The 71413-nt window shown below is 35.0% G+C and overlaps 7 protein-coding genes across 11 annotated transcripts; 6 read left to right on the top strand and 1 right to left on the bottom strand.

Moving 5' to 3' along the window:
* The first annotated feature begins 17538 nt into the window (after window positions 1–17538).
* Window positions 17539–21272, top strand: LOC121251088 (auxin-responsive protein IAA27-like). The gene is made up of 5 exons (XM_041150402.1): window positions 17539–18304; window positions 19055–19284; window positions 20112–20253; window positions 20587–20648; window positions 20932–21272. Exons 1-5 carry the CDS (start codon window positions 17802–17804, stop codon window positions 20967–20969), a joined length of 975 nt encoding a protein of 324 aa, XP_041006336.1. The 5' UTR covers window positions 17539–17801; the 3' UTR covers window positions 20970–21272.
* Window positions 21273–24269: 2997 nt separating this feature from the next.
* Window positions 24270–30240, top strand: LOC121251094 (DNA-directed RNA polymerases II and IV subunit 5A-like). Of its 3 annotated transcripts, XM_041150413.1 has the most exons (6): window positions 24270–24394; window positions 26562–26639; window positions 27054–27261; window positions 28384–28563; window positions 29151–29264; window positions 29952–30240. In XM_041150413.1, the coding sequence occupies exons 3-6, from the start codon at window positions 27061–27063 to the stop codon at window positions 30075–30077; spliced, it is 621 nt and encodes a 206-aa protein (XP_041006347.1). In that variant the 5' UTR covers window positions 24270–24394; window positions 26562–26639; window positions 27054–27060; the 3' UTR covers window positions 30078–30240. The 3 variants fall into 3 exon arrangements, with proteins under 3 accessions (XP_041006347.1, XP_041006348.1, XP_041006346.1); XM_041150414.1 differs by lacking the exon at window positions 26562–26639 and having other exon boundaries at window positions 24279–24394; XM_041150412.1 differs by lacking the exon at window positions 26562–26639 and having other exon boundaries at window positions 24320–24455.
* Window positions 24389–34580, top strand: LOC121251091 (rRNA N6-adenosine-methyltransferase METTL5). Of its 3 annotated transcripts, none has more exons than XM_041150408.1 (10): window positions 24389–24426; window positions 30843–30966; window positions 31069–31125; window positions 31478–31575; window positions 32034–32103; window positions 32380–32428; window positions 33385–33473; window positions 33560–33607; window positions 34049–34108; window positions 34314–34580. In XM_041150408.1, the coding sequence occupies exons 2-10, from the start codon at window positions 30907–30909 to the stop codon at window positions 34449–34451; spliced, it is 669 nt and encodes a 222-aa protein (XP_041006342.1). In that variant the 5' UTR covers window positions 24389–24426; window positions 30843–30906; the 3' UTR covers window positions 34452–34580. The 3 variants fall into 3 exon arrangements, with proteins under 3 accessions (XP_041006342.1, XP_041006340.1, XP_041006341.1); XM_041150406.1 differs by having other exon boundaries at window positions 24395–24427; window positions 30834–30966; XM_041150407.1 differs by lacking the exon at window positions 24389–24426 and having other exon boundaries at window positions 30779–30966; window positions 31072–31125.
* A 1841-nt stretch (window positions 34581–36421) lies between these two features.
* Window positions 36422–37279, bottom strand: LOC121249481 (polyprotein of EF-Ts, chloroplastic-like). The gene is made up of 2 exons (XM_041148188.1): window positions 37065–37279; window positions 36422–36551 (listed from the first exon to the last, which is right to left on the bottom strand). The coding sequence occupies exons 1-2, from the start codon at window positions 37277–37279 to the stop codon at window positions 36422–36424; spliced, it is 345 nt and encodes a 114-aa protein (XP_041004122.1).
* Window positions 37280–44612: 7333 nt separating this feature from the next.
* Window positions 44613–45050, top strand: LOC121249480 (secreted RxLR effector protein 161-like). The gene has a single exon (XM_041148187.1). The coding sequence runs from the start codon at window positions 44613–44615 to the stop codon at window positions 45048–45050; it is 438 nt and encodes a 145-aa protein (XP_041004121.1).
* Window positions 45051–61501: 16451 nt separating this feature from the next.
* On the top strand, window positions 61502–63659 carry LOC121251096 (protein SPEAR1-like). The gene is made up of 5 exons (XM_041150415.1): window positions 61502–61983; window positions 62116–62223; window positions 62882–62949; window positions 63091–63181; window positions 63322–63659. The coding sequence occupies exons 1-5, from the start codon at window positions 61774–61776 to the stop codon at window positions 63436–63438; spliced, it is 594 nt and encodes a 197-aa protein (XP_041006349.1). The 5' UTR covers window positions 61502–61773; the 3' UTR covers window positions 63439–63659.
* A 3428-nt stretch (window positions 63660–67087) lies between these two features.
* LOC121251062 (aldehyde oxidase GLOX1-like) lies at window positions 67088–69887 on the top strand. The gene is given in 4 exon segments (XM_041150367.1): window positions 67088–67557; window positions 67559–67642; window positions 67745–67905; window positions 68563–69887. Coding segments are annotated over 4 exon segments (1815 nt in total). The 5' UTR covers window positions 67088–67155; the 3' UTR covers window positions 69731–69887.
* The last annotated feature ends 1526 nt before the right edge of the window (window positions 69888–71413 follow it).

Here is a 71413-nt window from a genome sequence, read left to right as displayed (position 1 = left end):
AACTAATCGGAGAGAAAGCTAATGACTGAAATCCAGACATAAGATTTCATGCAGTTTATAACAATAAAAACTAATATTTAAATCAATAGAAGCATTTTAAAAAATACACACGCTACTTAAAGAACAAACTCATCACCTGACAAGTACATCGAGATGGGTTGGCATTAAGACGAGGTAAGAATGGTCATAACCAAGCATGTGGCATTGGTACATGGCCCTCATTCATATAGCTTGAGAAATCCATATAAAATGACATTGGTATCACCTAACATATAGATCAATAATGACAATTAACCAAAGATTTAGTAATAAATATAGACATTAATACAACTATGATGTCAAATTAATATTCAAAATACCTGAGTTGTTGGATTGATAGATGGATTTATGCTAGGAAGTGTTGACAAATATGTATAAAATGGTCTTGGTATCACCTGATTTGATGGATTTGTTGATGGGTCTATGATAGGAGATGTGATAGGGGATGCGTGCTCTTTCCCTTTCTCCATCTACAGAATATTTACCAATATTTTAGAACAATAAATAATAGAAAACTAAACACGGAAATAATTAAAACTCGGCCCATTAGAATCTATAACAACTGCCTAAAGGAACAGAGTATTAGAAAATTTTAAGCCTTTTGTCATTTCCCTCTGACTATACCAACACTGGAAAGATATGTCTGCAAATATATATATTTTCTTCTGCATATATTCAAAAAAGTGAAACCAGACAACATCTTTTTTCCAAACCCATAAACTAAGCAAATTCACAAGTTCCATGTACCAATATCTCAAGAAATACAATACATACTCATTGTCCCACCTCATCAAGTCTACAGAAATCGAAAACCTCTTAATATAGTACCCTGTTTTTAGCTCTGTTTTCAAGACCTTGAAGCTTTACTAACCATAAATTTAGAGTCTCATTTTCGAATAAACCACAAAAGAGCACACACTTCATGGTTGGTTCACCGGTTTTATACACTCACCAAGACTCACATTCTTCACTAACTCTAAAAACCCATTTTCAATTTTTTCCCTAAAAATTCATTTGTCATTTTTCCCGAAAATTTCATTTCCCTAATTTTAACCTAGTTCACCAGTCTTCTTCTTATTTTCGATTCTTCACTAACTCTAAAAACCTATTTCAAATTTGTGAAATAGAGCCAGAGAAAGATTGAGTACTTGAGATCGTCGACGAAGAAAACTGAGGACAATTGAGAAAAACTGTCATCTGATAGGGAAGAAGACTGTTGCTATCATGTTTTCCTGATGTTTCTATCGTGTTTTCCTGATGTTTCTATCGTGTTTTCTTTATGTTTCTATCATCCACTCTCTTCGTTTCAGTTCTTTCTGATGTTTCTATCGTGTTTTCATCTCTTCTTCTTTTTTTTTTTAATAAAAATAACTAACAACAATTTTAAAATAATAATTAGTACGTAGCTTAGTGCACCAACTCGCAAAATTCTAACATAAGTGAGAGAGCCAGATAAATGAATTGAATCATACAACATTTATTGTTATTTGTATAAATATTTCAATCATTTTTAAATAACGTAGTATCTCACACTTCACGTATCCGTATGACGTAGCCTATATGACATATACAGTGAGACGTACTAAGCAAAATAATGCTCTTTGCTAGCTAGATCCATGCATGCACCTAGGTAGGCTGCTTTTGGTTTGATTTGCTAAAAGGCTTTGACAGATTTATATATATCCCATGCATCTTCCGTGCATTTGTAACCACCAGTGTGCTTTCAATTTAAGTGTTTAGATTCAAGATGTTACTCAACTAACAATATGGCTTCTGACTCAACTCGATAGAAAATTTAAAATAAATGAAACATAAATAAATAAATAAATAACTTTCTGACTGTCTAGTTATAAGAAAAAGCATAATTTATTTGCGAATTCACAAGGAGATTTATTTCTAACTCTTTTTGTGCAGAGTTATTAATGTATGAACACCTTGGTATAAGGATTTATCGAAGGGTACAACACAAAATTAAATTTGTTGGATTTGTGTTGAGGTAAGGATTTTCTTCTTTTTCTATAATCACTACAAGAAAAATGAATATTTGTAATGATTTAGTTGTGACGAGAATGACTATTTGTGATAAAAATAAACTCATTTTAGCAAGAAATATTTATTTTTACAAGAAATAGTTCGTTAAATATATAAATAATTTTCTTGTAGTGAATATAAATGGTATGCATGTGTATATGAATTTGTGACAAAGTACTATGATGTTAAGAAGTAATATAATTTCTAAATGGTGGTGTATGGCCAAAAATAAAATGAAAATATGTGGTGGATGGCGGGGTCCATGGCAGCCTGATCAAGTGTGTCTGATGTGCACAATGAGGTATTATTCATACAGGGCCATGATGGTCAGTTTGTGAGTATAAAAAAAAATTAAAAACAAAAAAAAGGCTATGATTCCTCTTGGTGTTTAATCAAATCCTTCATGGGGTCAGCTCGAGCTGTTGTCAAGATTCATGCTGTCTCCTACTCCTTACCTGCAAGTCTTTGGTCCGATTATGACAACCATTTCACATGTTTGGAGTTGGACACTTGTCTGTTTGGTTTCAGTAACTTCTCATTTTTCTTTTATATATATCTTTGTCCTGTTTGGTGCTCCTTTTCATGGGATGTGGTTTTTTTTTTTTTTTTTTTCATGTCATTTTCTTTTCCTCCTTCCTAGCTAAAACTGCAGAAAAAATTCTAGGAGTTTGGCAATTTTTGGGTTTATGCATCAGCAACACTAGAGGTTTTAGTAGAGAAGATAAACCAACCTAGGAGATCTTAACTCCTCTTGTATTTTGGTTGTAAAATTCCTGGCTATACTATTCCAACACTGTATTCAAATCAGCTGGTCTGTTTGGTGTGGAACAGAGTAATTTGTTTCAACATGGGTTGCAACGCATGGAAATATGATCATGCAGGAAATAATTGAATAAAGTGTCAAATACACACTAGCAATTTGCACAAATGATTACAATCAAACAGAACTCGGATTTCATCTTAACGTTAAGAAAAAGAGTTATTCTACTTTCAAGTCGTCGTGAAAATTCATCCTTCAAACCGAAAACTTTGAAACTAGAATGAGAAAACTTTTGACAGAAAAATGAGCAAATGGTTGAAAACCAAACCTATGCATGATATTTGCAAGTGAGGGGGGGGGCATGGCAGTGTCAAATCAAAATTCCCTGTGATTATGACCAGTAGTTACAGTCCACTATCCTGAAAATGGATGCCATGCTTGAGTGCAGAGGGAAAAAAGATTAGAATCCACAATGCTAGTGGGGTTTAAAAGCTCAGCTTATCTTATTATCCTGTTAACCACGTGGGATGACTGTGATAAAAAAATTTAAAAAAAAGTGCAGAGCACAAAGGACCCACCAAAAGCCACCACCCAAAACATAGGATTAGGATGAGTTGAGCTTGGCCAAACATCAAATTAAAAGAGAGACCAGGGAAGGCAGAGGGGGATATATAATATATATGTATGTACATATATTGGTATTGGTATAGAAACTAGTGAAGGAGGAGGAAGAAAGTATGGTTGCCACCAAAACACTATTTTTTGAAGCACTGATCCATAAACACTGCTGCTTGCATGGGTACTAGCTACTGCCTTTGGGGTCCCACCAACAAGAGGCAAGAATTTGGTACTATGGCCCCCACTTTCTCTCTTGTGGGGTCCTCTCTCCTTGGGAGATTCCTCTTTCTCCAAGTTCATCATTTTGATGAGCCCTGCTAATTATGGAACTCGGAGAAATTGCAGACTTGCAAAAGCTTGATAACTACTGCATGCTCGGCGTTTGTTTGGTTTAGCTATATATGTCAACTTACAAATTTGCACTCATGTATTTAGTATTTTTTTTTAAAATACGTAGTAGGACTTATAAATAAATTTTATAAATTATTCTACTTTATAATAAAATGAACCAACTTTACAGTTCGTGAGATATCTTTATAAAATGCATTTTGTTTTTAATTTCAAAATAATAACCATTAATTATACTATGATTTGTAATAATTTGTTATGAGGACCTTAATTAATCTATAAGGTATGCTCTCACCATGATAAGGAATCATTAATAGACGGAATCATTAGAGAGATGTCCAATTAAACTTTTACAAAATTTATTAATATTAAAGCTAATGGTCTCTAAAAGTAAAAGAGACCATGTTTGGATGTTGAGTTGAGTTGAATTGAGTTCTTTATGAATAGTAGTGAATTGAAATGGTAGAGTGAGTTTTATGTAATCCACTTAAAATGAGTTTAAATGTATTTAGATGTTAAGATGAATTTTTATATATTTAGATGTTAAGATGAGTTTAGATGTATTTATGAGAAATTAAAAAATATTATAGGTCTCACGTATAAAGATGTGTTAAGTCAAAAAAAATTATAGATCTTACGTGTAAAAAAATTTTGAGTTGAAATGAGTTTAGTGATTTGATAGTTTGATATTTTGATATTAGACTCAGTTTAATATCTTTAGCTGGCTTTATATTATAAAAGAAAAAAACAATCAAAGGGTCATTTGAGAGTAAGGATTTGAGAGGTGGAGTGCCGACAAGGTTTTGAACATCAAACTTCAAGGGGATTAGATATTGTGACATTGTAAGACGAGAGGAAGGCAGAGGAAGAGGAGGACAAAGATCAATTGAATTGAAGTAGAAATCAAAACCCGTGGCAATGAGATGGGAGTGGTTGTGACAAGACAAAGGGATGGCGAGTGACATGAGGTTATATAGGCAGAGCGATGGAACCAACGTGCGAGCTGGCTTGACAAGATTACCTATAAGATTTGGAGAGAGGGTGGTTGGAAAATAATTTATTAACTTGTAAAGTTATTTTTATGATAAATAATATCACATGTTAATTTATTGATTTATATTTATTTGTGACCGTAAAACTTTTATTTTTTATTTTTTTACAATTCTATTTTAGTTTATTTGTCTGGAGAATGATAAAGTAACATTTTTACATAGGAGGAGTGCTACAACTATAACGAAATTATACAAAAATAATCTTATAAATTAATACGCTTCATGCGATCTATTATATCTACTTTATAATAAAAATTACTTTGTAATCTGACGAATTACATTAAGTTATATTAATTTATAAGATTAGTTTTATGTAATCCAAACTAGTTTATTTTTCTTTACATATTTTACTGTTTTTAGGAGTACCTAACCTTTTCTTTTGACCTTAATTCTCCCGGCAATGTTTTTAACCGAGGTGAATATAGACTAAGAATAATAATATATCTATGAATCTTTTATTTGTTCTTCTTTTACTACTCTGAATCCAATAATTTAAATTGGAGATATTTAAATCAAGAAAACTTAACCCTTTTTTATCAAATGATTATTAAATTAATTGATAATAAGAATTGCAAATCAGAATGGATTTGGAGCGATCGGGCTAGTATTGAGCCAATAACAAGCACCAATGACATTTTGACACATCACACATTCCATATTAAGCCAAAAGAGGTACATTACATCGGATTATTGATCTGCATGACCACTAAGCCCCAGACCCCTCACATTCAAAAATTTCTGAATCACCTCTTCTTATGTCGTCGTTGCCCATCTCTGTACCCCACCATCTCCTCTATCGCCCATCTCTGCTACCCATCTCTGTCGCTGTCGCCCTCTCGCCATCGTTTGCTAGGTTAATTTGTTTTATCAGATAACATTTGAAGAGCTTTTGGACGGGGCTCCTTAGAAGGAATTCTAAGTGGATTTGGTTCTTATTTGCGTGGTTGATTGCGAAGATCGGGTTTGTTTCATTGAAGATTACAGAGAGACAATTGAGAATTTCAAGTTCAGAGGTCTCCATTTCGAAGCAGACTTTGATTTCTTCTTGTTTTCATGGGATTTATCATCTGAAACGTTATTTGTTTGTGTTCAATTTCTATTTTGCAGATACATTTTGGATATATCTCTGGCTTGTCGAATCCCACCCAGTTCAAAGCCTTGTCGAAATCCCATCCGCCTTTATCTCTGCCTTTCATGTGAAACTGCCTCAAATATATATGTTGTGAAAAATAGTAACAATTAGAAGGTAATGTAACTGAGAATTGTAGATAGTGGAGCTATAGAGGGTCATAATTCATGACATTGATGAGGGACCTACCTAGCTAGCTACTTGCATTTCTAGAACACCCTTCAAATCGCTCACAGCTATAGAAGATCTAAGAAGAGATATGATTCTGTAAAAGAAAAAGGAAAAAAGAGGCCAACCGAGTGAAACACAAGAAAAAATGAAGTGTGGCATATTTCATAGTGTCATCTTCATTACATACAGAGTTGGGAAAATAATTCCGATTTTAGACTTGTACCTTTTGAACCAAAGTTGATAATTCTCCGGTAATGGTCATTTCCATGGCTTTCCTCTCAATCTTTCTCAACTCTTTTGTCTTTGTCTCTCTGCGACAATCGGATTGCATTTGGGTTCATTTCTCCTTGAAAAATCCCGAATTGAAGACCTTTCCTCCATCTATGGCCATTTGCAAAAATTTCAATAAGGAGGTTTCTAGAGAGGGGGGTTTCCATACGAGAATCAACAAAGAGAGAGGGGAGAGTGGCAGAAAGGGAGGACCCCGTTGGTCGTGGTGGAGAGGGGGAGAAGACAAAATGGCAGAGAGAGTCAGCGTGCGTGATCTCATGCAATGGGAGCACAAGATAGATAAAGTGAGGAGCTACGTGGAACTCAACTATTGGAGGACTGCTATTTAAAGAAAAACATATGAACCAGTTATAAGATTAACTCATTACAAATTTGTCATTTCTAGGCAGACTAATATATAGTAAAATCTCAATCATAAACACAATTATCCCTTACTTGGAGCTGAACTACTTTATTAGATCCCCCAAAATTTTTACATGAAGGGTCTCTACGAGAATCCTTGTACCTCTCCAAGACAATTCCTTTCAAGTTTTGATCAATAGATTTTAAGAGCAAATCAAAATTAAGTTTTGGTTGTAAGTGGAATGGTAGGCTTTTTAATGTAGCCTCTCCAAACAAAAAACTCCAATGCTAGAGTGTGAGAGAGATATAAATATAAAGTGAGTCGGATAGTATTTATCATTGTCGGAGTGAATTTCTTGGACAATATTAAATGTTTAATAAATGTTGTCAAACTTATTTTATATGTCTATCTATCTCAAATTTTAAAGCATTGAGCTCAAACGATAACTCTAGGAAAATCCAAATCTTGTATTAATCATTTAAAAAATTAAAATTTAAAAATAAAATCATAACCTCCAATATATTTCTTCCATAGTGTTAAAAATAAGATTACTTTGTGTAAGATCATTAGCATCTATACAAAAAATCCAACAATGTGAAAACAGCCACTTAAGATGATCTTATAACATATGCGAACATGATAAAGAGAGAGAAAGAAGTTTTGGAAGGTTTAATCTTACTATGGATTTTGGAGCAAAACGACGTACAAATATTGATTTGCTATCGTCAATTAATCTGAACATTATACTAAGAGATGTACTATTTTAAGATTTTTACACCACATCATTCACATGATATAATTTAATTTATAATATTTAAATTTTAAAATTTCTTTTACAAATTAATTATATCACGTAAATAGTATATAATGTTAAAGTTTTAGGTATCATTTGGATTACGAGTTGAGATGAAAATTAAATAAAATATTATTTTTTAATAATAATATTATTATTTTAATATTTAAATAAGTTGAGTTATTTATTATATTTTATATAGAAATTTAAAAAATATATATAATAATGAGATGATACATTTTTTTTTTTATCCAAATCGAAGTTTAGAATAAAATTATTCTTGACTTTAAAAATCCAACCCATTTGAAATAAGAGAGATATAAATATAAAATAGATTTTATTAATATTTATATATATAATTATAAGGGTAATTCACAGAATAATAATAATGTGGGGCCAACTTTACAAAAGAAATGGAGGAATAATCTACATTTAATGCGTAAGTCAAGCATCTGGGGGTATAGGAGCTTAGGTTACCGGTTGTTCCGTAATGCCGTCCACTTCACAACATAACGCCGTTTTGTCTCCCACCAACCCATCTCTATGCGTGGACTTCTTTAAACCGTGCAAACTTTATTTATTATTATGTTTGTATCTTTAAAAAAAATAAAAAATAAATAGAAAAAAAATTGTGGGGGTAATAAATGTCTTTCCACATTTTTCTCAGGTGCCTTTTTTTTCATCTCTAGTATCAAAGCCAAATTCTTACTTATTTTTATTTTATTTATTCTCTTATTTTTATTTCATGAAAAATATATTTTATCTATAAAAGATTTTTTCAACCTAGACTATTATTCTCAATATAATAATTAGTTTTAAATTAAATAATTTTACTTTTAAGTCGGTGTATAGAACACACCATCTTTATTACTTAACAAAATTGCTTTAAAGCGATTGCTTTTTTGACCTTAACAAGCCCCAATGAGAATCTCTCATATCAATAAGTCTATCAAAACCAATATAAGCTTATCACACCAGATCAATTAGAGAGCCCCTTACCACGCTTGATGGAAGATGAATCATTCAGCAACCTTGTCACCGTCGTCCTAAACCGTCTGTCCATTGCCGCCACATAGCCAAATACCATCATACTTACATGCATCATTAATCAATGAGATTGGAGAGCAGGTACTAATAGTACGAATTGATGTATTTCAGTCAAAAAACCAGAAGTAGCATAACCTTGGGTAAAAATAACACTTGGCATGGTTATTGTGCTTAAAGGGTTTATATTTTTTTTTTAAATACGGAACCATATGAATAATGGACACTCAACCACTTCCATGGTAATTTCCAATTTGGGTTTTTTTCCTATGGGTACTTCTCAAGTAAGAGATGTGTTCATATATCTTCCAGAGCTGATAGAACAAATTCAAAATATTTAGATAGGAGATGATAAGAGAGTTATAAAATATTCATACAAAAGAAAAAAAAAAAAAAAGGTTATGAGATATCTATAGGTTTCTCGAAACAATAATCCATGCTGATCATAGTCTTAGATTTGTCGGTCATGCAGAAATCTCCATTCCCATCTCTTTATCATCACCTGTAATCTGTTCTTTTTCTATTATGAAACCAAACACAAGACCATGAGAATTTTAGAACTCATTAGAATCCTTTTTCATTTCAAATGTATCCTTCGGTTCATCAACTCATTATTATAATTTTTTCAAATTTCAACACAAAATATAATAAATAATTCAATTTTTTCAATTCTCAAAATAATAATAATATTAAAAAATAATATTCTAACAATATTTTATCATCTCAACTCAATTTAACTCAACTCATTTCAATATATAAACATAACAATTATACATGGTCAACTCATTTATGGTCGATAACTTTGTTTATCTCTTTCTTATACTTGGAATCGAGATTACTGTTAATTACATGGTTGACTCCTTTCTGGTCTAATGTGGTGCATACCCATTTTACCAAATCTTTCTCTCCAAACTCAAGATTAGTTGGAACCTTACCAGTTACCAACTCCAAAATGACCACATTCGAACATACCTTTGAGAGAGACATGGGAGAGTGACGATTGACCATAATTTTTACAGGGGATTGACAAAAATTTCACAAGAGAGGGTGAAGTGCCACCGTCGCAAGAGAGGTGCTTTGCAAGGTACTAGGCAGTGTGAGAGGGTGAACCACCACTATTATTCTTCTTGGACCATCGCGAGAGGGGGGGTTTGTGGTCTGGAGAAGGCCATGCAAGAGGGGTGCTTTGCTTTGGAGGAAGGGAGGAAATTCTTCTCCGTGCGATAGGGAGACAAGGGGATGAATGAGAATTTCAAATTCTCTGATGTGCAGCCACATGAAATATATCCTGTGATCTCCACGTGTCACTCTCATATTGGAGTGCTATTATTTGGGGATTATTTGACTGACCGGTTATAAATTTTTCTCATTACTTAAGTAGTAAGATTTGATTTGTAAAATTTAAATTTTAAAATATTTTTTTTAAATTAAATTATGCTATATAATCAATTTATTACGTGTGTTCACACTAACTTATAAATATAATTTTTTTTTGTTAATTTTAGCTATTTTGAATACAGATTATCCAATCACACATACCATGCGTATGCGAGAAAAGGCGCAATTCTATTTCAAGTCATAAAACTAAGTGATGTGACAAAATTAAAATCATTTTTTTAATAATAGATGGAAATTCTATTTTTTCAATAATTTAAAAATATATTATGTTAAAATGATAAATTGAAAAATAATGTTTGATGCAATTTTTAGAGTACGACAATCTTCACATAGTCTTTTTGAATAAAAGAGGGGCTAAAAAAAAAAGAATTTTGTCATGTGAATAATACGCACCACTTTTTTAAAAAAAAAATAAAAACTATGCAAAATTTGATTATTTTAGAATTAAAATAATCATTTTATTAAATAGAATATCATATAAAAGTAATGTAAGAGTGTAATATATATATATATATATATATATATATATATTAATTTACGATATGACTTACTAATTATCACTTCATTATAACAGCTCTGTTAGGTACAACCGGCCAGCAGAATTGCAGTGCAACCTGCGTTGCTTATTTCATTTCTTGAAAAAAAGAGGGGACCCGCCAAAAAGAGAGGGGACCCACCATTACTTCCCTCTCTTTATCTTCCGTACGCGTATGATGCCATGGGATAAGTCTAGAAAGTTTCAGAATTATTTTGGTACAACTCCATTGATGCAGCTCCTCTCAAGCTATTCCATCTTCGACTCCTTATCTTCTACTACTACAACTACTCCAACCATCGCTACCTTTTTTGCCTCTCGCTTTAGCAATAAAATTTCGTCAATGATGATATCAAAGACACTCGCGCACCCAATCATTTCCAAAGCTCAACGCCAATTGAAGGCTTGCAAATAATGGGTAATAGTGAAGCTCATCACATTGCCATGAAAGAAGTGAAAGGAAAAAACAGACAACATAGGGTTGAATTGGAATGGTTCTTGCCAGAACCAAATGGAGCAAATCAACCTGTCGGATCCTTCCCATTACTGGAATGCAACCAATATTTTAGAGGTTGGAATGATTCGGAAAACATCGGGTCTTCTGTCACTTCTCTAATCTAGCATAACCAAAAATCATTTTCCATTTATCTCTTTCCTTTTTAGTCTTCTTATCTAGGTAATTGCTGGTTACTTAGGTTTCTATTGATTACTTATTTTTTTAGTGAATTTTATGGTTACAGTGGGGTGGGGTTTCAAAAGCAAAGTCTGAAAAAAAAAAATAATAAAAAAAGAGCAAGATATTTAGAGGAAAGGGGAACCGTTGAGTGAGAAGGTGGAAGACGAAGATGAAGGAGGAAAGAGAGATTTCAAGGAAGCTCTAGAAAACGAAGGGAAAAGGAGATTTCAATGGAAAGAACGAAAACAAAGGTAAAACGGAAGAAATTTTAGAAAAGATGGAAATAACGTCGTTTCAATTTGTTACGTGGGACGCGATTTCTCGGTGGTTCTCTGACCGATTGTGTATAAAGTTTTTCATGAAGTTATAGTTCCTATAATTGTACTGATTTATTTTTCTCTGACATATTTGTACTAAGTTAGTAGGTTTTTAAACATTATAAATATTCAGTTTTATGGATAGAAAAAAATTACAAAATAATTAAATAAAAATATGTGATAAGATTTAGAAGAAAAAAAAAACTCATTTTGTGACATAATAAAACATAATTTATTAAAAAATTTAAAATAATTAAAAGTATAAACATAAAAAGATAAAAAGAATCTAAAATTTTAATTTTTTTTTCTTGTGTTTCGGATCTGACGTTTGACATAATGAATAATATAAATTAAGAGACATATCAGTGTTACTAAAAAAAAAAAAAAATCACATATAATCCGATAATATTTTTGCCATCTCCTAAGTGACCAATAAAAAATGGCAAATCTTCCAGGAAAATCCAAACAATTCTGAGACCCAAACAACACGCCCGTGTTCTCACAGAGACAGTCAGAGCTGTGGCTCTTTCATGCACAGCTCTCTTTTTAGTTCCTCAAACTACCATTTGTGTTTTCTTTTCTTTTCTGTTTTGGATATCTTTCCCTCTGATGCGTTTAGGATTCGAGGTGTACAAGGGATTTTTGTCTCCCCTATCAGTTTTCTCAAAATTTCTTCGCTTTCCAGCCCTTTGCAATTTTTTCCGTCGTCCAAGCACCATATCCGCCAAAGAATCTTAGACCATTTTTTTGGCTTCGCTACGATCGTTGCCCATTACGGCTTGAAAGTCCGAATAGTTTTGGCAATTCCACAGCGACACGGCCCATCCTATCCCTTTCTGCAATGAAAAATGCTAAAGGGAGGCATGAACCAGGCCTCCCCACAGACGACTGCCTACGTGGACTCAAAACGCACCGTTTTGTAATAAATAAAACGGTGCGTTTTGAGTCCACTGATATGCCAGCCTTCGATCCAAAAAACGCACCGTTTTACACTTTTGATCAAATTTCGTTCTCCCTCCCAAGAGCTCTCTGCTCCTTCGTTTCTCTCCAGCTTCATTCGATCTGCAGCGGATTCACTCGATTTGCAGGTTCGTTTCTCTTCCTTTCTCTTGGTTTCTCGATTTGTTCTTTGTTTCTCTATATTTCTCCTTCCAATAATCTCTCCCCTGCCCGATCTCTCTCCCAAACCTAAACCTAAACCTAATCCTAAGAGAGCCGTGTGACGCCGAGGAAGAAAATTCCTCATCTATTTGACATTGTACATTAATGTGGCTTTGAAGAGGCTTGAAGGCTGCAGAACTTTGGCTGAAGGAACCAAGGCCATCATCAACTTGGGTCTGGAAAAGGTTCCTGTCCCTGGAGAGCCTGGTTTTCCTTTTCCAGGCCTTTTCCCCCTTCCTCTTGTGTTCATTATTAGAATGTGTGATAGAAAGCTTATTGTCATGTTGTTTGCCCCAACGCTAGTATTGGTTATTCTAGGATTAATTGACTTCTATCTTGTATATGTCCTGTGTACATGATACACATTGTCTATGCCTATTATTCTCATCAATAAATTATTTAGTACTTACCAAAAAAAATGTTATACATGTGAAGATATTTTATGATGTAGCTTCATCTCGACATTGGATGATGTATTGAAAATTTAGTTCGAAACTTTTGGACTTTGTGATGAGTAGAGCAAGCATCCTAGTTTGATTTTCAATACATTTTTTTATTTTCATGATGATGATTAATTGAACAAGTAGTTCTAATCTATAAATGAATAGTAGACATGTTTGAAATGAATAGTATATATGGATAGAATCATAAATTCAACTTTTCCTACTGTTCTCTACCTAGTTAATAGTTATTCTGACAAGTTCTTGAGCATGACAACTTCTTTGGTGCCCTTCTGTTTGATCTTGAAAAAAGTCTACCTACTATGCTTTCTATGTCTTTTTTGTTATTTTTTGCATCTTTGTTTATGATGCGTGATATTAAAATAATGTTCTTATCATTTTAATATCGTTTGGGTACTTCATATATCATGAGATTTTGGCATCCTTCCTTGCACATTTTTTTTCATAGTTTGGATCTGTATTACTCAACTTTGAACTGAAATATAATTTATGCATAAAGTTATGGATCCTTATTACTTTTAAGTGGGGAATGTTGATATATGATCCACATTCATATATCAACATTCTTTTAGAGTAGGAATAGAGAGAGGCTTTGTGCTGTTGGTGGTAATTGGTGATGGAGAAAAGGTGTGGGTCAATGGGTCCTTCAGAGTAGGGGTGTGGGAAAACATTCATTGAGGATGATGAGATTTTTCTAGATCCATTAGATATAAGTTGGGAACCATACTGAAAAATTATTGATGAAATTATTAATGGGTGTGAAAACTGTTGACTATAAAATGGTTTGGAACTTTTCATAGCTGAATATGCTACATTCAAGACATGCTACATTCATGGTAAGCTCCACGTTTGGCTTTGTTGCTTTTTTCAAGTTCTTGATTTTTTTTGCTATGCCACATCCTTAGTTGCACCACAAGTCCATAAAACATGGCCTGAGTGCAGAGTTCTAATGTTACCTCTTCTACATATATTTTCTTTAAAGAATTGTCATTAATGCACATGAACCAATTCTCTTGGGACATGAAACCAACTTGCACTGGTTTGGGGTTGGTAATAGAGGCAAAAGATGCATCACATGCATATATAATATGGGTTTCAAACTGGATTGCTTTTTTGTCTCCTTGATTCTCATTATAATTCAACCATCTTGCTTGCTTGCTTGCATGCATGTTGCTTTTTGGGACTCAATCAGATCATGGCACCCATTATCAAATAAAATGTTTACCCATTTAGAAAGTTTGGAACTTTGACATGTTATTAGAAGAAGCACAAGCACCTAATAATTCCTCTAAACCTTAAGAACTCATCATTTTTATTAGATTCATGTTTCTTTGAGTTCATTTTTATGAAATGGTCTGTTGTGTTTGCCTTGACAGCTGACTAGTGGTCGACCTCCAGCAATGCTGTGTCGCTGCCACTGCCACTGAAACTTGAGGCTATTAAGATTGGCCTTCAGTGCCTTGCACAACAATATCACTATTGGTTCCATAAATATTACCCAAAGAGGCAAAAACTGAAAAATATCTCCACAGTTTTACAAAAACAGTGGCCTTGAGTTCAATCTCCGAGTTCATTCTTTACCCTTTATTTCAATTTATTACTCCATGTGTTAGATTTACTTATGAAGGAAAAATTTGAAAGTATAGCCCATATGAGTGCAGAGTAAATATGCTGATAACTGAAGCAATCACACCAAGCACACAGTCACTGACGTTATGTCTCTATATTTGATACAGATTTAGAATGTCGTCATCAGTTGCTTCAACATCGTTGCTTAATCATACATTGAGTAACGTCCCAATGTGCAGCTGTGGGAATCAAGCTGTACTTAGAATAGCAAATACTAGAAGAAATCCGGGGCGAGCATTCTTTGGGTGTCCACTCTACAATAAAGAGGTAGACGTAATTAATAGTAGCTGCAAGTTTATTTTTTCATATTACTGTTTTATTCAAAAATTTTGACGTCAAACAATTATTTATTTATAATTAGGGGTTACCACACTGCAACTTTTTCAAGTGGCCAGATAGTAGTGAATACAACGAGCAAGCCCTTGTAAAGTGAGAAGCAGAAGTATTAAGGAAAGATGAAGAACTTAAAAAGAGAGAAGTAGAAGTATTAAGGAAAGATGAAGAACTTAAAAAGAGAGAAGCAGAGTTCGGGAAGAGGGAGTTGACACTCCATAACGATCACGCCCAGTTTCGATCTCAAGAAGCCGACATGCTGCATGCACGCAAACTATTTATTGTACTTTGGCTAATAGCCATAGTTATTTACTTATATTTGATACTCTCACTGCGTTGATGAGTTTGTATTTGTATTTTATAGAAACTTAGCGTTTGTAAGTCGAGACTTTAAAATTATGTATTTGAGACGTTATTATGATTTGTATAAAATCTTCATTCCTAAGACTTCATTTTGTCTGAACGTGTCACTGCTTATTAAAAAAGTATATATATGCGTGAAAATAACTTACCAGTCTGATCATTTTGTCAGAATATTTGACAGGACTAAACTACAGATTTATTGAGTTACTTTTTTTCACGTGGATATAAGAGGCAATATGAAACACAGTATAATCTCAACTCATAACCAAACAAACATTTACATGTCAAATAATAATCCCATTATGTTTAAATAATAATCATCCCATTATGTTTAAATAATAATCAACGGATATTATTGATCATCCCATTATGTTTAAATAATAATCATCCCATTATGTTTAAAGAACAGACAATGATAGTGTCAAATGTCAAATACTTCAAATGTACTAAAAATTTCATGAATGGAAATGTCTAGATGTAAGATACTACACAAAGGATACTACACAAAGCACACTAACTTTATCTAAAAATTTTTTTCCAGTTTTTGAAAAACAATGCACACGGGTTTGGATTCACTAAAAACAATGGATATACTAAAAATTTCATGAATAGAAATATCTAGATGTAAGATACTATACAAAGCACACTAACTTTATCAAAAAAAAAAAAAATTCAATTATTAATGTTCATATTAAAATATTTAACATTTATTTCATTGCATGTATTGTTGCAGTTGTTTTTACTCCCGGCCTTTATTTCTTATTAGCAACTATGCAGGCTAAGTTGAAGCAAATTGCTAGTTCTTGGTGTTAAGTAGGGGTGGTAATTGAACTAGCTAGTAAACTTGAGGCATAAGTTCTGCTCCCATTTCCTTTTATAATAGACTGTAGAAAAACTTCATTAAAAGAAAGGACAAGCTTCAAGATCAAGCCTATGCCAGTTCAAGCTCAAGTATGAAGTTAAAAAAAAAATTTTCAGTTTTTGAAAAACAATGCACACGGGTTTGGATTCACTAAAAACAATAAATGTACTAAAAATTTCATGAATAGAAATATCTAGATGTAAGATACTATACAAAGCACACTAACTTTATCAAAAAAAAAAAAATCCAACTTTTGAAAAACAATGCACGGGTTTGGATTCACTAAAAACAATGGATGTACTAAAAATTTCATGAATGAAAATATCTAGATATACGATACTACACAAAGCATACTAACTTTATCAAAAAAAATTCACTAACTACACGCGGGTTTGGATTCACTAAAAACAATGTACTAAAAATTTCATGAATGGAAATTTTCCAGTTTTTGAAAAACAAAGCACACTAAAATTTTCCAGTATTATTCCCTTCGACGAGTTTGGATTCACCCACACGGGTCGTCTGGAGCTCAACGTCTCCAATAAAAGAGATTTCAGAGTAAGATGAAAAAAAAGCAGAAGAAGGGATTCTTACTTTGACGGTGAAATCTCGACTTCTCTACTTTTTTTCTCAGTTTCTCCCGCTTGTTCTCTTCGTAAATTAGCTTCTTTATCTTCGTTTCAGTTCTCCCGCTTGTTCTCTTCAAAAATGGTTTTTGTATCTTCTTCGTTTTACTTCTTCTGCTTGTTTTATTCTATTTTTATTTTATTTTATTTTTTTAATATTTAATTACTGATGTGGCAAAATAGTGACGTCCGCGCGCAGGCACGGCCTTGTGCCTGCATGTAGCAGGACTCTTCTGCAATACCGTGCAATGCCCACTCTATGGGTTCTCTCTGTTTCTAGTCCTTCCGGTTTCTCCGGTGCACGTTAGCATTTTTCCTGTTCACGATAGTATTTTGACTATTTTCCCTAAGAATTTGCCAGAAAGAAATTAGAAAAAATAATCACCATCTTTCCGATTAAAGAAAGTGTAGTATTGGGAAAGTTTTCTGGGTGACTTTCTGTGACTTGTCGGAGTGGTTGCCCACAAAAAGTTCATAAAATTTTAAAAACTCAGAAAAAAATCCTAAAAAGAAGCAAACATATTTAAATAAATAAATAAAGCGAAACAGTTCCATTTTTCCTCTTTATACACAATCTCTTTCGCAAATGTATTCGTTTTTATATCCATTTCTTAGTTACAGTTCAGAGAGAGAGAGATAGGGTGGCCAAAGCCCAAAGGAGCTTCACTTTTCTTCGTCTTCATGATCATTACCAACCCCATATCCTTTTACACTCTGTATCCCTGAGACTCTGTTCTAAACAGCTTCTTCTTCTTCCTTTTAGGCATTTTGGGCTTTTGTAAGTGTTTATAACTGTAAACTTAAGCTCTGGTGAAGCTTTCATGTCTGTGCCTTTGGAGCATAATTACATAGGCTTATCGGAGGCTCCTCCTTCAATGGAAGGCTCTGAGAGGTCCTCTGAGAGGACCAGTGGTGGTTTGAACCTCAAGGCGACTGAGTTAAGACTTGGCCTGCCCGGCTCCGACTCACCCGAAAGAGATAAGGGGATGGTGACAGAGGACAAGGCCGGGTACCCGCTTGGGGTGCTGAAGAGCTTGTTAGTGGTGTCTGGTGCCAAGAGGGGCTTCTCTGACGCCATTGATGGAGGCTCTGGGAAGTGGGTTTTCTCTGGGAGTGGCGGATCTGAGGCTGAGTCGGGTAAAGGTGGCAACTTGTTCTCTCCCAGAGGTGTTAATGGCGCAGGGAAAGGTGGTCTTGTGGGTGGGTCCGAGGGTGCAAATCAGAATACGGGTTTGGGCGGTCCGATTCTGAAAGATGGTGTTGTTCCTCAGTCACCTAAGCCGTCGCAGGAGAAGAAGCCCCAGCTCTCTGCTCCTGCGGCAAAGTCAGTCTCTTTCTCTTGGTTTTCTTTCCCTCTACTTTTCTTTTCTTTGGAGAGTCGTGATTTTTCATTTGCTTTTTTTTTTTTTTTTTTTTTTTTTTTTTTTTTTTTTCCATTGATTGTATTTGCTGTGTCCTGAATACTTCTTCGTGTTTTTTCTTCGTTTAGAATTTGGTTTTCCGGTAGCTGTCCATTTCCTTCCTACAAAAATATTAGGAAGCAAGTGGTAATCAAGTTCTATTGCTTGTGTTTCAGTTACTCTTGAAAAAAAAGGGAAGGAAACGAAAGAAAAAGATAAATTCCTCGAGGGTTTGTACTTGGAGTTGGCGAAAACGAGAGGAACTCTATTTATTTTTTATTTACTCTGAAATTTGATAATTTTGTATGCGTGATGTTACTCCTAGAGTTTATTAGACAGTTCAGTTTTTTGGGATGCTTTTGCGCGTTGCATAAGTTCAAGCTCAAGACCCTTATCTGACATACTTGTGTCTCGCAGTTTCTCTTAGATATATATGGATTTAGAGTTTCCGTGCATAGAATTTTGGATTATGGGGAGACCTGTCTCTAATCTATTAGCCAAATCTCATTGCTTTAGAATTTCTACTCTCTGGCCCTTCGTGAAGGAAATTGAATCTCTCTGCTCATCATAAAATCTCTATTGCGTTCCCCCCAATAAATTAATTATGGCTACTTGTATGAATTTCAGAATAAATGCCTTTTGTTGTCTGTTGGTGTGTGTATTGCTTGTAACAGGGCACAAGTTGTTGGATGGCCACCAATTCGTTCTTACCGGAAGAATTCAATGGCATCTCATCCTCCAAAGAATGAAGATGACACAGAGGGCAAACTGGGATCTGGATGTCTTTATGTCAAGGTCAGCATGGATGGTGCTCCGTACCTAAGAAAAGTTGATCTCAAAACTTACGGTAGCTATAGGGAACTCTCTTCTGCGCTGGAAAAGATGTTCAGCTGCTTTACAATTGGTAATTTCTCTGTGCAAAGGTTCCTGTGCTCCTGCTTCAGTTTATTTTCTTGCTACTCTCTCTCTGTGTGTCTTGATTTCCCTTTTTTTTTATAGTCTCTCTCTTGATTTCTTGGTACACAAGCATATGCCCCATTCATTCCCTATTTTTTTTTTTTTTTTGTGATAAAAAAAAAAAGTAGAGGACCTTTTACCTTAGAACCAACATATGCTAGCAACTTCTGCTAACGAAAATCTTGGATTGGGCAGTGGGTGAGAAGCAGCGGGGTATCTTATAATGTCATCCAAATGAGGGAACTGCATCTTGGAAAGAATTTGAACAAACTAGCCAGTGGTGCAATATAGTAAAATTCAGCTAGTTTAATAAGAAGTGATTTTTCCCTTATCAAAATAACTAATGAGGAGCTTTTTGAAATAACGAGGTGATCTTACTTGAAGCCACCTAAATCACGATTCACAATTGTTAAATATTGTGTTTGGAACATAATAGAACAAACCAACTTTCCTGTATGTTGAAATGATCTATTGTAATCTACTGATGACATCATTCAAATAGCTTTTTCCTAGTTGCTGATAATTGATCAGTCTAGTTTGTTTGCATATCTCAGAAGTAGAAATGCATTCTAAGAAATCATTTCATTGAAGTGGCTGTTGCATCAGGTAGCAATGGGATTTTTTATACTAGTGCTAAGAGAGTGATATTGCAAATAAACATACACGTGGCTGCACACTTGAAATTATATGTTACCAAAATATGGATGGCATGCAGGTGCACATGCACTTTCTCTTTGAAGCGAGTTAAAATTTGTTTATGGATTTCTGGTTCAGGTCAGTGTGGCTCACATGGAGTTCCCAGCAGAGATGGATTGAGCGAGAGTCGGTTAATGGACCTCCTCCATGGTTCTGAATATGTACTCACCTATGAAGACAAGGATTCTGATTGGATGTTGGTTGGTGATGTTCCCTGGGAGTAAGTATTATTCTTTGACTCAAAAATCTTGTGAAATTATCTGATCAAACTGCCAGAGGGACGTCCATATCTGATGAACTCGATAGTGAACAAAAATTTGAATCTTCGCTTACTTCTTAGAGAATAGAATGTTACAGATCAAAGACTTACAAAAAGGTCTTTATAGATCTTGCTTGGTAAAGGGACGAGTCTCCTCAATCCATACCATCATAAACTTAATCTGGATATAGAAATTTTTATTGTTTTGCAGTGAAGATTTATTTCCATCACTAAATTAACCCAGATATGGCAGGTGAAAGAATATTCACGCCAATTACTTTACCATATTTTCAGGATGTTCACTGACTCTTGTAAGAGGATGAGGATCATGAAGAGTTCCGAGGCTATTGGGCTAGGTATGTGCTACTTCATATTGTACATTTTGCTGAGTTCTGAGATAACAAATTCTTGTATCCTGTGTTTCAGGATATCCAGATTTCTCTTTTTCTGTATCCAGCAATCCACATTATGCATTTGCTTTTGTTTATACTAGATCATTAACAGCTACAACCGGACCTTGGACCCGACTTCACGAACTAGCATTTGCTTTTGTTTATACTAGATAAAGTCATTAACAGATACAACTGGACCTTGGACCCGACTTCACGAACTAATGGTTCTTACCCCTGCTTCTTGCAGCACCAAGGGCAATGCAGAAGTGTAAAAACCGCAACTAGTGCAACACTACTGCAGTATGCATACTATGTTCCAGTCAAGCATATGATGTTGGAAGAGGTTTCTATCGAGATGCAGAAAGCCATGAACGGGTCTTGAAATTAGGCCCACCCTTTCCCTTTTACTTATGGTTCTTAATATTGAAAGATTGTATTGGAAAAACAATGTAGTAGAGACAAAGATATATCATCCCTAGATGGTTCCAGGTTTCTTAGGTTTGCTCCCTCTCATGTCTCTTGCTGTCAGTGTAATATGATTGCTGTTTGTTAAGATCACAGTATTATGTATATTGTTTGTTTTCTGTAGCTCTCTCTCTGAAATCTTGTTTGATTGCTGTGATGGTGAAGGAAAAAAGAAAAGAATATCAAGTTTAATGTAAGCTCGTATATCATCTCAAGGCTTAGGAAAACTTTCTCAATGCCTTAAAACCAGAGAAATCAAATTGTGTTAAAAGCGCAAGAACTTTGTTGTTTTAATAATTGTCATAGGAAAAAAGTAAGCAACACGGTGAACTACAGACAACATAAAATCTAGAGAGGCATGCCATGGAAAGGAAGGGGGAACATGGTGCATGAGATGTTTAGGCAAAATCTCAAGGAGTATCTACTTTCATTTTGTTTTCTTCTCAGCATTAGAAAATGATATGGGGGTGGAAGGGAGACATGTACTGCTAATGGGTTATTGACAGGGAAACGGAAAATAAATTGAGGGAACAGATTACTCTTGCAAATTTTCCCCAATTCAAAGAGAACTGTACAAGTTGGCATGGAGAACATACTCCTGTATGGAGCAGTATAGATGCATCACGTCAATAGTGTGGAGACTGGAGAATGTCTCTTGCACATGGCTTGCAAGTATAACTTTTGTCACAGAATGCATTTATTTATTAATGGAAATAGTTAGGTTTGCAACGGTAAACTCTCGTTGGTTTTAACCATAAATAAAGGACCGGACAAAAGGGAAAAAAATTTCCGACAACATTGATTTATTATAATTTCAACGAAGATAGCCGTTGAAAAATGTTATGCATCAGTTACTATTTATTTTTATACTTCACATTTATCAAGTTTTTTCTTGCAAATAAGAATACACAATATCAAATAGATATTTATCCTCATAATTCCAAAATAATAAATTTTGTTGGTTCATATCGTTTAAGTAAGTATAAAATATGGTACGATAATGTTTGATTTATAAAATTTAAATTATAAATTTTTTATTTTAAATAAAATTATATTGAGTAAGTACTTTAATAATATATTATTCATATAGACCTGTAAATAGAATCAAAAGCTACGAGGTGGTTTTCGTCGGGAACAACAAGAAAACTCAAAGGCTACGAGTAGGTGCAGGTGTGGTCTGAGTTGGTGACATTACAAAGAAAAAATAAAAATAAATATGAATTTACAATCAATCAGTGGGTGTGGATGTCTCACTTTTAGAACACCAATCAAATATTCTAAACGCATGGGAAGACGTTTAGTACAAACAAAAATATAAAATAAAATAAAAACAGCAACCGAACAAATAAACAAAGAAAAATCGTTTTGCTATCCTTTTTGGCGTAAAATCAACGAAGTAGTTCAAAGATTTTAGAAGAGCAACGAACGTCGCACGGAGGAAGAAGCTTCCAACTACAAACCGTACAAGTGAGAAAACCATTTAATTATTTAATTTAAAAATAAAATAACAAAATACCATTAAATTATTAATATAACAGCTAAAAAACAATGAGGCACGTAACTCAAAAATTGAATTAATAAATGAAATATATTAGAGGTGAAAACCCGACGTCGTCGGTGCGATTTTTGAGCAAAATTGACGCCGATCGACGTCTGAAAAAACAAAGGAGGCACCGACCGTAACCGATCGATGGGGAGAGAGAAACCGATTAAGGCGGTTCTCTGGCAATTTTCGGTCAGCGTCGATTCTCTGGCGATTCTACTAAGAGAATAATGAAAGAGATTGAGAGAGAGAGAGTTGTATAGGAGAGAGAGAGAGTTGGAGAGATTGGATTTGCGAGAAGAAGGGGATGGGGAAGAAGACGACTCATCTTGAAACGATGCTGTTTCACTTAAGTTTAAGTGAAACAGTCGTTTCAGACTTATTTTTTTTCCTTACGTCCTTAATAAAACGACGTCGTTTGGTTTAATGCCAAACGACATCGTTTCTATTATCTGTTGTAATACTTATTAACATAAACGACGTCGTTCCACTTAAACTTAAGTGGAACGGCGTCGTTTCGATAAAGGTATATTTAGTCTCGTTTGTTTTCAGGAAACATCTCATCTCATCTCACTTCATCATTACAACTTTTCCAAATCCCCACACAAAATAAAATAAACAATTCAACTTTTTCAAATTCCAAAACAAAAATAATATTAAAAAATATATTCTAACAATATTTTATTCAACTTTTTAACTTTAATCTCATCTCATCTCTTAAAACAAACAAGCAAAAAAAAAAAAGATTTTATTATATCGGTCGGTTCAGCGGTCCGGTCCAGCTTCAAATCGAGACCAAACCGCTGAACGTCGGTTTCTTCAAATTACCACCGCATGCCAACCGGTTCTCCATCGGTTCTGGCCGGTTCCTGATGCGGCTGGTCGGTTAGCATCGGTGGAGGTCAGTGGCATCGGTTTCGACTGGCCGCTGGCTGACCAGTTCATTTCATCTCATCACATTATAAAGAGTGGTATGCTTGTCATTTTAGGTCAGTTTGGATTTGAAATTCATTTCATTTCGTCACATCATTATATTTTTTTTTAAATTTTTATACAAAATATAAAAAACAATTCAACTCTTTCAAATTCTAAAATAATAATAATATTAAAAATAATATTCTAACAATATTTTATTTAACTTATTTAAAATTATTTCAACTTATCTCTAAATCTAAAGAAGACATTAAATAGTGCATGGAAGGCCTGAGACTGAGGGAAAGGGAGAGGAGAGGAGGGGAGGGGAGAGGCACGTGATAGGAAAAAAAAAAGAAAAAAAAAAAGAGGAGATGGAAGACGTGACACACTACACATTATATGTGGAATCTTTTTATATGATCGCTTTGCGTCTATTACAGCCCTTATATTTTAAAGAATTTTGTTACGTATAAATAAGTTTGCATACTAATCTTTATGTTAATGTTGTTGCATTTATATTATAAATTCAAATTAATACTATTTTTAATAAAATTTACTTTCTGATCAATTATATTAAATGAATACGTGTATTAGTGCGAAGAATAGCTTAAATTTTATTATTTTAAATAAATTGTGCGACCCTACCGTAAGTAAATATCATAATAGTATGTAAGATTCTATTCGGTGGCCCTAATTTGATTTTGCCCTTTTCCCCACATCTCCCTTCCCCTCCTTTCCAAACCGCTGCTGCTACGATCATCGTCGACGCGAGGCGTTGCCACTGCCGGTAAGCCCATATCTCTCTCTCTCTCTCTCTCTCCCTCGGTCTCTTATCTCTACACTTGAAGGTAAGAGATCCCCCTGTACTTACTCTATACCGTCCGTCTCCCCTCTTTATAAAAGGTGTTTCTTTTCTATTTCCGAGCTTTATAAACGTGCAGGTTCTGTTGGTACCACAGTGAGAAATGCTTTTATTTACATGAACCTCATTACTTTGGTGGGTTTCATGTTTTCACTTTTTATGAATTGGACGTGCTGCTGTAAATTATGATGCACTCTGTTTGTTTGTTGAAAAGTTGTGAATCTATGCGTTTGACAAGAATGCAATATGACAGATTCTTCATGAGTGATTTGCACTTGAGCACAAAATGATTTAAGCTCCAACCATAAAATGCGTACATAAAATATCACGCTTGAGTTAAAATATTGTAAAGATGCAGCTTTTATTACCCACATACGTTGATCGATTAGAAACAAACTATTGAACACGCTTTCTAGGTAAAAAGAAAAAAAATGCCATGTAGTGCATGGCGGAGAACACTGTTCGATACTCACCATCACAATATTTTTCTTATTCGGATCTTCTCACTTATCTCGTGGCATTTGATGGGCAAATACTAATTCTACCCCTTCTTCGGCTTGCTTGTGAGGAATTAAGATTTTTATAATGATTTATTTTAGATATTTTTTATAATTAAGAAAGAAAGAAAAACAATATGGTAATCCTATAATATTTAGTGATGAGGTCTCACTTTCCAAAGATTGCTAGCTTGTTCCTTTTTGGATTTTTAATAACCCAATATTTTTTTTCTCCCCCAAAAAAGTAAAACCTCCAAATTCAATGCTTCTACCCTAAATGAAAATTTCATACATATATGTCTACACACATGTATATAGGTGTGTGCATGTGAGGAGAATTTGTGCATGCATGGGTAAGTGATTTTTTTGAGGGTGAAAATTTTCTTGTGAAGCATGCGTGACCCCTATCTGCTATAACTATTGGTTTATTTTGGCTTCTCTTCTCAATTTTTTTTTATTGGCACTGGGTGTCCAGGAACAGCATCCCGACTAATCTTGGGGTGCATAGGCCCCCGGCAAGTAGTTTCCCTCAAGTGCACCTCAGGAAATTCAAGAGAAAAATCTCGCAGTTTGATGGCCCTTAGAGATTGTTTGCACCCTGTGGGATTCGAAACTTGGACCTTGGAGGGAGCATACCATCAAGGCCAAGGCCTTTACCACTTGAGCCAACCCATAGGGGTTATTCTAACTATTTTTTCCTCATACATATTCATCCTCTTTATGCTTATTTTACTTATGTTTATTGAGCTTTTATTTGTTTTACAGAAACTTTGGAGCTTAGATTATGCCATTCAATAATCTCCACCCACACACCTCATCAAATGAATTTCATCACTATGCTCCACCATTCCATCAGACCAGAATCTTTCTTTTAACTAGTGCATGGTTTCCACACACTGGCGCATGTGGTTACCATGCATGGCCTCACCTCGCTCCATTGCAATTTGTCTTCCTTTTTGGTCTTACTCCAAGAGCTGTGGTCATCTTCTATATTGTGTTAGAAATCATGTATGTAGTGACACATTTGTGGCGCCATGCCAAGGAATATGAGACTGAAAAAAACTAATTAAAAGGCATTTTTTGATTTATTTCATTATCTTTTGCTATATATTAGCATACTTGCTATATTTGTTTAGGTTTTCCACTCGATGTTCATTACATTTTTTGTTAATAAAATTATCATCATATCCATAAAAAGAAAAAAAAAAGGAAATTGACAAATGAATTTGACCATTCTAAATCCATGTATATTGCCCACTTTAACCCCTAGGGGTTGGCTTAAGTGGTAAATGCGTTGGTCTTGGTGGTATGATCTCTCGAAGATCCAAGGTTCGAATCCCACTGGGTGCAAACAATCTTTAGGGTCCATCAGGCTAGGGATTTTCCTCTTGAATTACCCAATGTGCATTTACGGGAAACTCCTTGCCGAGGGCTGTGCACCCCTGAGATTAGTTAGGACATTGTTCCCGGACACCCGGTGCCAATTAAAAAAAAAAAATTTTATATATATATATATATATATATATATATATATATATATATATTGCTCGCTTTGCCAACCCATTTGTCCACAACCTAAAACCTTATTTGTCCAGACTCCAAGAACCCTCTTTTCCTCTCTAACCCAAGACAAAGAGGAGGTTGAAAGCTCCGATTCTTAGGAGTCTGTCTGGGTATACCCTCTGTCTCTGCCTCTCTTTTTCTTTTTCCTGAGCATCTCTCTCGCTGTCTCTGTTTCTGGGTGGCAAAAGTTCTCTGACACTTGGTTTGTAGGTTAGAGAAAATCGGGTTTGTATGTTGCTAGTAAGGTTCTTAATTCTAAAAACTTGAATAAACATACTTATGTACGTTTACAACTCTATTCATTAATAATCACTTAGGAGTTGGATGGTGCTTTTTAAGGCTCTCTAGGGTCAAATGGATTTTTTGGATTTGTCATTTTTTTAATTACCCTTTGCCATATATTGCTCAAAAATAGTATATGGATTCAGAAATGTTGCTCAATGAGATTACGTGTAATATTTTTTCATAAATGTAGATTTTTGTGGATGATTGCTAATAATAACCTCCCATCCAAAACTTATCAGTGAAGCAATGACGCTGTCGGAAGAGGAAATCACTAGGCTTTTCAGGATCCGAAGAACAGTAATGCAAATGCTGAAGGACCGGGGTTATTTTGTTGGGGACTTTGAGATTGACATGACCAAAGAGCAGTTCAAGGATAAATATGGTGAGAGCATGAAAAGGGAAGACCTTGTTATCAATAAAGCCAAGAGAAATGATAGCTCTGATCAGGTACTTATTCGATCAATTGTCTTTGTTATTTGATCGTCACTTACTATGATTCTTCTTGATGCCTTTGGGTGAGTTTTGATGAGGGGTGGGAAGGTGGAAGAAAGGAATAATGTGGACAATTCAAACAGGAGGAGAGGAAAAGGAGAGCAATACTCAACCTGGTATCTACAATCTAAAGTGGATAAAGATTTACAATTTTTCAATCCCACTCCTATGTATACTACATCGAGCATGAGCTCCTATACAACTTCCATTTATATGAAGAAAAACTCCTATGATTTTCAACACTAGGTATAACGTACTAGGTAGTAATTTATTCATAAAATACAACTTACTAAGAGAATAGTATTTATACTACGCATGAACATAGATAGCTCAATTCAACCTCCAATCTTAGTCTAGGAAACTTGTAGTCTTCAATATAGCCGCCCAAGCATCAAATGTGAGATGAATGGCCCATCTGCACAGCATCACTTTTTCTATTGCAATAGCTTTAGTCTTTTTTTGACGTCATAAACGTAGATGTGATTGACAGACTGCTTCCTTTCACCCTTTCGTGATTTGTTAAGCACACTTCGATCTGGTATTGATGGTTAAGCACAACGGAATATTTAATAATGGGTTGAAGGGGCTGGGGTAGTTTCCCTATTTCCGATGGCACATGGTGCAATCAAAAGTTCAGAGGGTGGATGATGTGATATGTGTAAGAGTTGTGGCTATAATGTGTTTTATTGTTGAATATAAATTGGTTTCTGGTTAGGAATGATTCTGTGGACCTTTTTATAACCAGGAAGCAAAAAATTCCAGATATGAGTGCACCATATGCTACAGTGTCAACTTGGTCAAACATTTTCTTGTTATATTCTGTGTTTGCTAGATTTCCATTTGCCAGTTTGATCTGTTTTGGTATGGCTGGTTGATGTTTCAATCTTGTTTTTTTAGTCTTGTGTAGCTGGTTGAGGTTTAGAGAAGTAGAGCTAGATCATTTTGTATGATTTATCTGTCCTATGTGCGTAGTTTCTTTATATATGTTTTGAATATATACTTGAGTGCTTAGATGCTTCTCATGTATTCTTTGCTGCTTTCTTTTGTTTGTCTTATTGCTTGTTTCTTGGGTGCCAGATCTATATTTTCTTCCCTGACGAGCCAAAGGTTGGTGTAAAGACAATGAAGACTTATTCCCAGCGCATGAAGTCAGAGAATGTTTTCAGGGCAATCTTGGTAGTTCAACAAAATTTGACTCCCTTTGCTCGGAGCTCTATAAGTGAGATTTCAACGAAATTCCACCTTGAGGTTTTCCAGGTGAAAGTGCTTGCTTTGATGATGTTTTAACGACAGAACTGCAGCTGTCAATTTTTTACTAGCATCTTGCATATATGTTGTTTTCTTACTCAAGGAATTTTGGTATTCATAAACTTGTTTTCTTACTCAAGGCATCTCCAAAAGGTCTTTGAGGTCCTGATCATTTATGTACTTAAGTGAACATGGCAAGCTTACTAATTTGATTGCTCTTATAACTTGATTGTTGAAGAAATTTTGGCCAAACATAGGCCATAGTCTTCATTGTTATCTTTCTTTTCTTTTTACACTGATCCATTATCAGCATCATTGTTATTATTATTCTGAAGAGGTGGCTTTATTCTAAAAGTGAGTATGTTTAGAGATCTTCATGACACATGAACTGTTGCCTTTTATATCTGTGAGGTGTTACTTGGTGGTATTCGATTTGCTTGCTACCTGTGGCACATTTCCAAGCTTGGTGTAAATATTCCTCTGATTCTTATTTCATTTAGTGTTTTACTATGCAGTGATGCAAATTGCATCTGCAATTATTGGCATTCATCCTGAACTTAGTGGAAGATAGTTTGCTAATAAGCCTCTTTATACAGGAGGCAGAGTTGTTGATAAACATTAAAGAGCATGTTCTTGTTCCTGAGCATCAGGTGCTTACAAATGAGGAGAAGAAAACTTTGCTGGAGAGATACACTGTGAAAGAAACACAGGTCAGTATATTTTGGCATTGCATTTATAAGTTGCAGATATTTGGAAATGATGGGTGTATCATTGTTAGAAATCTTGTTTGTTTGACATGGCTATTATTGCATAAAATTAGTTTTTGAGCATCAATTTTGTGCTAGAAATTGGTTAGTCTGCAACCATATTAGTTTGAAATACAGTATTGCTTTGGAATCCTAGGTTCAGAACAGAGCCAATTATTTTAAATTCAAGTTTTGGTTCTCTGGGCATGTAAGTTCCTACCAAATCAGATTCACTCTGGTTGTTTGCAGTGTTCTCTATTCATGGTACCACTGGGTATGATCAATCTCTATACCCAAAATTTAGAAATCTCCCGAAGTCTACCCCAAGAAGTAAACATAACAAAACCAAGTTATGAACTAGTATCTAGGACGGATGATTTGATGTCCGTATTTTGAGGCATGTTGACAATATGTATGCCTGGTTTTTGGTTAAAGGCTACTTGTGGATCAGGTTACCAAAACTTTAGCTCTAATCTATTACAATTACCTAATGCATGCAAGCCAACATTCTTGGGGAAAGATTGGTGAATTCCTTGAGAAACACATCGGGATTGGGATATCTGTCTTATGAAAATGTATAATACTGTTTCTGTTGCAAATCTGATGACATTCTTATATTTGTGGTCTATGTTATGTCTGGATTGAATTCAGCTGCCTCGTATGCAAGTGACTGACCCCGTTGCGAGATATTATGGGCTGAAGCGTGGACAAGTTGTGAAGATTATCCGACCAAGTGAAACAGCTGGTCGATATGTCACTTACCGATATGTTGTGTAAATATTTTTGACAACTTTGGCAACTGCTTAGGAAACGGTTCGAAACTGTACTCGAGTTTTGCCATAGTTAAAACGGCTGGATCACTTGATAGTTGGTAGTATGTGGTGGGTAGGATGTAATTCATTTGGTATTTTCAAGCATCTTAAATTATTGGACTTTTGTATGCTTGTTTTTATTTTTTTTTTCAATTTTATTATTTGTGTTAAATTTACTAAGTGGATTTAAAAAAATCCACTAATTGTTTCGAATATAATTTATAAATGATTTATTTAGATTTTAATGTAACAAATGTTGATGTGTCAATTGAAATGCACCTAATAAATTAAGGTTAGTAAACATATTCAAATACTAGAGACTAGGAGGACATATTAAATAATTTGTGGATACAAATATCGGAATCGGAAGTATAAGTTAAAGGCAAATATCGGTGGAGTTGGAAATCGGAATGCTTCGACTCCTACTAAAAAATAAAAAAAGCTCCGACAGGGGATTGATTTTCATTCGTTTCATTATTATAATTTTTTTAAATTTTTATATGAAATGTAATAAATAATTTAATATTTTTTTAAATTTTAAAATAATAATAATATTAAAAAATAATATTTTAATAATATTTTATTAAATTTACCTTAAAAAAAAAAAAAAAAAAACTCAAAAAGATGCAGAGTCGGCACTTGTTGCACGACCTAAAGAAATTTGCATTTTTCCATTAATTAGGTTTTTTCTTCCCACTTCAGTCTGCCAGCATATTTTCACTCTCTCTCCCTCTCCGTTTCCCTGTTTGTCCCTGTGCGGGTGTTTCGTCGGAGGATTCTTCTCCACCCGGAATATGAAGCTGAAGCAACTAGAAGGCCTCCTTGGTGAGCTTCAACAGTTCTCCAACCCAAAGGTCTCTCTCTCTCTCTCTCTCTCTCTCTCTCTCTCTGAAACACGAACAGAGCGCTGTATCTCAATCGCTTGTGATAATCCCTTGTGAATTTCCCCGTTGTAGAAAGAGCTGGAGCAATACCCTACTGGACCGCACATTGCCTCTCGCATGCTCTTCACTGTATCATTCTCTCCCCCTCTTCGCCCTTTCCCTTTTAACTGTTCTAAAAATGTCACTAGCTCATTGTTCCTTCGCTATCTTTCTCTACTTTGCTTCAAACTCTGCGTCTAACAATTCCTTGTTCTTTTTCTAACCTGGGTCTTTGTCGATAATGCTTATTTGCTTTTGAAGTAAAAGCTATTTCACAATCGATTGGCAAAAGTAACTTTCAAGTTCTAAAATAGAAATTGAAAGAAAAAACTGATATTCATATGCATTTGTTTGTTCTATAATTCAATATGGCTCCACGTTGTTATCATATTTTCTGCCTTTTATTTTTGCTTTGGCTTGTAAAATGATTGAAACATATCAGGCCGAGAATTCTTTTGAGGATGTGAGCAACAAGGTAGTGGCTGATTTCGGTTGTGGCTGTGGTACATTAGGTGCTGCAGCAGCTCTCTTGGGTGCGGAGTGAGTAGCCTTATCCCTTCTTTTTGTTTTTCCCTTCTTCAATTCATTTTGGTTGCTGAGGTTTTGCTGTGATTTAAGGACTGCATTCGTAAGTGAATATTATATAGCCAATATTTATGGTTGGGTTTTCTCATTCTTTTTAACCATTCCTTATAAAAAAACCTTTTTAACCATTCCTTATAAAAAAACGATTTTTAACCATTCGGTTATCTCTCTATAGTATCTTGGGCTGTATGATCTATTAATCAAGACCCCATTTGCTCTTTTGTTACCACCAGAATGAGACATTGTTTCACCTCTTCTGGTTGTCTTCACAATCCACTTAAGTTGAAGGAAATTTGAAATCATAGGGAACGTTGAAACTATTAAAATTGATGCAAATACTATTGGTCTTCTGGATTATGGTTTTTCCATTTGTGTAGATTTGTACTGCTCTTAACCTCTTTTGCTTTGAATAGACATGTTATGGGCATCGACATCGATTCACAATCTCTTGAATTAGCATCACTAAATGCAGAGGATCTTGAGGTATCTTCATTTTCTTGTTTTTGATTGGTTGTGATGTTAATAGGTTTTGTTTTCTTGACGTGTTTCTTTATGGAATAGGAGATGCAAGAATGGTAAGGGCTCAGCCCACTATTTTGTTTTATTTATAGCTGTTTATCTTCAAATCAGTCTTTTTGTTGTGTCTCTACTTCTGTAACCGCTTATCAATGAGATTATGAACTCCTTAATTAGCTATGTTTTGCACTAGTGGTTATTCAACTAATGGATTGTTGCTTCGATAATATTTTGAACCTGCAGCTGGACATTAATTTTATTCAGTCCGACATCAAGAACTTAGGATGGAGAGGTAACTATTTTCTGAACAGAAAATTGAAGCTAAATGTGATGGTTAGCACTTATAATTTGCTAAAATTCTTCCTGCAGGATGCAACAATAATGGAGTGAAATATATTCTTTTCTATTTTTATGTAAATTCAGTTTGAATTTGCTTTTGCTGGAAACAACTAGTTTCCGTAGTTTGAAGTCTGGTAGGTTTGCAACAAAATAGTTTCAGTCACCTAGAGTGCCTTTGTTTTATTTATAGTGCTGCAACCCCACATAGTATTTCTTTGGATTCCATATAGAATTCCATGATTTCAAGTATAAGGAACTGGTCCTGTAGAACTTTTGCTATAATCTTCTGCCTGCAGAAACATTGCTGGACTAGTTTGGGAGAGAACGGTTTACTTATAAAAAAAATAGTTTGGGAGAGAACAGTGTGGCCTGTCATTGGTGGCACCATGCATAGTTTATTTTTCTACTAGAGTTCAGGATGGAGATGTGTTGAGAATTGTTTTTATGTTCTCAAGAGACTCTGTAGGTAGTTATTTATTGGCCGGGTTATGCACTGGAAAGCTAGTGTTACTCTCTCTCTCTCTCTCTCTCTCTCTGGGTTGGGGGGAGATGTAATTAATAAAGTTGTAAAAAAAGTGGCGACATTGAAAAATAGTTTAATTGCTGAATAATACATTTTTAGCTCATAACGATCCCATAGAAGAGGACTCACTCTATCTAGGCCTAGCGAAGGAAGAGAGAACTATGTCTATTGAGCCAGAGCTACTGGAGCAAGGGAGCAACTGTGACCAGTCCTCTGATTAGGAAGCTGAAAGACTTGGGGACTTAGCTTGGATCAGCATTTCACCCTCTGAGAATGAAACAATGAAAAAATATAATTTAGTTTAAAAATAATACATTTTAAAATAATACAAAATATTATAGTGTTTTCTTGAATTGTTTGTTCCTCTTATTTTCTTGATTATTTAGGTCAAATTGTTGATACTGTTGTAATGAATCCTCCATTTGGGACCCGGAAGAAGGGCGCTGATATGGATTTTCTGTGTGTGGCTCTTAAGGTAAAAATATCATGAATGATCCCTCCATTTTTATGTTTGAAATGCATCTGAGCAATATATGTTCTGTATATTGCTTGTTCTGTCAGGTTGCTTCTCAAGCAGTTTATTCCTTGCATAAGACCTCAACAAGAGATGTGAGTAATATCTTTTGTGATTCCAGCTATTTGATTTAGTGCTCAACATCATTTTCCAACCTGACATGGTTGATTGGGCTTTATTTATCCTCTCCTAAATTGTGCTAGTAGAGAAGCATTTCCTGTATTAGATACTTGGAGGGGTTGGAGATGATTTCTGATGTTGGCGTATGTGTATACCATAAGGTAGCCAGTTATAAGGAAAGGATAATTCTCTATGGTGAATTATTGCTACATACTTCAAATGTGTTTTTACTTGTAATTTCTTAACCTTTTGCAGCTGCATCTGACTCTTTTAGAAAAGAACTACTACAGCTGAACCTCAAACCCCCATAATCAACTGTATAATCAGTCACTTAAACGTCTCTATGAAAATATTTTAGACCATATAATGTGGATCGGGTATTATGTAGTGGCATCACTTCTCTCTTGTCATTGCAGCATATCAAAAGGGTAGCCTTGCGGGACTTAAATGCTAGCAGTGCTGAGGTTTTATGTGAGGTGGGTGAAGATGGCTTTGTTTAGTGATAACTGGATGATGTTTCCACTAATTATGTTGCAAATTGTTATAACCTTATTTTCTACCAAACGATTCTATACTACGAATACATTTTATTACTGTATGTCATTCTTTGTCATGCCAGTGTGATGGGTAAGAATGAGTTGGTGCGGATGTGATATTTTTTTTATGTTTTCTTTCTTTCAGCTCCGGTTTGATCTACCACAGCTATACAAATTTCATAAGAAAAAGGAAGTAGACATTGCTGTTGATCTCTGGCGATTTGTGCCCAAAGGTAGTCAAGGAAAGGGCACCGAGCATCACATCAAATCAGGCACAAGTTAGATCATAGCGGATGAATATGTATGTAACATAGATGCTGCAATGCGTCAATTTTATCCTTCCAATTTTATTGAGTTTCTTTAGATGCATGTATTGCGAAACAAATTAAATAAAATCATTTATAGTTTTATATCCCTCGGCTCCTAAGTTTGTTAGAGATTGTATAGCTTCTCTATACCAAATTTATACTGTCCCTTGAGAATATCTAGAAATTAATTTAGTAGTTTTTCTAAAACGGCTATGCTCAAGTTTACCACTCACTACTCAGACCTTTCTTCTCTAAGTTTAATTGAGACAGATCATCTCAGGGAAGAGGTTTATTCAAACTAAGTATCATTACATGTACAAAAAAGATCCTAATTTGTGGGGAACAAGATTTTGGCTATAATGGCCGGCCTTCTTGAGTTCTGCTTTTAACGGCTTTAGCTATTTATGAGTTGGTCGTACTTTTATAATAATATGTCTAGTATGTCAATAAACAAGCTTGCAAGTAAAAGTTTTTCTAGCATTATATCCTGCATTTTCTCTAAACCTCCACAGGAAAGTGTTGCAAATTAAAGTTACAAGTCTTCTCGTGTTCATAACTTTTAAACCCTCCCTATTCTCATCTATTGTAATAGGAATATTCAAAATGAGAGCCAAATTTACAGGCATATACACCTATACATGAAAACATAGGAGTCAATTTTCATGATGGGCCACGTTTTGCAATTCAGGAACTTGCATGCGTGTACCAAGGATGCCAATTAGTGTATTCTTGTAAAGACGAACTGTGCACAGAAATGGTAATCTTGTTTACAGACTACAATGTCCACTTTGATTTTGAAAATGTTGCAAGTGGCAAGTACAAGTGTCCTCTCACAAAGTCGACTTTGTAGATAGTAACTTCATGAAAGCATCACACTCAGCATACACTGCAATTTCATAGGTTGTCTTGAAATCGGGACTGTTTGTGCTCAATGGACTATTTACTCAGAATATACATACATACATACATATCTTATATACATCAAAAAGATATTGGGCTCATATTTTGATTTATCAAGTATAATAATTCATAAAATGCGTCCACAGAATTCTATATGCAGCTTTCATGCTGCAGAGAATACATTAGAAACATCACTCATCTAATCCCAAAATATAAATGCCTAAAGTAGCTTTGATAACATAACATACAACACATTGGTTGTTGCCTGCTGCATATGTAAACTGATTTCAGGACAAAAAGAATTAGATCACTCTCATCTTAAATTAGATCACCCTCATCCAACCTCCATATCCTTGTAGCTGCCACCAAACCATGTTCCATGGGCTTCCTCACATCTTTGCTTCATGTTGAAGTAGGTGTATTTTTATCCCTCTGATGCTTCAGTTCCTGTTTTTGCATTTTCGACTGTTTCCCCAAAGGTGAACAGGACAAACCTCCTAACTTTAATGTTCTCCCTAATTGCATCTACAGATTGTTTTTACCGAGTCCTTCAGCAAAGTGCTGTCATTCTTAATGAAAAGGCTGTTCTAAAAGAGCCATCTCTCCAAGCCTTTTTGATATCCTCCCCTCAACAATTCTCTCTCTAATGTTCTCGGGTTTTCATAAGATGCCCTCTCTCTGCATCTCAAGCTCTTTTTCCTTGATCACATGAATGCTCTCGGGAATATCCTCACTGGATACGAATTGCATAAGTGAGCTGGTCACAACTTGCATTGCCAGATCATCAACCTGCTCCTGGAAATTCTCACACCCACAAAGTTAATCTCGCAGTTTACTTCAATTAGCACTCCCACGTGGGAATCATGAATGTAGGCCCTGCCTAGTTTGCTTTTACAAAACTTCTCAAAACTATCTCATCTCATCTCATTATTACAACTTTTTCAAATTCTCATACAAAATAAAATAAACAATTCAACTTTTTTAAATCTTAAAACAAAAATAATATTAAAAAAATATATTCTAACAATATTTTATTCAACTTTCTTTAGTAATCCTGTGCCCTCTCAAGATCCCCTCCAGTTTCGAAAAGAGCTTTCTTGCAGTCCATAATCCCTGCTCCAGTTTCTTCTCGTAGCTGTGTACCCTTTACGGCAGACACTGTTACTGTTGGTGACCTGCCATAGGAAATAGAACGAATTTAACATTCGTAAGGAATATAAGAAAGTGAACTCTAATATATATTTGTTGGGCCATTAAGCTATTAGTTCAAGAAGGACGAATTTCCATTTTGTGAAAAGAAACATGCTGATGTAAACTGGGAAAAGAGAATAAAAAGGTTCGTCACACCAGATAATTTTTAACAAAAATGCTGACCCATAAAGATCTATATAACTGAGGAATTTTTCAAGGATCGTGAACAGCATTGATTGCTCCAGATATTTTATTAAACATTTGCTGGCACTATGAATAAGAACTCATGCGAGAATTATTTGGTTCTTTTTCAATAATGGTAGTCTTGTGCCATAGCATTGGCGATCTTCAACTCATAAAACATCAACTTCTTTGCACTGTGCCGTGTTTTGGTTCAAAATTTCATAGTAGTTTATCTAATTTTCTTCTGGAACATCTTCTCTTACGAGATACTGCACTTAAGGGCATGCAGCCACTTGCATGGCTAGTTCATCAGCCAGCTCCTTAAAAATGTCACGCCGGGAAAATCTGTCTCCCAGTTCACCTCTACCAAGACACCAATCCTGCTATCATGGATATATGACCCTATCCTTCCTTCAGCAGTGGCTCTGCTTGCTTTCTCTTCTGGACTTGCTAAGCCTTTCTTTCTAAGGAACTCATGGGCTTTAACAACGTCCTGTCCAGTCTTTGAGAGATCTTTCTTGAAATCCATCATTCCAGCTCCTGTTTCTTGTAGAGGTTCAGAAGGAAGGAATGTTTTGTATTTCTCATTAATTGAATAGCTGTGTACAAGTCGTATATATATACAAGAGATCCTAACAACCTTCATCTATTTTTGAGAATATTCTCAAACGGTTGGTGTGCATTACAATCCATTGCACATTACACATAGTTTGTTACATAATGTCTGCCACAATACAACCGTACCTAGAGAGTAGGCACCAACCTCTAAGTAATTTCAGAAGATTCTAGAGTAGCAGCTGAGGTGGTGGAACATCTTGGACCAGCTGAGGTGGTGGAGCATCTTGTAGGAGCAGCTGAGGTGGTGGAGTGTTGCTGAGTCATTTGAGGAGTGGAAGATAATGTAGACTGCTCAATACGCCCATACGAGCTAAACGGTTTATCAATGACAGTGAGGCTCATTCGCAGCAAATGAAACCGAGAGGAGACAAGTGGCTTGGTAAGGATGTCGGCCAATTGATCTTTTGATGGAAGGAAGGCAACTTGAAGTATTTTGGCTGTGACCCTGTCACTCACGAAATGGAAATCAATTTCCATGCGTTTCGTGCGGGAATGGAGAATGGAATTGACTGATATATAAGTTGCACCAAGGTTGTCACACCAAAGAATTGGTAATTTTGGAAGAAAAATGCATAATTCTTTAAGAAGAGATTGAACCCAAAGTAACTCAGCTGTGGCTTTAGCAAGGGCCTTATATTCGGCCTCTGTGCTGGAGCGAGCAACAGTGTACTGCTTGCGAGAACTCCATGACACCAGGTTTCGACCAAGAAAAATACAAAAGCCACCGGTAGAGCGGCGGTCATCTGGGCAACCTGCCCAATCGTCATTAGAAAATGTTTGAAGCTGAAGAGAAGATGATTTGTGAATAAGGAGACCAAAATTTAAGGTTTGTTTGAGGTACCGAAGTAATTGCTTAACAGCTTTCCAATATGAGTTTTTTGGATTGTGCATGAATTGAGAAATTTTGTTGACTGCAAAGGTAAGATCAGGTTGAGTTAAAGAAAAATATTGTAGACTCCCCACAACACAATGATAGAGAGTTGGATCAGAGAAGGAAGGAGTATCGGAAAGTGAAAGGAGAGTGGAGGTAGCCATTGGAGAGGTGACACCATTGGTAGATAACATGTTTGTGCGAGAGAGAATATCACGAATGTATTTTCGTTGTGAGAGGTGGATTTCATTTGGTAAATAAGAAATTTCAAGACCAAGAAAGTAGGATAATTTACCAAAATCCTTGATGGAAAAAACAAAACTAAGGAAATGAATGAGATGATCAATTTGGGAAGAATGGGAGCTGGTGACAATAATGTCATCCACATAGACTAGCACATAAATCATAACATAATGACAGGAATAAACAAATAAAGAGGGATCGACTTTAGAGGGAAGAAAACCATATTCATAGAGTCGAGAGCTAAGCTATGCAAACCATGCACGGGGAGCTTGCTTGAGGCCATAAATGGCCTTTTGCAAGCGACATACATAGTTAGGATGTTGAGGGTGAACAAAACCAATAGATTGTGACATGTACACAGTTTTAGTGAGATCGCCATGGAGAAAGGCGCTCTGAATTTCAAGTTGGTGAAGGGGCCAACCATGAGAAATGGCGAGAGAGAGAACTAACTGAATCGTGGTGGGTTTGACTACAGGACTAAAAGTCTCGGAGTAGTCAATATCCTCTTATTGATTAAAGCCTTTCGCGACAAGACATGCCTTGCGCCGTTCAATAGTGCCGTCGGCACGATGCTTCGTGTGAAAAACCCACCTGCAACCAACAACTTTAGAGAAAGGGGGTGGGGAACAAGAGTCCATGTTTGACTCTGAATTAGGGCCTGAAACTCACTGGTCAAGGCATTTCGCCACTCAGGGAAGCGAGAAGCAATGGTATAGGAAGTGGGTTCTTTGGGGATTTCAATGAAGGAACTGAGGTAGTGGCAAGGTGGAGGATAGGGAATTTGACCATCAGAAAATTATTTGGGGTGAGAGGAATTGGTCTTGGATCGAGTAATAATAGGAGATTGGGGAGGGATTGATGGTGGATTAGAGGTCGAATCAGATAGAGGGGTGAGGTGTTGGGGTTGGTGATGTAGGTACAGACGTCGGGGTTGAGGTTGAAGAAGGAGATGGAGATATAGAGGATGGGCTGGATGTGATAAGTGGACTAGGATTTGAAGTTGGGCTATTCGGTGTAAAAGAAGAATATGGGCCCAAAATGGATATGGAGAAAATAGGTAAGATGGTGTGTATGGGCATAGAGTTTGTAGGGCTCGAGATTGATGATGAAGCATAAGGGAAGGAATTTTCATTAAAAAGTACATCACGGGAGATGTACATTCTGTTTGATGGAAGATGAAAACATTTATAACCTTTGTGAGTAGGACTGTAACCAAGAAAAAGGCAAGGGAGAGAACGAAAATTGATTTTATGATTATTATAGGGCCGAAGCTTGGACCAACACTCGGATCCAAACACTATAAGAAAAGAGTAATCGGGTTCTTTATTATAGAGAAAAAAATGTGGAGATTTATTTTTAAGAGAAGGAGAGAGAAGAAAGTTAATTAAGTAGGCTGCATTTTGGGATGCATCGGCCCAAAATTTATGGGGAAGAAAAGCTGTTGCTAAAAGAGCAAGGCCCATTTCAATAATGTGACGGTGTTTTCTCTCAACCACACCATTTTGTTGGTGAGTGTGAGGACAAGAGAGACGGTGAGAAATTCCTTGGGAATTAAGAACACGAGTGAGGGGTCGAAATTCCCCACCCCAATCACTTTGAACACTTTTGATTGTAGTATTGAATAAACGTTCAACATATGGTTAGAAACGTTCAACATAGGTGTCAAAGAAAGATAGATGTAGCATCACCTTTTGAAGCAAAAGGATAAAACCAACTCTAAAGGTTATAATCATCAACAAAAGAGATATAATAACGGAAATCATCTCGTGATATATGAGGGGATGGACCCCAAACACCTACAAAAATTAATTGCAAAGGTCCTAAGGATTGATTAATAGATGATTTAAAAGGTAATTGTTGACACTTGGCAAGAGGACACGTAGAACATAAAAAATTAGGTTGAGAAGGGATAAACGGCAAGCACTTGGTGCGCAAAATTTGAAAAACAAGCCGAAGAGTTGGATGGACAAGACGATGATGCCATTGAGCGACAGTGCTCCGTTTGCCAAGAAGAGCAACAGGGGTTGACTTTGAGGAGGTTGGAGAAGGAAACAGATAGAGGCCATTATGTGTTGGTCCTTGGAGTAACAGAGTTCTCGTCCATTTGTCCTTCATAAGAAAATTAGATTCAAGAAACTCAAAGAATACAGAGTTATTACGGTAAAATTGTTGGATAGAAACTAGATTCTTGGTGATTTGAGGAACACAAAGTAATTTACAAAGGAAACAAATTAGAGGTGGAAGTATAGATTTGGGAATCACCAATGTGTGTTATTGGGAGTCTAGTGCCATCGCCTACTAGAATTTGTTCAGGACCAAGGTATGGCTCCAGATAGAGATTTAAGTTTTGGAGATATGAGGTGAAGTGGTTTGTTGTAGCTGAGTTAGGATACCACTGACGATCAGAAGGGACTGAGAACTAGTGTAGTGATTAGAGAGAGATCGTGGGGGCTCAAACTGGTAAGCTTGGTCGAAATGATGATAGCACTACAAGGTGACATGACCAACCTTATTACAGACTTGGTAGGTTGGTTTATTGAGCTGTTGTGAAGAGGATTGAGAAACTTGAGTGAAGCGGCCACCAGGAGGGCGACCACCACGACTATTATTTCATCCCTCATGATAGTTGTTTCGACCCCACGGTTACCACTGTGATTTGTGAATGTGGTAGTGAGATTGATAGAGGGATTTGGAAGAAGACCATGTTGGATGTAGGTGAGGGAGATACGACTTTCAAATGTGAGAAGAAGATTGAATAGTTCAGCTAAACTTATAGGAGTGGATCTTGTAGTAACAGAGACAACAAAGGATTCATAGTCAGAGTTGAGACCATTTAGTAAATACGAAAAGACTTTAGAGTAGCGGAAAGGCTCACCAGCTGCTGCCATGGTGTCGGAGAGAAGACAGACTTTGCGATAGTAGTCAGTCACAGAGAGAGCACTTTTTTCGAGGTTTGTAAGTTGATGACGAATTTGAAAAATTTTAGCATGAGATTGGGAGGTGAATATTGTTTCGAGAGTAACCCAGAGTTCACGGGAAGTGCGGGAAGCTATGGCTTGGGCAATGATTGGTTCAGTGAGAGAGGAAAGTAGAGCATTGAGAAGAAGTTGGTCAGTGCGACGCCATTGCAGATAGGCTGGATTGGTTTGAGGGGGAGAAGGACTGGACAGAGAGGGAGAGGCAGTAGGAAGGATGGGAGGAGGAGTGGAGCCGTCGATGAAGTGAAAGTGGTCTTGGCCATGGAGGTAGGGAATGATTTGGGCACGCCAGAGCAAGTAATTATCAGAACCAAGTTTGACAGAGAATATGGGAGAAATTACTTGAAAGTTGGAAGGTGGTGAAGATGGATGATTCTTTTTCAGAGGATGAGCCTTCATCGGCCATGAGGAAGGATTGGTAATCAAGGGAGAAAGGGAGGGACGTTAGTCATGGTTATGCTCTGATACCATGTAGAGGTTTAGAAGGAAGGAATGTTTTGTATTGCTCATTAATTGAATAGTTGTGTACAATTCGTATATATATACAAGAGATCCTAACGACCTTCACCTATTTATGAGAATATTCTCAAACAGTTGGTATGCATTACAATCCATTGCACATTACACAGAGTTTGTTACATCGTGTCTACAATAATAATACAACCGTACCCAGAGGTAGGCACCAACCTAGTCTAAGTAATTCCAAAAGATTCTCAAGTAGCAACTGAGGTGATGGAGCATCCTGAAGGAGCAGTTGAGGTGGTGGAGTGTTGTTGAGTCATTCAAGGAGTGGAAGATGATGTAGGCTGCTCAATATTTCTTCACTCAGTTGCTTGATAAGAGTTGGTGATACATTGATATAACAACTACAGTCCATATATAAATAGAAGTTAATAGTGGAAAAGACAATCGAACGGTAAGAGATTTCTACTGCTATGTGAATCATCTATAAAGATAAAATGAATTCAAATTTTTTTTTTGGAACTTGACCCCAACTTTTCTTCTCAAGTAAAGCATGAAGATGGAAAGTTAAAAAATGTTGAAAGTAAAGGTATCATTGCTGTCCACACTAATGGAGGTAGTAGAAAATTTATTCATGAAATTCTCTATGTACCATGTTTATCCCAAAACCTCCTTAGTGTTGGTCAACTACTCAAAAGGAGTTATTCTTTACTATTTGATGATGGTGAATGCACAATATATGATAAGAAAAACAATTTGACTGTGGCCAAGGTAGGCATGTCTCAAAATAATGTTTTTTCTCTTAGCATGACATCAAATGAGAAAATGGCATTAAAAAGTGAGAGTAGTGTAGATGAATCTCATCTTTGGCATCTAAGATATGGTCATTTGAATTATCAAGGCCTTCAATTGTTGAATCAAAGAAATATGGTGCTTGGCTTTCCTTCGATACAAAAAAATGACCATATTTGTGAAGGGTGCATATATGGCAAAATGCATCGCCTTCCATTTCCAAAGACAACTTGGAGAGCTTGTGTTCCTTTAGAGCTTGTGCACGCTAATATATGTGGATCAACTAGAACTCCATCTTTAAATAACAAAAGACATTTTCTTTTGTTTGTTGATGATTATACAAGGATGATGTGGATCTACTTTTTGATAAAAAAAAACCAGAAGTTTTTTCATTCTTCTTCAATTTAAAGCTCAAGTAGAAAGGCAAAGTGGCTATGAAATGAAGACACTAAGAACAAAATGAAGTTGTTGAGCGTAGAAATCGAACAATTAAAGAAATGGCTAGGAGTATGCTTAAAGGAAAAGCACTTCCCAATAAACTTTGGGCAGAAGCTGTCAACACAGCAATTTACATTCTCAATCACTCTCCAACAAAGGCTATCCACAATAAACTCTATTTGAAGCTTGTCACAAGTAAAAGCCATTGGTAGATCAACTCAAAGTGTTTGGATGCATCGCATATGCTCACATTCACTCTTAAGAAAGAGAGAAGTTTGATGAAAGGGGGAAAATTTTATTTTTATTGGCTATAGTGATGAATCTAAAGGTTATTGCCTTTTGAATCCTAATATAAAGAAGCTGGTAATTTCAAGAGATGTTATTTTTTATTAAATGACGACTTAGGAGTGTGAAGATAATCTCCAACAGACCACAAATTTCAAGCTTCCTTCATTAGAAAAGACTTAGGAAAATACAAGTTCTCTGCAAAGTCCAGATTTTGTCCAAACACCAATACATGTCACAACACCATCAAGATCTCCAAGCACATCCTCAACAAGTCCATATTCATATGATTCAGATGGTCCTCCAAGATAGGTACGTTCATTGTCAGATGTGTACCAATCTTGTGAATTTGCATTTTTTTCTTGTGAGCCACAAACTTTTGAAAATGCTGTAAAAGAAAATGTATGGACAAAAGCCATGGATGAGGAAATAGCTCGCATTGAAAGAAATCACACTTGGGAATTAGTGAATCTGCCCAACGGAAGAAATGTGATTGGTTTGAAGTGGATCTATAAAACCAAGTTCAATGAAGATGGCTCAATTCAAAAGCGCAAGGCACGTTTGGTTGCAAACGGATATGCACAACTGCCTGGAGTGGATTTTCATGAAAATTTTGCATCGATAGTTCGCATGGAAACAATTAGAACTGTTTTGGCTTTAGCTACACAATTAGAGTTGTAAGTGTTTCAACTTGATGTTAAGTCAAAGTTTTTAAATGTTAAATTAGAATAAGAAGTATATGTAGAACAACCAAATGGCTGTTTGAAGAAAGGTGAAGAAAACAAAGTGTACCAACTTCGAAAGGCATTATATGGCCTAAAATAAGCCCCAAGAGCATGGAACAACAAGATTGATAGCTATTTTCGCCAAAAAGGATTTCAAAAAAGCAAAAATGAGCCATCATTGTATGTTAAGCATGAAGGTAGTGGAGATTTTCTAGTTGTTTGCTTATATGTTGATGATTTGATCTATATGGGCATAAGTATGAAGATGGTTGAAGATTTTAAAATAGCTATGATGAAAGATATGAGATGACTAATTTGGGATTGATGAAATACTTTCTTGGTATTCAAGTAAGACAAACAAAAGGTGAATTCTTTATTTGTCAAGAAAAGCACATTGAGGACTTGCTGGAAAAATTTCATATGATAGGATGTAAGCCAGTGTCTACACCTATGTCACCTAATGAAAAACTGCAGCAAAATGATGAAGCAGAGAAAGTAGATGCAAAGGCTTACATAAGTCTTGTTGGTTCCTTGATTTATCTCACAAATACAAGGCTAGATATTGTTCATTTTGTTAGTATATCAAGGTTTATGAATCAGCCCAGTAAGTTTCATTATGCAGTAGCAAAAAGAATCATTCATTACTTGCAAGGAACAAAGAAACTTGGCACTATGTACAAGAACAAAATTGACAGCAAACTCGTTGGTTTTACTGATAGTGATTGGGCTGGATCACTTGAGGATAGAAAAAGCACATCAGGCTACATTTTTTATTTGGGTTCAAAAGTATTGCTTGGAGTTCAAAGAAGCAAAAGACAGTTGTCTTATCCTCTGCAGAAGCCGAATACATTGCAGCAACAAATGCCTCATGTGAAGCTATATGGATAAGAAGGATACTTTAGACTTGAACCAAAAGGTTGAAGAGCCTACGATCATTTGTTGTGACAACACGTCAGCGATTGTAATGACTAAAAGTCCCATTTTTCACGGAAGAACAAAGCACATTGAACTCAAGCATCGCTTTATTAGAGATCTGGTTAATCAAGGAGAAATTCAGATGAAATTCATCAGTACAAATGATCAACCAGCAGACATTCTCAACAAAGCAACTACAGTTGACAAGTGTGAGTGATTCAAGGAACATTTAAAAATTACAAATTAAGAAGGGGTGTTGGAAGTTAATTTGTAATTTTGCATAGAAGTTTCTGGAGAAAATAACTTCTAGTATTTCTAGATACGACTTTTGATATTCTCAAAGTTAACTAGATCTATCTAGAATTCTCTTTCAAGTATAAATATATGTAGTTGTCAACCTATGGTGTAGAGAGAAAAAAAACGTGTAAAACTGCAGGTGCAGCAGCTTTGCATAAGTTAAAAAAAAAATAGAGTTTCATTAATCCATTGTTCTCTTCTCAATAAAAAAATATACTTCACACCTTGCTTCTTGCATACACCAACATACAGTCCATATATAAATAGAAGTTAATATTGGAAAAGACAACCGAACGGTAAGAGATTACTACTGCTATGTGAATCATCTATAAAGAAAAAATATACCACTGACACCATTCCTCAGTTTTGCTAATGCCTAAAACTTTCATTAGCCAAAAGTGTCTATCCAAGAGCTCGTCCATCCTCATTTCATACTCTAAAATATCCTTTTTAGGAATGGGAATGCGATTCAGGATTATATGATTAATCATGATGTCACAATCAGACTTAGTTTTGCTTTGGTTGACTTTTTATTGCTGGTTTTCGGCACCTCTCTCCAATATCTGCCTCTCATCCAAATATGCAGCAATATCCTTATTCTTACGAAAGGCCAACACAAAAGGGTTTGTTGCAACATGGATAGACCCTTGGCTTAGCTCTGAGTCCAACATTTTAACATCTTCTCTCTTCATTGTCAAGGTTACCTACCCTTTTGAGATCATACTGAACACCCAGACACTGAGTTCTTGGCGAACTTGTAGTGAATAGTTCCTCATAAGGTTTCCAAATCCTTCATCAGATTCCTGACCCTGTACAAAATCTTGAGCTTCGTTTCATCTCCTCTCTTTTGGTTGGTTTTTGAAGTATTTGTTTTGGCAGCTCCGCCTTAGTATCACTGCTGGCAAGAGCAACTTGCCTTTGCTGCACGTTACTAATATCATTACTTTGATGCATGGTGAGAGAAATCTGTTCGGTCTCCATGTTTGCTTGAACTAGTTTCACCTTCACCTCTTTCCCAATAGAGACAATACTTCCAACATCCTTAACATAGTTATCACTCAACCCAGAAACATGAACCAAGCCATTGGTGAAAGCTCCATAATCAACAAAAGCAGCAAAAGGCTGGATCTATAAAAGCTGCACCAAGAATTAGTTCCTCATTCTTCATAGGTGGCATCTCACTTTCCTAACAGGTCTTGGCTGTTTGGACTTAGTTGGAGTAAGATTGGGTCTGATTTATTGGAGGACTTTTCGCTAAATATTGCAACTGTATTGGGAGGAACTTTTGATGCTACACCAAAATCTTCATCTGCAATGAGTGAAACTGGTTTCTCCACCACATCATTAGTTCCCGTGACTGATCTTTTATTGATTATATATGTATATATATGATGCAAAGAACATCCCATTATATGTTGGGTCAACAATGTAATGGAATGTGATAGACGTAGCAGATACTTCTGGGTGGATGGTGTAAGTTTAGTGCAGTTCATTGACAAACTGAATCTTGTAAGCAATATTATTTTTTCCTTGTTGTAAATGCAATTCTAGAAATGAGGGAAATGTTGCTTATTGAAGATAGGCATTACTGGCATGGCATCACATTGAATTAAAATACAAAAGTCCAGTATTAGGTTGCAGCTAGAATAAGTTATTCATCCCTTTATTCTCTTGCATAAGGCATCCAAAAGTTGCATGCGTGCAACCTTTAAATTTAAGATGACATAGATAAGGGTGTAACCGGTCTGGTTCGTCCAGTTTTAGATGTATTTTATAGAACCGAACTGGTTTACGGTTTAGAGAATTGGAGAACTGATACCAGAATGATTCATTGCTGAAACCGAAACTTTCGATTTTACTAGTTCAATCCAATTTTTCCAATCTTTGTCTTAGGCTTTTATCCATAAGTTTTTTTATTTATGGTTTTTATAATTTTTTCAAAACTAATTTTAATTGTTAGAATTTAGTATTTATTATTAATAATTGCTAATTCATTGTAATTTAATTATACTAGTATATAACTTATTAATGAGATTAACTTATTAGTTATTAGTGAGATTAACTTACTATAGTATAATTAGTGAGATAAACTTATTATACTAATCTTATTTCTATACTAAACTACTAGTAAGTAGTGTAGTGGTGTTTAATTTATTTCAATACTATAGTGTCTAATTCCATATTGTTATATTAGTGTCTAACTTACTTATATATTTGATTATATATGTTAATAATAATATGATGGTTACATATACTAAAACTATTAGTTTATTTATATTATAGTATACCCACTTATTTTATAATAATTAACACATATTAGTATAGTATTGAATTTAACAATACTACTATAGTCTATATTGTCAGAGGGATATGTGCTGGCCAGACATCATAGGAATTCCCTTCTTTAGGTGTACATATATGACATGTATTTATAGCTTTACAAACCTTGTAATTAGTCATAGTTTCCTTATTTGGCTAGACAACATACGACTTCCCTTCTTTAAGTGTACATGTATGACATGTATTATAGCTATACAGACCTTGTAATTAGTCATAGTTTCCTTATTTAGATAGATTCTATTGCTGAAAATAGCTTGATTCAAGCCTTGTAATGTGCACAACAATGCTTTTATTATGAAAAGAAATCCTCACAAATGAGGTATTCAATCTAGTTGACATGGTATCAGAGCCATCACTTAGAAATCCTCTCAGTTCTTCCCATGAACAATTTTTTTTTTCATTGGTGGGTGATAGTTTTGATACTGTCGGCACTTTCTGTGTGGTTGTCGTTGTTGGGATTTTAGTGATCTTTTGTTTTTTGTTTTTGTTTTTTTTTTGTTGGCATTTTCTGTGAAGATTTTTGGTTGTTGACATCCTTCTTTTGGTTGGTTGTGGTTCTATCGGCATCCTCTGTTTAGCTTTCTGGTGGTTGGCACACATATGATGGCTCAGTTTGCATGTGCTAGGCTTCTGTTGGCATATTATGTGGTGATTGGGTAAATATTTTTCTTAGTTGGACTTGTGTGTTTTCTTTTCTTTTACGGGCATCATGTCTTCAGATTCCTTTGCTGTGAAATTAACGGGTAAAAGCTATTCTGCCTGGAAATTTCAATTTCGCTTATTTGTTATGGGAAATAATTATGGGGTCATATAGATTGTAGTGATCCCGCTCCTACTGAGCTTCATAAGTTGGCTCAGTGGAAGATCAAATATGCTAAGGTGATGACATGAATTTCAGGATCTGTTGATCCTCTTATTCTCAATCTGAAGCCATATAAGATTGCTAAGTCTATGTGGGAGTACTTAAGGAAAATGTATAATTAGGACAATTCTGCTCGGCATTTTCAGTTGGAGTATGAGATCGCCAGTTACACTCTGGGCGATCTTTCCATTCAAGATTATTTTTTTGGGTTTCATAATCTATGAGGAGAATTTACTGAAATGATTTATGCAAGGTACCAGAAGACTCTCTTTGTATTGTGCAGGAAGTTCATCAACAAAGCAAGCGAGATCAGTTCTTAATAAAGTTACGACTTGAATTTGAGGCCACTCGCTCCAGTTTGAGGGATCATGATCCATTACCTTCTTTGGATGTTTGTTTTGGGGAGTTACTTCGTGAGGAACTGCATCTTGCCACACAGGCCACTTACCAGCAAGACAAAATGATACCAAATGTAGTGGCTTATGCTGCTCACGAGAAAGGCAATGGACGAGACATGTGAAAAGTTCAATGTTTCATCTACAAGGACTACGACCATATTGCTACTCAATATGTGCGAAAATCTTGCAATTACTATAAGATGCCGGGGCATATTATCAAAGAATGTCCAATTCATCCCCATAATCGTCAGGCTAATGCTTATCAGTCTACTGTAGGTCCATCTTCTTCCATTAATTTTGCTATTGCTGGTGATGCATCTGCTCTTACTCCTGAATGGTCTAGTAGATGATTATTTCAACCTTTTTCGCCTTAGGGCTCCAAGGTAACAGTTGACTACCATCCTTATTTTGGCTTGTTGATTTTGGTACGTCTAATCACATGACTAGTTCTTCCGCTACTTTTAGAATGTTTGGACTTATAATGGATAGTCACACACTCAGATTGCTAATGGTAGTCGGTTAGCTATTCATGCTGTTGGTGATATTAATTTCACAATTAAAGATGTTTTTGTATCTCCTAAGATTTCTACTATGATGTTGATAACAACTATGATGTTCATTTTTCTTGTGATGGTTGTCTTGTGTAGGATCAAGTGTCAGAGAAGTTACTCGTGAAGAGGCCTAATGCTGGACGATTGTTTCCTCTGCATTTCTCCATTCCTGATGTTATTTCTTTAGCTTGTACAATTGTAAACAATAAGGGTGAAGTATGACACAAATGGTTGGGTCATCCTAACTCTGTTGTTTTATCTCATTTAGTAAACTCTAGTTTGTTAGGCAATAAAGATCAATTTTTATCTCATCTTTCTTTTGATTGCCCCACATGAAAATTAGGTAAAAGTAAGTCTTTTTCATTTCCCCCTCATGGTAGTCATGCTGAATGTTGTTTTGATTTGATTCATAGTGATGTGTGGGGAATTTTTCCTGTTATTTCACATGTAAATTATAAATACTTTTTCACTTTCATTAATGATTATATCAAGTATACTTGGATTTATTTTCTTCGTTCTAAATATGAGGTTTTATCTGTCTTTCAACAATTCATCGCCTATGTTGAGACTTAATTTTCAGGGAACACAATTTTAAGGTCTGATTCAGGTGACAAATATATGTCTCGTGAATTTCATGATTTTCTCCAACAAAAAGGCATTGTTTCTCAACGTTCTTATCCTTATACATCTCAACAAAATGTTGTTGTTGAACGTAAAGACATTTGTTGGTTGTTGTTCGTATATTGTTGCTTCAATCTTCTGTTCTGCCTAAATTCTGGGTTGAGGCCTTGTCTACGACAGTTTATTTAGTTAATAGATTGCCTTCCAGTGCCTTGAATTTTGAAACTCCTTACTTGCGTCTTTATCATCAGCATCCTAGTTATCTTGATATGCATAATTTTAGTTATGTTTGTTTTGTTCATTTGCCATCCCGTGAACATCATAAATTATCTTCTCAATCTGTTAAGTGTGCCTTTGTGAGTTGTAGTGTTTCACACAAAGGCTATGTCTGCTATGATCCATGCTCTAACAGATTTTGTAAGCATACTGGCTAATTCATTCACATTCTACTTATCCTTAATAGTGTTGTAATGAATTTGAGATGACCAATACTGAGGAGGCAAGGAAATCAAAATGAGTACAAGAAAAAACTCATCCACATTCATCCCAAGAGCCTTTAATTTAGCAACTAAGATTTGAAATTTCAAGGGTATGCTCATGCATCCCACGTACCATCAAATTTAAGGGTAATGATATGGTTACTACCCTCTTACTACCCATTTACTACTTATAGTGTATTTGAAGTTTTTTTTATATTTTTTTTATCATTTTCTTTTAAGTATTTTTTTAACATCCTTAACCATTAAGAAAAATTAAAAAAATATATAATTTTACTAATAGTCACTTCCTTAACCATTAAGTAAAATAAAAAAAATTAAAAAAAATCAAATACAAAAAGAGTAGTAAATGGGTAGTAATCCTATTATTATCCCAAATTTAATGGTGGTAAGTTTTGCCATCAATGCTCCAGAAAGAGACTTATCTAGTGAATGGAAATGTTCGTCCATAGTTTTAAAGAATTCCTTAGCAGTGTCACATGATTTAGGAAGCGTTCACTTCATATTGTTCACTATACTTATTTGCATAACATAATGCTCAATCTGTTTTATCTCTCCCAAGAGTGATATAAAGCCTTTTCATCCACACTACTTGAACCAGTAATAGAAAGTTTCTCAATCCAGAGTGACAAATCAAAATTCAGGATACCAAAGTGAAATTGGACTTGTTCATACCAGTCTGTGAAATTTTTTCCATTAAAGATCAGAATAGATGGAGCATGCGAATGAAGCGAAACAAGAACTGAAGTTGCAATAAAAATAAATGCTCACAACATTAATGCTTTGAGTTGTTAAAAATAATAGCTAATCATTAAGTAGTATTGCAGCAACTTCACTTTTGGGTAAAATTTACAACATACTATTAAAGATGCATCAATAATCGTTATGTTTACTTCTCTTTCATCTAGCAAAAAGAATTAAAGATGCATCAATAATCTAGTAGGTCGGTTACCTTTGGATATCCGATGCCAACTCTCAATTAAAGATGCATGCTAATTATTCTATGTACTTTGATTTATTAATCACTTAAAATGTGTTACGCCTCTTAGCCAATCCAAAATAACTTAAGCAATTAAAAAATCATTTAAAAGTTTGGAATTCCATGATCGTACTTGAGATATTGGTATTAAGATAAAAAAAAAAAAAAAAAAAAAAATGGCTTGAGATCTATGAACCCTTCTAATTGGGTCAGTTTGGTGATAACCAAGCCTTACCATAAAATGGCGTCGCAAAACAACTAATAATTGATTTGTAATATATTACTAAAATTGATCAGCAAAGATATTCATGTATATATATTATATCCTCAACACATAAAATAAAAGAATCAATATCAAAGAAGCTAAAACATCATATATACTTTATTCAAAGTAATCATGTAAGTAATAATTTCATAATCAAAGAAATTTTAAATCAAAGAAATCATGATCACCAAAGTTTTTACTCAATGAGAATATTATATTACAGACATCTCAAGCATATATGTAGCATGTTCTACAACTCAAGTATTAGAGTCCTATACAAATACATGCAGCTTTTTCATAATGCAAAAGGTAGTCGTGCTTCATGTTGGCAAATGGCCAAAGAAAAGAATAAAATAGATAAGCTTTTCGTTAAAACTTACCAGCGGCACAAATCTAAGGTAAGAAAAGACGATAGTATATAGACATCGAGATCTATACATGATCATAATGGAAAACCACGAAAGTCAGAACCATCATGCACTGATACCAGGCACATGTAAGTTTATTTAGAATAAACAATCTATATATATAATATTGTAAAATATGTCTAGGATCTTGACTATCTGCATGATTCTCACTAAATCAAAATATGTATAAAGAACATACTGGAATTCATAGCCACAACTCTTTTCTACTCTAAATCATATGAAAATAACGTTAACCCTAGAAATTAAACGGTTTCTCTCACTTAACCCTTCGGAATTTTTTAATTCATAATCTGATGGGCATATATGCATATATATTTATAATAGGGTAGACAGAGGGCTGGTTTCCTTCTTCAACTACAATATTTCCACTTCCTATCAAAGTAGGAGTTTTAATATGAAATCACTTCTCCTCTTCTTAGATAACCTTAAGTAAGTAGAAATGTAATAGTACTGGCATCCATGTCATGTCATGTGGGACATTAAATTCCAACATGAATTTCTCTCAAGGCTATTTTCTCTATTGTCGGATCGTATGAGTCTTCTTTTCATCATTCATGCATTCTTTTTTGTCCTCTTTTATGTCTTAATTCCTTTTAATTATTAGTTGATCCCCCAATTAATAAAAAATGGTCGACAATAAATGTTAAACAAGATCCAGTAAATCAGGTGGAAGTTGAAGTTTTCTACCGTCATTTTAATGGGGACAACCTAAGTGTGAACTTATGTAAAAGTACAACTCATGCAATATGACCACATGCATGCATCATGCATGCATGTAGACTAATCCTTTTCTTGTAATCCAAAACATTAATAATATGCGTGTTACTTTGTTGTGCATGAGGAAAAGCAAATCCCCCGCCAAGATTCATGAACCTTGAGGAAATTCCAAAAGATTCACAGTAACGCATGAGTACTGGAACTACTACAAATACTTTTTTCATCATGGAGGAAGATGACATCATGACTACTACTTGTAATTTAGTTTAAATCAGTCCCATAATGATGTTCAATCATGTATATATTAAACGTATACTTTAGAGTAAATAGATATATACTGCTTAATTTAAATTCCCACTGCCATACATAAACTAAAGAACTATCTATATGCATATAACTCACATGGGAGGGTGACCCCGCCCGTTGCTGTATCAGCAACCTTTTGCTGCAGCTTTTGAGCGAGCAGGATGGGTACTGAGGTACTGTGGTTAAGTGTTCAGTCGTTTCTAGCTTTTGGAACCCACCGACTGGTCTTTCTCTCTAATAACCATGCATAAATCATGTAAGGTTTCTTTTTTCTCCTTTGGGGTGGGTGCATGCAGAAACCATATAATTGGGTGTACATATACATTAATTAATAGATGATGATGATCTTAATATATATGATTGTCAGACAACAGTATAAATAATGATGATTCAATACATATTATTAGAGTTTTAAAATTGGAGATTAAGTTAATCATAATGGATTAAAAAACCAACATCAGAAACCATATCCAAGATAGATCGTAGGAGCACTGGGGATGTTGGTTTTGTGAATGGTATTCTCAAAGGAGCAGGAGACATTGGGGACCATATGCATTAATTGTGCTACGTATTTCCAAGTCATGAGTGGGGTCCTCTACATAAAAAAATGGGTTTATTTTCAGAGACCGCGTAATTCATATATATATATATATATATATATATATATATAAATTAAAAGAGGGGGCTCCCCCCAAGTGTTGAATTCTATAGCATCTCCACACGTGGTTCAGGAGCTTCAATTTGTACTTTCCCAAGGTCCCCATCTCCAGTTGTAACAACACAGATAATCCTAATTAATTAATTATATGCATATAATATATGGGCCAATTATAGGTAGCTATGCACTTGTATAGTTATAGATATATATATATATATATATTATGAAATAAAAAAATGGAAGAAAATCTCGCTAGCTGCTTATAAGCTTAACAGGGAATCATTGATATTAATATAATTATTTTGAGGTCGTGTAACGCTAGCCCAAGAGATCTAGAAATCTCTCTCTCTCTCTCTCTCTCTCTCTCTCTCTCTCTCTCTATATATATATATATATATGCTTCTAATTATTTAATAACTTAATCCTGGGTTTATAATTTCAAGATCATGAATGGGGTCTTAGTCATCACCTAAAGCTAGCTAGAATTTCTCGTACGTACATAGCCACATGATATCATCCAACCACCACAACCTATACATATTATATAATATATATCTGTTAATTACCATTAATATTCATGCTTAGTTAAAGTACTAGCTAGTGTGTACCAAAACGGCAGATTCCGCAAGGTTATTGTTGTTAAAAAGGGATATTAACAGTTAAATCGATATTACGGGAGGGGTGTAATTTGAGGGCGAAATGTATTCTCTTCAAAAAATTTATTAATTAGTGTTCTATATGTCATAAAAGGGTTACAATATTACTAATGATTTATTCATTTTATGTTATATGTATTCTCTTCTGAACAACCTATTTATCAATATTGCTCTCCCTAGTAGTAGTACTGATCTCCAAGTATAGAAGAGCTAGGGAGTCTTGCATGTGTTAACCTATATATAGAGGTTTTTTGTTTTAATGTGCATATATATATATATATATATATATATATATATATATATTGAGAATCAACTAAATTACTAAGTTATTAAAAAGGTGGTGAGTAGTCCCCCACAATCACCTAATAAGAACAATAAAAAAATCATGTATAATTTTATGACATTCTCTACATTATATACAAGCAAATTTTTGTTTGGTAATGAACATTGTCAAAGCCAAGAAATCATAGGACTAGCTAGCTAGGACTACTCATGATGTGGTCTCACCTCCCAGTCTCATTTTCATTTTTTCTTTTTTTTTTTTTTTTTTTTTTTGGGTTAGATTGCACTTTATTTTTTAGAGTAGTGCTACTTCCACAAAAAAATTACATAACAACAATTTTATAAATTGACGTGATTTCATTTAATCTGTTAGATTTATTTTATAATAAAAGTAACTTTATAATATGATGACCCACATCAAGCAACGTTAGTTTGTGAGATTGCTTTTGTGTAATTTTTTTATGGTTAGATGATTTTTCCTTTATTAAACTGGAGGAACGGAGAAGATGACTTTAATTTTGCAATATCTAGATTTGAAGAAGTTAGATTTGGATTAAAAAGTTTGGATATAGAGGATTAAACCTTGATACTGTTGGAAAACCATATAAATAATAGATCTAAATCATGTATAAAATAGTAGTGGTATTGGTGGCATGGTGATAGTGTAGACGAAGACTGAGAAAAAGAAAAAAAAAAAAAAAAAGGTATAGATGAATAGGTAAAGTAAAATGGTGGTAGGTAAAACAAGGTGAATAAAATATTGAGTAAAAAGAACTCACTTAACTATCCTGGGAGATAATTAAGAGTGATCAGGAATGGGTCCTCCCAAAAGCTTTTTTTATAGTAAAGATCCATTAAAAAAATGTCACTCCAACTAATTGAGGCCCATGCCTTACTATGCTAGCTTTGTTCTTAGCAAACTAATACACCAATTGCATCCTACTTAATCACATGAAAAGCCTGTTATTATTCTCATTTCACTCTTTTATCAGTTGTAGAAGATCATAGAAATTAGAAGATAAATTCTATCAAGCATATGTATCTTAAAAAATAAGTGTTACATCTACAAATGAATTATAAAAAATAAACTCACAAATTAACTTGACTTTATGTGATTCATTAGATTTACTTTACAATAAAAGTAATTTTACAATCTGACGCATACTATGTTAAGATACGTAAATTTGAAAGTTTACTTTTGTTTAATTCCTTTGTGATTAAAGTATTTCTCATCCTAAACACCCTTATCCTTTACCAATAATGAAATGATAGATTACCAGCAATTAAATCATAGATCATTGCTTTTAAAGATGGAGGAGCACTATTCTTGAAATGTAATTATATGTTTTTTTTTTTAATTTTCTTGGTATGATGAGATCATCAGAAGCATGCATTAACTGGTTTTACACATGCAAACTCAAAATGGTTCATGAATTGTCCAAACTTAAACATTACATGGATTAGGGATTGCGAACTTTCTAAAACTATATCAAGGAAGTTATGTCACTGGTTTTGCATCACTTTTCACCTAACATGACCCATAATATTCCATCTAAGGTGTTAAGTCTGAATTACAATATTTGATCACCAGTTTAAATATGCTTGCATAATTAGTTAACGTACTTTTGTACCAAATTTATGGCTTAGAGTGAGAAAACAGGGAGAGGGGAAGAAAAGGAGGGAGCTTGGAAAGACTGCATGCACTAATTAATGAAAGGAAATATATTGTTATTTTGCTTAGAAAAGAGAAATTTGAAAAAAATAATAAATTTTTTTACCCTTTTAAATAAGAATTTTTCTACTTATGATCATCTCCACACACCATACAACACACAATTCATGAGAAGAGAAAAAAAACTAAAAATTAAAAAAATTATGTATGATGAGTATATTTTTCTTTAAATAATTGAGTTTTTAGCCTATCATACACTTTTTACCTTCAAATAATAAACGTCCAATTCTATTTTTTAAGATGCATGAAAAATATGAAAAAAAATATGTATTATAATATAACTTTAACGGTCAAATAAGCATAATAAATTTTCAAAAAATGAGGAGGTGCTGCAATATATCGACATGTGTAACATATAAAATCTTATGAAAGGTACAGTGAATTTAAAGATCGGAACATATTATATATTGGAACAGATGTGATACCGGATCAATCTTTTTCCAGAATCTTGGAGGATTCTGCCATTTATAATATTTATTATACTTTTAATTTTTGGGTTTAAACTGATCCAAAAGGTTGGAGACACAGACGTTCATACACATGACACAAACACTGATCTTAACCTTAACCAATGCAGGGTTTGGTGCAAGTCCCCGTGTGCTGTATAAGATGATCAATAGTTTAAGTTTTTTGGGGGAGGGAATCTTACACATGAATGTGGGGGATATTTGAGGCTGATGATGATTTGGATTGGATTTGGGAATGGTGAGAGAGGCTGATGAGGTTGCTTTGCTGTGGCTCCTCATGAACACGTAGAAGACAGATTATTCCAAGTAAGGGATTTTAAATATATTTCTGGGCTTTGCAAATCGTGTGGAGTAATGCATGCATCCTGTAAGTTTCCATGTGCCTTCAAATCTACAGTGGATATTATCATATATTCTCTACATGATCTCTCTCCACTTTCTTTTGTCTTTTGATTTCTACTTATTATGATACTATTTAATTTGTTAACAACTCCATCACTCATCAAATCACATCAAACCAACATAATCCCTTGTTTTCTTCTTCCTTTATTCTTATTATAATTAACCCTCCCCGGCCCACTCCCTCTTTTTTTTTCCTAGTAAAAAGTTGTTTATTCCTTTTCTCGGATGGTATATATATATAAAAGCAAGGGTTCTTTGTCGATCATGTTTCTTAGCTCGATCAGAGAATTCATGGCGCCGCACGTTTACTTCACGTAATGGAAATCTCGAAATTCTAACATTGTTAATTTGTTTAAAATGTAAAATTAATATATAAATATATATATACACACACACACACACACATACTTGTGCGTATGTGTGTATATTTATTATATATGCATGTATGAGCACGCTTGGGGAAAAAAGTACGTACACTCTTAATGTATAAAAAAAACTCAGCAATTTCAAATTATCAATATTGCCGGCATTAGTTTTACGTTCTAGATTCAATTAATTATGATTGTGAAGATCATAAATTAAAAAAATAGTTATTCTTTCATATGTTTGTCTGTAAAAGGTTGAGTCATCTTTTTTTATGAAGGGTGTGATTGAGTCTCTGTTTAGGCGGAGAGTATTGTCTCTTAGAAGTTTGTCTGTAAAGAGTACTAGCAATAGTGAAGACCAGACCAGTCACAAAAGGAAATAATGTACTAGTGATGGAGTTCCAAATGCATTAATATTTTTATTTACGATATCATGTTTGATATGAGGACATCCCAAAATGTATCCGATCATGAATGTAAGTTTCTTTAATAAATGAATGATACAATTTCCCTTAAAAAATTAAATAAATAAATTACTGATATAATCTTAACAGTTAAATCTTGATGTATAGATCGAGATGTACGGTATCAAAATATTTTATCTTAAACATTTATCAAGAACTAAGAATATTCATATATGAGTGGGTCATGCCATCACCATATATGTACCTGAGTATAAACAACAGGAATGGCACGAGAAGCCCATAATGGCAAATAAATTATATATATATATATATGTATATATAGTCACTGTATTAAAAAGGCTCTGATCAGAATCATCTGATTCACAACATTGAATTTAATAACTAATTGCATGTCGTTGATGAAAGAAAATTATGATATATATATATATATATATATAAAATATAGTGTATGTGCCATTCCTAAGAAGCTAGAGGACTACTATATATCTATCATATTTATCTGCATCAAGTTATAAAAAGAAAGACTCTTGTTGTAAACTCGTGAATGAAATGGAGTCGGGCCAAAAACTTGTTGGTACTGTTGAAACTGGAACGAAGTTTCTTTATATGATCACATTTTTGTTAGACTATTCTAAAAACATGGCGTATTAAAATTGTCCAATATTTACGACCTTTCAATTAAAATAAAAGTAAACCCCAAATATTGACGAAGCAAAGTGTTCCAGAAATGCAAGGACGCAACGTGTTTTTGTGTGAATATTTTAGGGCGTTTATTGCTGTTATACTACTTGTTTCGAAACAACTAACATTGAAAAAGAGTGCATACATGGATCACAAAAAATATTATTTAATCATGATACATATACATATATATATATATACATACCTATAAGGATCGATATTTGACTAAGGAGAGAGAGAGAGAGAGAGAGAGAGAGAAACCCACACTTCATTGACTTTATTAGCTAGCTGCTTGTACATGATGTGTTTGTAAAACACGGAAAGATCGATTTTCCCTTTTCCTTTTTACAATATTCTTACATGATATGGAATATATTAGATATTAAAATATTTGAGCTTTATATGTGCAAGTTATAGCTAGTTTGCATATATATATATATATATATATATATATATATATATATATATATATGGTGCTAGCTTTCCAATTTAATTATTGTAGTCCAAAATCGATCGGGATATATATGTACGTACAATAAATAAAACAAAGTGATGGTAATATTTAAATGCAGCTTAGGAACCTATATATGGCCATATATTAGACACATCAACATATACATATACATATACATATATATATATATATATATATATAGGAAAGTGCTACTTAGACCCTCAATGTTAATACTGCTCAAAGTTACCGCTCGAGTATTTTAACTTTTTATTTTTTTATTTTTTTATTTAGTGGTTAAGGAAGTAACTATTAATAAAGTTGTATATATTTTTTTAATTTTTTCTTAATAGCTAAGGATGTTAAAAAAATATTTAAAGGAAAAGCATAAAAAAAAAAGAACTACAAATTTGCACTAGCAGTACGCCCAATGGTAAAACGTGGGTGGCCAGCTAGCACCGTCCATATATATATATATATAACAGAGTTCAAAAGCAGCAAAAGTTTTTGAAAAATGTTTTAGCCAACAAAGTAAATCCACAAATTGATGTGTCTGAATATAGTATGTTAGATTGTAAAATTACTTTTATTATAAAGTAGATTTAATGTATCATATAAAACTATGTCAGTTTGTAGATTTATTTTTGTGAGATCATTTATGACCGTAACATTTTTAACATTTCTCATTTTAATTACTCGGAGGTATTGATGGGGTCCTTTGGTAATTGCATGAGTTCACATGTCTGTTTAAGAAATTGGAGGATTCTGAACACTTTCCACCACATAACTACTCATATAATATGACCCACAAATCATGCATGAAACAGCTCAATTAGATTTGGTCTCTCTTGCAATTTATAACACGATATCTACCTCAATTTATCCCCCGGCCTAGCTCCCACCTTTTGGTCAAATTCACCATAAATATTTAGCGTTATCTTCTTCTTCAATATTTCTAGAAACTATATAAATTCGAGGATTGACCTCTTTGAAAATTGTATATTTCACATTAATGACAATTAATAAATATAATTTAAGACAACATTTAAATTAATGAAAATTCTTCATGATTGATACAGCTTTTGACACATTAATATTTAGAAATTTCTGATCTTCTGAATTCTCCCTCATCATCATCAGACATGCAATCCCAATGAAGTTAATTATACAATTTTAAAAAGATTTCTAAAATCCATGATTTTAAATATGATTTGGGTCTTAACTTTATATTGCTTGATCATGATTATCATATTTTATTAGCTTTTCTTTTTTTAATAGCTTTCCTCATAGATTACAGCTGGGGCTTTGAGGGGGGTTTATAATTAATAAGTTCAAATCAAATTGAATATCATGGGACTGGGGCATCACATGCAAAGTGGTTTACCCATCTCAGAGTACTCCTCAAAAATAGTATATATATATATATATATATATGTATGATCATCATCAATCACAATCTAATTTATGAAAATCAAAAGATTATACCATCTATATATGAAATCAACAAGCACCATAAACATCTTTCCTAGGGGCTAGACTATTAATTATAATGTCTTAAAAAAAAAAAAAAAAAAAACTCCAAAGATTATGAGCAAGCCACCCCTCACCCATCCTGAAGAGGGTGGCATGCACTCTTCAACTTTGACCAAAACTTGGCATCAATATGCAGGCCAGACTTCTGCTTCATTTGCAATGAGCAGTGCCACATAGATCAATTAAAACACGTATACATAAAGAGTATTTGCAAATGTTATGGAAATGGTGACTTTGACGCGCCTATGTGGCACGTGGAATATTTGTTGAACTTTTGATGGGAATAGTTGTTATACACTAAAATAGTTTTTTTTTTTTTTAAATAAAAAAGCATTTTAATAACCAGAGACAATCGCTATCAAGTGGAAGTCTCGAAAGTCCATATCTAATGGAAAAAACTAATAAATAATGGTCATTATTGTTAATATTATTATAATCAATTTATGGAAGTTCTCAAAATGAGGCAAGAGAGAAGGGAGAGAGAGAGGGGGGATAGAGAGAGAGAGAGAGAGAGAGAGAGGAGAAAAGAAGCATAAAATCTAAGTATATAAAACATTAAAATCTAAACACAATCTGATCCAGCGATGCAATAATTAGTAGGGTGCAAACAGCTTTAAAAGGGCACTGGAGATCTCTGATTTCTCAACAGCTTCTTGGCAGAAAGTTTTTCAGCAGAAGAAAGTTTGGGATTTGCAACCTGTGGTTCTCTCTCTCTCTCTCTCTCTCTCTCTCTCTCTCTCTCTCTCTCTCTCTCTCTCTCTCTCTCTCATAGCAGGAAAAGAGATGGGCAGTGGTTATTTTGGAGAGCCAAACTTGGGAAATGAAAGAGGTGGATCTTCTTCAAGGAAAGGAAAGAAGAATAATTCAGACAAGCCAAAGCAGCCACAGAGAGGTCTTGGAGTTGCTCAGTTAGAGAAGATCAGATTACAAGGTCAAATGGGTTGTGCATACCATCCAACCCTTCATGGGCCATATCCCACTAATTTCAACAATGTAATCTTTTAACTTTCTTTCTACGTCTCACTGCTTTGACTGCTGTACATGGTTCGTTCTGTGATCAAAGTTTGTTGGGTTTTACAATATTCTTATGGAGTTTTTGTGTGTCAATAACCATATAATATGCAGGAGGATATGAGAGCGCAATATTCATCAATACCATCATCGTCTTTTTCTTACTCATCGTCTTCGTCTTCGTCGTCAGCGTCTTATGGATTCCAATACCCCAACATCATGGTATGTCGGCTAGCTCTAGCTTTTCATCACTCCGGCAGATGGGGTCTCACGTTTTACAAATACAACTTCCGTTTTGTTTTTAATTTGTTGATGGATGATCATCTTGTGTGCTGTGAGCGTAAAATATTTATATGTTTGACCTGATTCCTCTTTCACCACCTAGTACATGTGCTCGTGGGTTCTGCATTGATGTTTATCATGGAGTCGTGTTCATCATACATACAGGATCATCACCATCACATCATGCTTTTTGATTGACATATTTTCTGATCAACAATTCCAACGAATCTTCTATTTCAATTTGACATAAATTCCTTCTGCATATGGAAAAGTCTATAGAAATCTTTCTTTTTGTTGCAATGTTTTTTACTTGCTTCTTGTCACAAACCCTAAATATATATTCTCTACCGAGTATATATAACCATGTTGTCCTACATTATAATCACCATCATCATCATCTGCAAGAATGTAATAATTTTTTAAAAAATTTGGGAGAGATGGACTCGAACACATATGATCTAATTTTATGGGTTTAAATCGTGCATGAAGTATTGCAAGGAGAAGGAAATTTATTAGATTTTATAATATTCTATATATGTATATCCAATGTATTTTGGGGTTTCTAATTAATCTGCTAGCTAAATTCTTGTCATTACAGATGGGGCCAGGAGAATATGAAAGAACAAATATCAGATATGGTGATTCCCATCCTACTACAACAGCAAGGTAATCCAACAATTGAATTTTCGTAATTAATACTTGAGCAAATTCAGCCACATACGTTCAACTAGATTAATTGAGTTGCTTATTCTTGGAATTTATTCCGGTTTATGCTGCGTTTCTTATCCATACGTGAAATCCTTGCAGATGGGACCCCAGCAATGCCAGTGGTACCTTAGAGGCTCAACATTTTGCACAGCCAAGCATGACTAGACACCTTCTAAATCTACATCTAGAGGTTGTTAATTATCCAGTTTTTTCCATTGAATTCTGCATAAATATTTTAATCAAATCTATGGTACTCGATTGCTAGCTCCTATATATATTATTGATATACCTCTTATAATTAATGCTCAATCATGATTGATTATCTTACAGGACGCGCAAGATAAAAACAGCAAGAAACCTAGGAGTAATTCTGTGGGTTCAAGCAGTCAGAATTCTGAATCAAGTGACAATCAGGAAGTAGATTTGGAGCTCAGACTGTCACTTTAATTGATTAGCAATTGTTGTTTGCCTCTCAATCGAAAGGGCTCTAAATGCTAATTATCAAATGGCAAATTGTTCACAAAGTTGGGAAGGCAATATGAACTTGTTAATGGATCCAACTACGTACATGATTTGGTACAAGACAATGAAAATTTTCTTCTTGTTCATCAACTGTCAAGAAATGAGAATTCCATTATTATTAATATTCTCTCTACTTAATATTTTTTTCCATGATGAGCTTCTGATCTCTATTTCTTGAAGTTTACATAGCAGACTGCATATAAGTACTGTAGTAATGTTAAGGTTTTCTGACCTTTAACATTTAATTACTTTTACCAGATTCAATGGTCTGTTTACTTGCTCCTATGTACAGTTCAATAGTAAAAACTTTATTAAAGAAGATCATAAAAAGGGGTCAAGAACAAACAGGACAAGAGGAAACTGATAAATCTTCAAAGTTTCTCATCTATGGTAAAAGCGAGGGGCGGCAGCTTTGGATGGATCTGCAAATTTGTCATATATGAATGGATTTTAGAGCCTTTATGTGAAATTCTCCTCATATATAAGATAACTTTCGCTATATATGAAGATGCAATTACGTACTAATTGAATTAGGAAATGGCGAATTTATGCTCCAATATCCCCAACTCGAGCTATTGAAAAAAGAATAGGTTAATACATGAAATCATGTGCAGATAAGACTAGCTAGTATTAGAAACCCTAACTTTCTAGTTTCAAAAATATTGAAAATCAGTACTACTACTCCATTAATGATCAACAGATGGGCTAATCTTGGCGAGCGACATCTTATAACTTCCACCTAGCTACATATAATTTGCCTAAAGAGTCCAAGAAATTTTAATCTACAAGATATCATGAATTCTTATAAGCATGATCAACTTAATTAAGATTCTTTGAAACTGAGTCTTCCTTTCTACTAGACATGAATAAACATATATCAAGGCCTAGCGCGCACAAGCTTTCATATATAAAAGGCATCTTGCCAGCAGATTTCAATTTGGCAGTACTCTGAGATTCGATATATCTTTCTTCTTGATTCCTAATTAGTGGTGTGGAACGCCATTGAGTTATATTGGACTAGATAGCCACCTTTGGGGTCAACCACTGGTGATTTATATGTGTGAATCTTGGACATGTGACCAAGATTAATTACAAGTCTTGTTGCTCAAAAGTGAGTCAACAAAAGATGCAGGACAATTCAAATTATACCAATTTCTTTTACATAAATACTCATGATAGCTAGCCAACAAAAATCTACTGTAGATGCAACAGTAATTTGATCTATGCCTTGCTCGTATTACAAGAAAATTGTTTATTTGCGACTAGTTAATTCTAGCGAAATGACTATTTGTAACTAAAATTACTTGTAAATAATCTTTTAATTGCAATAAATTTATCGCAATAAATTGATCACAAAAGCTATTTTTTTGGGCTGAAAAAATACCAAACAAGTGCATGCGTGCGGCCTCGGAATGGTGTGGCTCATAAACATTTTTTTCCTGAAACATGTCTAAAGATCAAATCATTTCATATTATACGTTACGTTTTATGCAAATATTTGGAGCATGCAGACATATATTGATAATAGCATTTATCACATGTTTCTATGACCCATGCAAATCGAAGCAGTACTACTGATGATCTCCTTGTCTCTCTTCTTTAACCAGTTGAAAAATGATATGAAAACATGGCCCCAGTAGTCAAACCCTTTAGGACTTTTCTCTTTAGGGTTTTCTTTTTTAAAATTAGTGGCCCCAGCTAGCTAGAGGCCGGGATCAGTACTGAGAGATCAGATCAGTCGAAAGATTCATCAATTAGCTAGGCGGGCGCTATAGGTTATATATGGTATCTTAAATTCAGGCAAATTAAAGTTCCTAAGCCCTTTAGTTGGTTTTTCAATTGCGTAGGAATGAGGGAAACTGAGTAGTAGTACTACTGATGATATGATCCTAATCAATTTACTGGACCCGGTCTCAACCTCATTTGTCTTTACCATGGGAAGAGTTGGTACGTGGGGGTGTGATCTTGATGTTTTTGCCTGCTTTCCTGCTTTGGTAAACTAAATAAAAAATTTACTTAAAGTTGGTTACTTTAGTATGCTTTAAGCTATGATCGATCAATGGCTCGACTAAGCAATGCTAGTTGCAAATATTGATGGTAGAGCAGCTGTATCCATTAGTGTCAATCAATGAAAAGTTTAGTGCAGTAGACAAAAAATAGCTTATCACCATTATTCCTTGGGAATAAAGTAAAGATTTTTTGTAATTACCACCTATTATTTTTATTCATTTACTCTCTTAGAACCCAGGGTATTTCCTTCTGGCCAGGTTGCCATGTTTTGATGATTGACAAAACAAATTTAAGTGATTCGCTACTAAGTGCATGCATTTACACGCGCATGACATGCACAGATCTGAAATATCTACTAGCTATCTATATATATGGGAAAGCATGAACTTATGAATATGATCGCCTGTGAATTTTTTTTTTTCCTTGGTCAAAAAGCAATAAAATGTAATATTAGTTTTCTTAAACGAGAAGGGAAAGGATTCTGTAATCTGTACCATATCTGAAGAGCAATTAGGCCTGGGAAAACCAGTCAAAAGCTTTCAGCTGCTTTTAATGGATAGCGTAATTAATAATGCAATTTCATGAGCACTAGAAAACAAACTTTAGTCTACGCCAAATTAAATTGTTTGAAACCAAATTGAGAGAACTAGTCGTGGTAGGTGGCGATAAGTACTCTATGCATATATATTTACCAAACAAATCTAGAAGGCCGGCAGGAGTGATGGTCATGGTATTAATGTAGATCTCTGGAAGGATAACACGCATGACATAGAAAGGCAAAAGCAAAAACGTTTGTCGAGCAGTAGAAGTACTCCTAAGTTAATGTGCTGTGCCCGCGTCCCAACGGCCTAGATGTTTACGGACAAATCTCCATTTCTGCAACCACGAGCTAGCATGCAAATTAAGGTCACAGCATGGACAGATTCCACAGCCTGATCAGCACATGAGCTATCAAACATGAAACAACAATATATATATATATATATATATATATTAATTCTCCTTTCCTAAAAAGTGAAAAATCAGGTTAATTATATTTTTTCAAAGCTCCATTTAGAATGAGAATAAATCAGCTAATATGTAGCTTAATTTACGCTGCATTTTGTTATATATTAATGTCTCCTTAATATTTACTTGATCACGTACAAGTACTTACAAATTGGACATGCAGAAATTATAGGTCTGTTTCATTGCTACCTGCAATAAGTAAATATTAATCTATGCCACTGAATATTGGAAATTATTGAAACAGTTTTGGTTAATGCATGCAGGATTTATATATAGTATCACCTCAATAAAAGCTGATATAGTACCTGAGAGAAAATCGGGTCACGGCATATTGTCTGTGCATGACAGCAATTAATCTATTGGTGCAACAGTTTTCTTTGCCTTTGTAGTACTGTAGGTTTCTCATGATCTCTGCCTGTAATTAGCAAATTCTTCTCTGAACGAGGAACAACCGATCGCGAATACTAAATTTGGGGAGATTTAACGGACAAATTGCAATCTTAAATTCCGAAGACAAACAGAGATGGAGAGGGAAATAAGGAAAAGCAAAGAAGATGCAGCCCCCAGGCATTGCGGTATTAAAAACAAAGAGGCGCGCAGCCATTGAAGACATTTTGACCCTCAATGGCAGCAGCCTCAAGTTCAACCCTCTTTATGCTATCTCTCTTGCTTGTTACAGCCCAGTATAACTCGCAATTTCTCCTCCCACAACAGGAGTTTGCAGGAGGCCGATTTCATGATTTTAACGAAAAGGATAACGGGGAAAAGCATTTTGGCCTCACAATCCCAAATCCTTTAACTGGAGAATCCACTCACTTTGGTCTTCCTCGGTTGGATCCTCAGGTGGAAAACCATGCCTACAAGACAGACTACCAAGGTTTATGGGAACTGGTTTCCAAGGACTCCGGCGCCAACGCCATGCACATAAACTTACTTCCCAACAAGAAGATTATAATGTACGATGCTACTGCATTTCACATGTCAACAATGAAGTTGCCAAACGGACAATGCTTTGCCTATAAGGAGGAAAAAAACTGGAATGCAGAATAAGGATTGTTGGTGTCATGCAGTGGAATTTGATATTGATACAGCAAAACTAAGACCACTCAAGGTTCATTTACCAGTTGCACATATTCCCATTTTTACCAAATTTACAAATTTTTTTTTTTTTTTGGTATGGTCTGAGGTGACTAAATTAATCGTAAAACTGCAGATTCAGTGGGATCCGTGGTGCTCATCAGGAAGCCTGGCAGCCGATGGGACCTTGGTTAGCACTGGAGGTTGGTTACAGGGAACAAGAACTGTGAGATATATGCGCACATGCGAGAACTGCGATTGGAAAGAATACCCAACTGCACTGGCAGAGGCAAGATGGTATATATGTCTTTATATGCGTGTGTATGTGCATACATACATATATATATATATATATGTATATAAGCTTTAGGGATAAAAGTATTCAAGAAAATGTTGGGTTATATATATACACACTACAAGAAAAACGGACTTTTATGATTAATTTATTGCAACCAAAAGACTATTCACAACTAAAATTAGTTACAAATAATTATTTCGTTAGAATTAACTAGTCATAAAAGTCTATTTTTCTTGTAATGACGTACAAGTGTTTGTTCTCCTCACTTTGATGTTGGGACCGGGAATTTTAATTTGACAAATTTTCAAATTTTCAGACTGCTTTTGGACATGCCATATATACATTTGAATTGAGACCCCCATTACTAGTAACAGTGACGAATTCAAACTTAACATGTCCAGAATTAGTATAAATTAAACTTCCTATTTTCTTCAACAAAATGCGCTTACTTAAATTTCTTTTAGATAAATGTTAATTAATACAATCGTAAAGATTTGATTTTATAAAAATAAATTTATAAATTAACGTTACTTAATTTAATATGTTAAATCTATTTTACAATATTACTTGTAGATTTATTTTTTTATTTTTATAAATTCTCTAGTATCAGTTTTTAACAGTCGTCACCTAAATTTTGTTGCGCCTTGCGCCTTAAGGTATGCTACACAAGCAACGCTAGCCAATGGCGACTTCATTCTGGTTGGAGGCCGGAGGTCATACAGCTACGAGTACGTTCCACAGGAAGGAGCTTCCAACCAAAAATCCATCAAGTTTCCCTTTCTGGACGAAACCTCTGATTTGGACGAGAATAATCTTTACCCTTTCGTCCACCTCTCCACGGACGGCAACGTCTTCATCTTCGCCAACAATCGCTCCGTTCTCCTAAACCCTAAGACCAATGCCATCATCAAAGAGTTCCCAGTCTTGGACGGCGGCGCCCGCAACTACCCGTCGTCGGGAATGTCTGCTCTTCTCCCTATAAAACTCGAAGCTAACAATGATGAGGTCATTCCAGTGGAGGTTATTGTTTGTGGCGGCGCCAAGCCCGCGGCCTACGGTTTAGCCCAGAAGGGAACTTTCTTGCCTGCTCTTGAAGACTGTAACAGGCTTGAAATCACAAACCCTGAAGCTTCGTGGGAGAAAGAAATCATGCCTTCGGCGCGTGTCATGGGCGACATGTTGAATCTCCCCAACGGAGACCTCCTGATCCTCAACGGCGCAAAGAAAGGTACGGCGGCTTGGTACTCTGCTGACGACCCGAATCTTACTCCGGTGCTTTACAGTCCCGATGAGCCGGCAGACCAAAGGTTTAAGGAGCTTGAACCCAGCACGATTCCCCGAATGTACCATTCCGCGTCGGCGGTACTTCCCGATGGCAGAGTTCTAGTAGGAGGTAGCAATCCCAATGCAGGGTATAACTTCAAGGCCAAGTACCCCACCGAGATGAGGATAGAGAAGTTCTCGCCGCCTTATTTGGACCCTGCGTTGGCTGAACACCGGCCGGAGATCTTTGTCCAGTCTTCGGAGAACTCTCTAACTTACGGACAAACCTTCTCGGTGCAATTCAGTGTTAATAAATTGCTTGTGGCGAGGAAAGACATCAAGGTGACCATGTACGCACCGCCATTTACAACGCACGGATACTCCATGAATCAAAGACTGCTTGAGCTGGCTAAGCTTGATATGGACAGGGCTTCCCATGGCGCCTATAAAATTGACGTCATAGCCCCGCCGACGGGTGCGGTTGCTCCTCCTGGATACTACTTGCTGTTCGTGGTTTATCGGGGAGTGCCAAGCATGGGGATGTGGGTGCAAATCAAGTAATTAAAGCCCTGTGATTTTCAAGGCTTTTTTTCCCTTTTGTATTAACTTCCTTGTCTCTGTGATCCTAATTCCCGTGAGCCTGGCCTCCTCGGTTGGATGTTCTTAAGTTTTTGGAAATGGGAACTGCCAATATCAATACAATTGATGAGTTTGTTTGGAGAAATTACTTGTATACCATTCATTGATTTTTTAAAAAAGAAAATAAAAAAGTGATCAGAAATGAAAAAAAAAAATACATGAAATTTATTTCGACAAAGACTAAAAACAAACAGGCCATGTCGATTGACATGTCAATATAGAGCTTGTATATTACTAGCTCACGAAATAAGATAATGATGCCGGACAAAATAAGGATTATTCTAACGACTAGTTAATCAACAAAAACTAAGGATTGAAACTAAGAAAATACGCAACACGAGAGAAAATTCTGAAAATAGAGTTTATTCATAAAAGTTGAAAACTGATTTTGAAATCTACAAGTCGAATTCAAATAGCTAGAGCCTAGGAAGATCGAGATTTTGAGAATTTTTTTTGAAAATACAAAATCTCAATTATTGCCTAAAAATAAAATACATAATAGAATAAGATTCTTGCCAAAAATATGATCCAGGTTAGAATTATAAGGATCATCTCTAAAAGTGACAGTAAAATATTATCATAAAATAAAAAAATAACTTAAATTGATGACTCGGAGGGAAAAACGACTGATTTTAGAATTGAAATGGGGACCACCAAGCATAGCATGATGACCATGATTTGCAGTTTTCAAATTGGGGTCATATGCGCAATTCCGATACTCGTAGCCAAAGTTACAGCTAAAATATTGATCACATGTGAGAAATATCACCCCAATTCCTAGAATCTTCACATTTTCCTATCATATGCGTTGATTTGCCTTCTCAATTTAGTCTAAAAATATCAACATCGAATCTAGTAGCTCAACATTATTAGACCCAGATCCCTACATTAAATAATGACATTGTTAAAGACGTGTTTCACACCACCAATTGCACAAAAGACACCTGTTGCAATGAAGGGACGACACTAGTCGCCTTATGTAAACTCTGATGCTTAAGTCAGTAACAGTATGAGAATAAGTATATAAAAGATGAAGATCCAAATGATGTTACCTCTACAGAGTTATTTATAGCATAATGTGGCGTGATGGTGTTCAACTCTAATCACTAGTTCTTTGTGTTTATCCTTTGTGATCTCTTCTTTAAATGGAGAGGAGATCTCTTGTTTTGTATGAGTCCTCTATCTGTAGGGCTTTTAGCCATAAGCCATCTACAAGTCTCCATGAGTTTGCGGATGGACTAGACCTTGGGGATGGGCTTGGCTTTAGAGATGGGCTTAGCCCAGGGATCTAAATGTTCCTTCCAGTTACCCAACTAATTTGCTTTGTGCTGGCACATGGGAAATTAAATAACCATGCCTTGGCCTTTCTTTCTTTTATTGGCGTCTTACCCTACTAACTTGTTTATATTAATTGACTCTTTGTCTTCTTTAGAAAATAACCCATGCTAATTGGCGTGCACCAGCTTCCACCATTTCCTTTTTGGGAAAGATGTGACTTACGTCAGCCATAACTGTTCCCGCTCAATTAATGAGGTTTCAAAAACAAATGAAACCGCTGGCGCTGGCAAACCTTTCGGATTCCCAAGGATTCCCATGATTACCTTT

The sequence above is a fragment of the Juglans microcarpa x Juglans regia genome, chromosome 2D, assembly GCF_004785595.1.
Source record: "Juglans microcarpa x Juglans regia isolate MS1-56 chromosome 2D, Jm3101_v1.0, whole genome shotgun sequence".
NCBI classification, from domain to species: Eukaryota; Viridiplantae; Streptophyta; class Magnoliopsida; order Fagales; family Juglandaceae; genus Juglans; species Juglans microcarpa x Juglans regia.
Note: the sequence above shows the minus strand (reverse complement) of the source record. Positions and strands in the feature narration are given on the sequence as shown.

Bases quoted from the DNA above. Each gene is read 5' to 3' on its own strand.
- LOC121251088 (XM_041150402.1), top strand. From the start codon at position 17,802: ATGTCTGTGCCTTTGGAGCATAATTACATAGGCTTATCGGAGGCTCCT. The intron at 18,305-19,054 runs GTCAGTCTCTTT...TGCTTGTAACAG, and splicing joins CTCTCTGCTCCTGCGGCAAA to GGCACAAGTTGTTGGATGGC. The intron at 20,254-20,586 runs GTAAGTATTATT...CCATATTTTCAG, and splicing joins GTTGGTGATGTTCCCTGGGA to GATGTTCACTGACTCTTGTA.
- LOC121251094 (XM_041150413.1), top strand. From the start codon at position 27,061: ATGACGCTGTCGGAAGAGGAAATCACTAGGCTTTTCAGGATCCGAAGA. The intron at 27,262-28,383 runs GTACTTATTCGA...CTTGGGTGCCAG, and splicing joins GAAATGATAGCTCTGATCAG to ATCTATATTTTCTTCCCTGA. The intron at 28,564-29,150 runs GTGAAAGTGCTT...CTCTTTATACAG, and splicing joins TCCACCTTGAGGTTTTCCAG to GAGGCAGAGTTGTTGATAAA.
- LOC121251091 (XM_041150408.1), top strand. From the start codon at position 30,907: ATGAAGCTGAAGCAACTAGAAGGCCTCCTTGGTGAGCTTCAACAGTTC. The intron at 30,967-31,068 runs GTCTCTCTCTCT...TCCCCGTTGTAG, and splicing joins AACAGTTCTCCAACCCAAAG to AAAGAGCTGGAGCAATACCC. The intron at 32,104-32,379 runs GTATCTTCATTT...TTGAACCTGCAG, and splicing joins TAAATGCAGAGGATCTTGAG to CTGGACATTAATTTTATTCA.
- LOC121249481 (XM_041148188.1), bottom strand. From the start codon at position 37,279: ATGGATTTCAAGAAAGATCTCTCAAAGACTGGACAGGACGTTGTTAAA. The intron at 36,552-37,064 runs GCTGATGAACTA...TTCCTATGGCAG, and splicing joins GTGACATTTTTAAGGAGCTG to GTCACCAACAGTAACAGTGT.
- LOC121249480 (XM_041148187.1), top strand. From the start codon at position 44,613: ATGTCACCTAATGAAAAACTGCAGCAAAATGATGAAGCAGAGAAAGTA.
- LOC121251096 (XM_041150415.1), top strand. From the start codon at position 61,774: ATGGGCAGTGGTTATTTTGGAGAGCCAAACTTGGGAAATGAAAGAGGT. The intron at 62,224-62,881 runs GTATGTCGGCTA...TTGTCATTACAG, and splicing joins TCCAATACCCCAACATCATG to ATGGGGCCAGGAGAATATGA. The intron at 63,182-63,321 runs GTTGTTAATTAT...ATTATCTTACAG, and splicing joins TTCTAAATCTACATCTAGAG to GACGCGCAAGATAAAAACAG.